This window comes from Lactuca serriola, chromosome 8, assembly GCF_051521515.1.
Source record: "Lactuca serriola cultivar US96UC23 chromosome 8, Lser_US96UC23_V15, whole genome shotgun sequence".
Lineage (NCBI taxonomy): Eukaryota > Viridiplantae > Streptophyta > Magnoliopsida > Asterales > Asteraceae > Lactuca > Lactuca serriola.
Window position 1 is genome coordinate 15,658,433 of NC_136415.1, and position 65,049 is coordinate 15,723,481.

The following is a 65,049-nucleotide window of genomic DNA, read 5'->3' on the forward strand; positions in this document are numbered from 1 at the left end:
GGTTCGATGGGGTACCCCCATGGATACTATACCATTTATTTTTAGTTTGACAAATATTATTAAAAAAAAGAAGAAGAATAATATAAGGTTTAATAACCCACACCAACGTATATTGTATTTCATGATATTTATAATACATACAAGATACAAAGAGATAATAGCAAATCAAATACTAGATTATAGGAGATAATATAAATCTTATCTATTCTTAAGTTTTATCTCTAATACCCCCCCCCCCCCCCCCCTTCAAGCGCAGAGGTGGTGGACCAACACGTAGCTTGGCATGAAATTGCTCAAATAAGGGACGGGGAAGACTTTTGGTGAAGATGTCTGCAAGCTGTAGATCAATGGGCACAAACCTTGTGTGCAACTTTCCGGAAGCAACAAGCTCACGAACAAAGTGACAGTCAATATCAATGTGTTTGGCACGTTTATGAGATATTGGGTTTTGACTGAGGAACAAAGCACTCCTATTATCACATAGCAAGGTGGGACGTTCCGGAGGCAGAGCAAAAAGTTCGCGTAAGAGATGAGTTATCCACACTATTTCAGCTGTTGTGTTAGCCATAGCTCAGTACTCCGATTCACAACTCGATTGGGAGACAATAGGCTGCTTTTTAGCACTCCAAGACACCAATTTTCCTCCTAGAAAAATAGAATAACCATAGGTAGATCTCCGTGTTTTGATACAACGTGCCCAATCTGCGTCTGAATAACCAAGAAGAGAAGAAGAACGAGGATGAGTGAAACAGAGCCCATAAGAGAGAGTACCCTTAACATATTAGAGAATCCGCTTTACAGATTGAAAATGATCGATAGTAGGAGCATGAAGAAATTGGCTGACTTAATTAACAGCAAATGACAAGTCAAGACGTGTAATTGTTAAATATTGCAATGCACCTACTAAAGAGCGATATGTGGTTGGATCAGAAAACGGCGATCCAATGGAAACAAGCATATATGTGGTGGATAACGCAGTGGATACTGGTTTGCAGTCAACAAGATCAACTTTAACTAGAATATCATGTGTATATTTGGACTGAGATAGAAACAACCCATCATCCATATATGAGACCTTGAGACCCAAAAAATAGTTCAATGTTCCAAGATCCTTAACAACAAACTCCGAGTGAAGTTGGGAGATAAACTTGCGAATAAGAGATGGATGATTACCAGTAACAATGATGTCATCAACGTAGACAAGTAGGTAGAAGATACGAGAGTCACGTTTGAAGACAAATAAAGAAGTATCAGCTCGACTGCATATAAAACCAAGGCTACAAGAAATGAGCTTAATCATTGAAACCATGCTCGTGGTGCTTGTTTGAGCCCATACAATGCCTTCTTTAATCGACACACATGATTGGGAAAACGATCATCAACAAATCCAGGTGGTTGCTCCATGAAAACTGTTTCGGTGAGTTTTCCATTTAAGAAAGCATTATTTACATCCAATTGATGTAAAGACCATTTATGTATGACAGCTAGAGACAACACAATACGAATAGTCGCAGCTTTGACGACAGGACTGAAAGTATAAGTGTAGTCAGGTCCATAAATTTGACTGAATCCTTGAGCAACTAAGCGAGCCTTGAATCTGTCAATAGTGCCATCAGAATTGTTTCTAATGTGATAGACCCATTTAGAACCTACAACATTTGATTCACGAGGACGAGGCACCAAGTCCCAATTATGATTAGAGCGTAAAGCTCGCATCTTATCTTCCATTGCAGATAACCATCGTGGGTTTTTGGCAGCTGTTTTGTAGCCACGAGGTTCTTTGGAGGCAAAGAGAAGTTGATGTAAGGGAGACTGATGAAGAATAGCAAGATCAACTATATGTCTTGGTTTCACAATACCATCTTTTAGGCGTGTTATCATTGGATGAGTATTGTGATAAGCAGCTGGTGTGGAAGGCAAATTTGAAGATGGAGTCAGGTCATCAGCAGAAGAAGGAGAACCTGCGGTTATTGGCTGCTGTAGCGGTGCAAATGGCATTGTTGTATGATCAGTAGTGAACCAAGGTAAATATGATGGCGAACATAAAGAACATGGAGAATCAGTGGTTGTTGTGTGCGTCGAGTCAGAAGGAGATGAATCTGGAGAGGATGGATTAGATAGCGAAGAGGAAGAAACATCATCAAATTCAGAGAAAACCATCTTTGCTTGATCGGGTGGAGAAGTAATACAAGTGAAAGGAAATTGATTTTCATCAAAAACTGCATGGCGAGTTGTGTAAATTCGTCTGGATGTAGGATCTAAACATTGATAGCCCTTATATTGTGAGCTATAACCAATAAAAATACAAGATGCACTCCTTGGTTCCAACTTGTTTGCTGAGTAGTTACGTAAATAAGGAAATACGGTGCACCCAAATGCTCTAAAAACATTATAGTTGGGAGAGGAGTGATAAAGTAGCTCAAATGGACTTTTGTAATCGAGAAGCTTGGAGGGAAGGCGGTTGATGATATAAGTTGTTGAACATAATGCATCAACCCATAAAGTAGCTGGGGCACTCGGACTAAACATAATTGCAAGGCCGGTTTCAGTAACATGACGATGCTTTCTCTCCGCTCTACCATTCTGTTGCGGTGTGTGGGCACATGATAAACGGTGATGTGTGCCATTGTTGACTAAAAGGGTGCTAACAAGATTATTAACAAACTTAGAACCACCATCTGTTTGAAAGGTTTTCAATTTACATGCAAATTGAGTATGAACAAAGGAAAGAAAAGTTGTTAAAACCGTAATGAAATCTGACTTGAGCTTGAGTGGATAGAACCATGTAAAGCGAGAGAAATCATCAACAAACACACAATAGTATCGATATCCTTCCATAGAGACAACAGGTACAGGACCCCAAAGATCACAGTGAACTAAGTCAAGAACTTGAGAAGCTCGTTTAGTGTTAAGTTGGAATGGTAATTTCTTGCTTTTGGATAATTGACATGAAGAACAAACATGTGGTTTAGGCAATAAAGATGTAACATATAAAGCACCATTTTTATTCAATAAAGAAATAATGTCAAATGAAACATGCCCTAGTCTATTATGCCACAATTCATGAGATGCACATGATTTAAAAGATTGTAAACTTGAAAGAAAAACTTTGTGTCCTTACTTGAGCACGTACAAACCATTCTCACATTTGCCCCTTGCGAAGATTTCCTTTGTTGCCCGATTCTAAATTGCAAAGAAAGGATTATAAAATAAAACATCAATCGGAGAATCATGCGTCAGTTTACTGATGGATAGCAGATGCTTGGTGATGTTAGGGACAACAAGAACGTCACTAAGTTTAATATCTTGAGAAAGAGATTTGTGACTAATATGTGAGATAGAAGAGCAATTACCATTACCAAACATGAACTGATCATTACCATGATAGTGATTGTTGGAGTCAAGATTGCTGGGGGAAGAAGTCATGTGAGTGGTATCACCTGAATCAACGTACCAATCAGGTGAGTCATTAGTCACATGACATTGCGCTTGAAGGGCCTGCACCAGATTGTTGTTCCCTGAAGTGTTTTGGTGAGCCTAAAAAGTACTTAATTCGGGACAGGAACTTGCATAATGACCATTAGTTCTGCACAATTGACAATGAGGAGGTTGACGTCCCCTACCACATCCACCAGTTTGACCACCACGTCCGCGACCGATGTTATGATTAGAAGTAGAAGAACCCCCACGATTTGACTGTCGATTTGCTATAAAAGCAACAGTAGGAACAATTAAACCATGGATTGCTTTGAGGAATAATTCGTGAGACTCGGCCTGAGGGATTAAGTCACGAAAAGGGGGTAGGAGGCTTAATAGCACGGTATATGGTTGAAAAGGTTTCAAAAGATGCACCAAGACCACAAAGAAACCAATGATTTTTGTCAGTTGCATCAACAGGATGGCCAATTGCTGAAAGCTGATCACAAAGACTTTGGAACTTGGCACCGAATTCAGAGACTGTGGAAGTACCTTTCTGTAGCTGTCGAAGGTTATCTTTGAGAACATGCATCCGTTCATGGGAGTCCTGACGATAGGCAACCTGCAAAGCAGTCCAAACTTCATATGCAGTAGTGAGGCCAAGAGTTTCAGCCATGGCAGCCTCAGTGAGAGAGGCCTGAATGATTAAGAATGCCTTCTGATCATCTTCTAGCCATGAAGTGTAAGCAGGGTTGGGACTAGAAGAGCCGACAGCATCAGGGGTTGTCGTTTTGGAGGGGGCAACAACAGTGCCATCAATATGGCCTGATAGTTTCTGATAAGCAAGCAGAGTAAGTAACAGATTACGCCAAAGAAGATAGTTGGTGGAGGAGAGTTTGACTGTAATCATATGAAGAATAGTGTTGAGGGAGAGGGAGGAATCAGAAGAGGATGTGCCGCCAGCCATGATGAAGAAGAGAATAGAAAACCTAGTCTGATACCATATAAATACCATATAAGGTTTAATAACCCACACCAACGTATATTGTATTTCATGATATTTATAATACATACAAGATACAAAGAGATAATAACAAAACAAATACTAGATTACAAGAGATAATATAAATCTTATTTATTCTTAAGTTTTATCTCTAATAAATAATAATGGGTCGTTGTATATTTTTCTTGACGTTTTTAACTTTTACATCATCTTTTATTATGTATTTTAATATCGAGTTGCAATTTTTACTCAAATTGTCATAGTTATAATAATAAACATCATCATCCAAAAACTCGGAATGTTACGGCTCTTAGTGCCGAATATCACAAACATTTATCGGCTAATTGTATCAATCTTGATATTAACTTGTCGAAGCTATCGTAATTGACACGGCTATATAAAATCCAATTATTTGTTGACGTACACAAGCAAGAAAAGCCTTAAAAGTCCATATCACTTTATTTATGAAGATCAAGAAAAACTATTAGGGAAACGTGAATGAGAATCCACACGCAAGAGAGAATTATTAGCGCCTAAAGGGATAATGACTCGAAAAGCCAATGGACTTTTAATTTTGTTCATATTTAGTCACTAAATTTTTTTTATTATTTATTTGCCACTAAACTATTGAAACTGTTCACATTTTATCCTTATGACCGGTAACAACCGGTCACAAGGATAAAATGTGAACAATTTCAATAGTTTAGTGGCAAATATATAATGAAAAAAAGTTTAGTGACTAAATATGAACAAAGTTGAAAGTTTGTTTCCCTCTCAGATATTGTTGGTTAATTCGTTGGGCAGTTTCAGTTTATATTTGACTATATGTGTTTCCTGTACAAAACTAGTCAAGAAAGTTATTTTGTGTATGTTTAAAGTAAAAATATCATATTGTTCTTTACCGTTTTTTCTTCTTCAAAGAAAATAAGATGTTTTAAACTCACAAACAGATTAATATTATATCATTTTATTTTTAAAATAAAAACGTTAAAAATGAAAAAAAAATTAAAATAAAAAAAATCTAACTAACAAGGGAGAATTCCTATAATAACTTTTTACATACGGGACTACTTTTGAAACTGTAATATAATATGGATCATTTATGTATCTATATATTTATATATTTGAACGCATATATGTTTTCAACTATATGTATGTATATGTTAACACAAGTTACATAAAAAAAATTAAAAAGAATAATAATATTAAAAATACTTCTAAATGTACGTTGTATGTAATATGAAAATTTCGATATCATTTTTCATAGTAAATATACTAATATGATGTATGTCAATACATAAAGTATAACAACATATATAATGTATCAATGTATGTAAGTATTCTTTTATAAACAACGTATATGGTTTAATGTATGTCAATTTATATGTTGCATAACTTTATAATACAAAATTCATACATATAAATAGGATAATTTTTATACATATAATAGTGCATAGTTTTATAACATAAAATTTATACATATAATATTGGTTTCGTTTTTCGTTTTTTATACCTTTTTCGGGGTATGATATTAGGATAATTTGTGAGGGAAACGAACTTTCAACTTTGTTCACATTTAGTCCCTAAACTTTTTTTCATTATCTATTTGCCACTGAACTATTGAAACCGTTCACATTTTACCCTTATGACCGGCTGTTACCGGTCATAAGGGTAAAATGTGAACAGTTTCAATAGTTCAGTGGCAAATAGATAAAGAAAAAAAGTTTAACGACTAAATGTGAACAAAGTTGAAATTCTATTACCCATTCAAGTCATTATCCCGCGCCTAAAATGACATTACAGCTCGAATTTGACGATTACATAAGGTTTGTTTGCTAACACAAAATTCAAAACCAACTTAAATTGAGGATTACAAAAAAGATTGAGGATAGCTCTATTAGGTTATACAGAATGGAAGAAAGTACCATTCCCGTGAAGGTGTGCCACATCACCAAAAAAATCAAGTCAATTGTATCTCATTAGGTATAGGAAATGGGGTTCAATGGTCAAGTTGACAGTGAGTAAGAGATGGAAAAGGAGAAAAGATGGGGAAGAGAGAGATAAAGAGAAGGTTTTTCTCTCTCACTTGTTAAGGATGAAGGATCGTATCTTCATAGAAGTTCACAACTTCACAATGAAGGGATGGTCATTTTTTGTGCTTCAAAGATAGCTTCATACATGCTATGATGATACTGGATGCCAGACAATACTTCATGATAATGATTGTGTCTTACTCGTCATTGGCACTAAACCAATGTTGGCTACGCTTAGGCACCAATCTCATGTCTAAGAAGGATAGACAATCATACTGTATTAGTAACACAAAATGCAATACATGCCACTTTAATGCTCGTGTTTTCCCGATTATCGGCATAAACCTAATGTTGGTTGCGTTGTTAGCACCAGACGCACGTCAAACAATGATTAGCAAGCATATCGTGATTGTATTGCCAGACAAACAACATCATCTCATCCTACCAAGGCTAGACCATAACCCTGACATCGTTGCCGCAACGACCTCATTTTATACAAAACAACTCTGATTTATTCATAATGGGCAACACCCCTATTTATAAACAGGGAAGACTCTTCGAGAGTCTAGTACAACACATATGAATACAAATAATAGAATGACTAGACATTCTTGCTTACACACGTTCTATTGTCTCACATAATTATAATTGACAAAACATAATAAAAATTCCTAACCTTTTAAGATTTTCCTATTTGAATATCTTTCTCTCTCTCTCTCTCACTTATTTATATATATATATATATATATATATATATATATATATATATATATATATTCATCTAAATATAAGAACTATTTTAGTCCATTAGATCAATAGATAACCGTTCATTAGGTTTGATTGATTAATGTCAAAGGGTATACTAGCCTATTTGTAAGTTTATTAATGTAGGATCATATCCAATCATTTAATTCATGCAAATCATAATATATCGTATTAAGTGTATTTTGTTAGAGTATTATCGTCTTCATCTTATATACCTCCTAGGAGATGTTATGTTTGTGGTCAGATTGGTCATCATGATTCATGTAATTGTCCATTGAAGAAGAATGAAGATGAAAATGACAAGAAGAAGAATGAAGATGAAAATGACATTTGTCTTAGGAAAGTGACTTAAAATGACATTTGTCTCTAACTAAATTGTTGTATATAAAATGTATTTTTTCTTTATTAGAAGGGACATAGGTAAATGGTTCGAGTCTTTATACAATAAGCAGTTTTTATTCGATTTAACCCATTAAAATTAAAGTAAAAAAATCTTGAATTATTGTCATATTAAGAGATTATGCTAATAACCCAATAAGCTCATATAGTCAAAATGAAACCACTTGTAGCAAGGTTGTCGAAATAACGATCCTATAATTTTGGGTATTAAAAACGAATAGGATCGCAAGTAAAATCGATGGATCAGGATCTGATCCCACCATCTCTTAATTTTTTTTTAATTTTAAAATTCAAAAAGTTCAAAAAAGTTATAAAAACTTGAATTTACCGCTTTACGACTTTTACCCTTTACCAATTTAGCATTTACGTTTTTTTGTTGTGACTAATGTTTAGAAGTTTTTATAGGTTTTTAACAGAATACTGAACATTGAAGATATTTTTCATGTTTTAAACTTATAAGTTAAAATTAAGTTTTTAATGAGATCTTAGGATTCCGATCCCGATCATGTAAACCAAAAACGATCATACATTAATTCATGATCTTGACAACCTTACCCCATAGCCTTATTTAAAAATAGTGAGGATTTGTTCTCTTTTTCAATAAACAAAAAATAAATAAGTATTTGACCTGAAAAGTCCATGCACCCCTAGCCCCTACCCCATTACTTGTAACACACAACGAAGAAAGAACATTCCACTCGCATCATCAGTTAACTTGTTAATTAGTTTAATCAGAAAGTTTTCTTCATGACATGTATTTGACACATCATTAAAGGATACATTATCATCCTTCTAATATATCCAACTCTTTAACTATGTAATGTAAACAAAAACAAATGTATATTTGAATTTAATAAAAGAATACACATAAACAAAATATCAAGCTCTCATTGCCAATAGTAAAATATAGAACTTAGACAACACTACAAAAGGAAACACTAAACCTCGAGTTTTATGTTCTTTCAACCATGAAGTATTGCACAAATACCTCAAATCAAACTATCCATCTTTCCTGTAAAACAAAAAGATTTAACATTCATCAACATTTTACCACATTCTTACATATAAAAAACAATATAACATTTAAAGAAAAAAAAAGTTTTTGTCAACAATAAAAAGATTTTACTTTCTCTTTCTTCTATCAATCCCACTCCTAGGGTCACTTTTTAGAGGTGGACCAGAAGGTACACCATACTGCATAGGCGAGAGTACTGGCGGCACAGCCACAGGACCACCAGAAGAAGCAGCAGCAATGGTGGTGGTTGGAGGTGGTGGAACTGCATTGGATGGTGGTGGTGCAGTAGTTTCCGGAAGGGGCCTTGGTAAGATATGTTTCAACCGATTATTCCTGTAGTTCTTCCAAAAGTAAAACTGCTGCCTATGTGTCAACTCCTTATTGGCTGGATGTGCCATTGCATTGCGGAAACTTGCATTTTGTAGAAGTTCTAGAAAGTAAAGACAATGTGGATACCTGTAAATTGGTATCCTCCAAAACATAAGCAGAATTTTATAAAGAGTAAAGAAAACAAGATTCTTAGGCTCTTGGTTTACATTATGTATTTTATGTACTCTGGTCGTTGCCAGTATTGAAGGTATTTCAAGTAGCCAATGAAAGCTTCATCTTCAAAATAACGATTCTGAGCCAAATCTGTATCAGAATTTGCAAAAAGTTAACATCTTTCATGGAAACGATTCTAACATTTTGAATTAAACTTACAGTGAATATAAGTTGGATTCGCAAGGCATTGTATGAATTCCAGTTCAAGTAAAAATCTTTGACGCCCATCATCTGGATCTTGGTATACTTTCTTGGGCCTGGAACATGATTTAGGTCAGAAAAATGGTTGTATCATGCAATAATTATAATCTGTATTAAATATGACATATAAAAGCTTACGAGCTGTGGGTATTTGAGGAGTCATCATCTTCATGACTTGAAGCCATGGAGTTGCCGACCTCCGATGGAAGATTTCAAGACTCACGCCTCTGGATAATCAGCAAGGTAAGTAGAAAAGGGAAACGTTAATGGTATACCCCTTTGCTCCAGAAAATTGAGCCACATTTCGATTTATTAGGTCGAATTTATCTTACAAATTATTCCCCAATTATTCCAGTTGAAATACTTATCATAAAGTTTAATGTGGCTAGCGAACCCTAATCGTAACTCGCAATTTCAATTTCCTAATCATATCACAATTCACGATTTTATTATAGGGCTCTAAGTCGGAATTGAGAGTTTCAGCATTTAACTGTACATTTGATCTTAAACAACAGAAAGCAAACTCAAAACAACTGAAAATCGTTCTTCGAATTCAAGTCACAAATGAATTCAACAAAAAATGAGCTAATAGAAAAATAGCGATTTCCAGATTCAGAGTAAGGGAGGTACTTGCTACTTCAAGAGCGAGTAAACGCCAGTCACCGTCCGAGGGAGTAGTCACCGCCGGAGAATCCACTACCGATCAGCGTCGTTTGTTCACCGTGTGTCGAGAGTGAAGAAGATTTTTGTTCGTGTGAATTGGGCTTGGCCCAATATATATAATAAGGTCGATAAGTAATCCAGCCCAAGTTTGTACAAATATTCAAAAACTACCCCCAGGGATGAAACAAATAACAGTGTTAGCCTTCATCATCGTCATCTGGTTTCGCCATCATCGGTCACAAACTCTCACCTCTCAATACAACCCCTAAGTCGAAGCACTTCGTGTTTGTGCAGAGACAGATCGGAGGTTAGAGCTATGGATCACATGGCGGAGCAAGACCAAGATCAGGAACACGAAGTGTACGGCGGAGATATACCAGATGAAGGAGAAATGGACGCCGATGTTGAGATGTCGAGGAACGAAACGGAAGGAGATGAAAACAACAACTCGAAGGTTAATATTTCTGTTACCTCCAATGTCGACGTTTTGATACTTATGGTTTGGGGATTTAATAATTATGCGTTCGTGTGAAGTGACTTCAAGCCCTAATTTAATTTCGAAATTTCTTTCTGTATCTCTTTTGTTTGTGAATTTAGGATTTAGAGGATATGAAGAAGAGACTGAAGGAGATTGAAGAAGAAGCTGGCGCTCTTCGGGAAATGCAGGCAAAAGTTGAGAAGGAGATGGGCTCCGTTCAAGGTTTTTGTTCTAATCTGACTATTTTTGGCTTATCCTGCTTTCAGTATGCTCTATATTCGGAATTGTTTTCATTATTCAGCATCTGTTCCATTTGTTCATGGATACATCATACATCAATCCAACTTTAGGTAGACATAAACTGCATCAAATAAGGTGAGTGCATATTGTGTAATAAGATGAAACATAACCCTAGCTTAAGATTTTTAAGACCTTAGAAAGGTTAAGGTTAAGGTTAAGGTTCTATTAAACAACATTGAATACTTTGGAAGATTATATAATATTTGTTGTTATGAGATTACAAGACTTGTTACCTTCATTAGTGACATCATCTCCAAGTTATTGGCTGGGAATTTAAGTCTGTGTATTAAAATTTGCTTTTGTTTTGATTATGGCCATGATTAGATGATTCTTCGGGTGCTTCTGCAACTCAGGCTGAAAAAGAGGAAGCAGATGCGCGTTCTATATATGTTGGTAATGTGAGGTTCTTTTATCTTTCACCTTATTCCATTCTAGTGAAACAAAAATATATTTTGATATGATTAAAGTTGCTTATAATCTGAATTTCAGGTGGATTATGCATGTACACCTGAGGAAGTTCAGCAGCATTTTCAATCATGTGGAACAGTGAACAGGGTGACAATATTAACAGACAAATTTGGTCAACCAAAAGGTTTTGCATATGTTGAGTTTGTGGAGCTTGAAGCTATTCCAAATGCTCTCCTTTTAAATGAATCAGAATTACATGGTCGTCAACTCAAGGTCTTAATCCTAAAACTTTATTCCTTTCTTCCATTTTGCAAAATTACCAAAATGGCCTCATCAAATTTTCATGTTACAAACTGTTTTCATTCAGGTTGCTGCTAAAAGAACAAATGTCCCTGGAATGAAACAATTCAGAGGCAGGCGTTCCAATCCTTATCTTGGATTCAATTCCCGGAGGCCTTTCATGCCTGGCCCACCAATGTACTCTCCATATGGGTATGGGTATATGATTTGATTTTTTAACATATCAAAATAATAGCAGAAGCCTAACATTTTCATTTTTTTTTTTTTTTTTTGCAGAAGGATTCCAAGGGCAAGAAGGCCAATGAGATACCGACCATATTGAGATTTAAGTAAACAAGTGGTCAAACGAGTCAATGCTCATACAGGGTCCCACTTAGTCTTTTAGAACATGTATGATTATGTACCATTTCCCAACATTCTTGTAGCTTTATCTTTTAAGAATTATGTTTGTTGTATGCACTTTTTTTTTTTAACTTCCTTTCATACTCATCATAGTCCAAAGAATGGAACTTAAACCTTTTTTAGTAGTGAAAGTGTTGTGGCTTATCTTTGGATTTGAAATTATATAAATGGAATAGAAATCTGAAGTAACGAGGTTTTAACAATTTAGTCTTAAATTTGCTTGAAAATATAAACCAATATAATACATGTTTACTCTCCCTTCTAACTATTGAAGACTTGCAATTTTCTTTTGGGCCTAAACTTGTTAGGTTTTGGAGGTGGAAGAAGCCACTTGCTGCCTCCAATGTACGAAAGGCTGATAAACCGCTTAGCTTCTGCGTCTGTAAGCTTCTTCACAAATCGCTCTCTTCCTATCATATCCGAACCTTTTCCTTTGTTCTTATATTCCGCAAAATACAGGTTCCTACAACATGTTTCAATCAAACCATAATTTGTTTACACAAGAGATAAGTTTTTTAGGGTTATTTTTGAAAAAAATAAAAAGTTAGGCTTTGTCCCACCTTTTTGGACGAGACAAATTAGTTTTTGTTCTACTAACATCGGTTTTAGTTTAATACATGTCAAATACAGTATAATTTGTTATATGACTTGTCATTAACTTACTTGTCAGGTAAAGGTTTATTATTAGAGCTCCACCCTTTAGGATCGACGATAGGACCTAATTTCGAGTAAGCAAACACCACCCTTGAAAACCCCTTCCATGCTCTTCCTAAGTACCAACCTTGCCCTAATCCGGTCACCGGGCAATGCACAAACACATATCCCGTGTCTGTTTCATCCATTTCCCGTGCTTGTGCTGTTATCCACGACTGTAATTCTCCTGGAATGCAATATACTTCCGTGTTCTACAAGTAACACAACAACAAAAAAAATCGAATACAATACTACCAACATTAAAAGATTCTTCACAACCGTGTTCACTTACCAGATAGATAGATCTTGCATTACCAAAGATGAAATCAGCTGTTCCTTCGATGTAACAATCTTTGAAGAAATGGCGGCCACGATCATCGCATAAAGTATCTTGAAACCCATAAAATCTTACGTTGTAGAACGCCGCCATGTCCCCTCCAATCCTCATTGCAGCCGCTTGGCTTCCTTTCATTTTTCCATTTGGTCTCGGGCTTGAATTCTACACGTTTAAAAGGTGTGGAATTAATTTCTATCATATCCAGGCTTGAACCTATGACATTTCTTGTGGATTCTTATCTCATTACCAGTGTTACACAGTTATGCAAGGACATGCATTTTCTTGAAGAAAAAAAAGATGTAAAATTGTTTTACGGACCTTAATATGCAAATTGGCCGCGACAAAATAATCACCATCGACGGTTAATGTCCCGCTTTCAACCGTGGTATAAGTTGCGGCATTTCCATTGAAAATCAAGGTAGGCATGTTGTCAGGATCTCCCATTAAAGTAACAAACTTCATTTCCCTCTCCATTTTTATCTTCTCAACATATTCTCCTGGTCCGATGAACACAATAACCCTTTTTGTATTCTTTAATGGGATGGTTTTTACAGCATCACAAATTGTTGTGAAATCACCACCACCTTTCTTCATGACTCTTATGATCCTTGGTTTTTTTTCTGCAGCCACTAAGTCAGGATCAAGGGTTGCTTTTCGGGCTTGTAAAGGTTTTACGTTTTCTTTGAACCATTTCTTTACTTGGGATCGTTCTTGTGGGATTGGTATACTATCGTCCGAAATGGTTGAAGGAAGAATGATTAAGATTATGTTGAGAATAATCAGAAACAAATATCTTACCATTTCCCCCCTTTTTTCTCGATATATATCGTTCCTTATGTTTAGGCAATCCAATGTCGTGTTCTATGCTTGTTATTAATGTATATAGAGAGAGAGATATAGGGGGGATATCTGAAAGATGATGCAAGAAATGAATTTCGAGAAGGTTTATGGTGAATTGAGTTATGTAATTTCCTTTCCCCTCCTCGATTCTTGATCGCACCTTAATATTTCTTACTATTATTTCTCTCCACCTCTGAATAAATTAATGTAAAAATGAGATGGCCATTATTAATCCTTAAAGAGGGAGTTATATATATGTTTTAATATCACATGTCAAGATTTTTAGGTCGAATTGTATTTTATTTAGTTTTTTTCTAGAATATATTTAGCGGGGTGTACGTTTTCAAAGTGAGCAACGGTGTTAACATAATAGTATCTTATTGAGAATTAATATAATTTGTTAATATCGATTAAAACTAACTAGTCGTAAAATGTATATTTGCTAGATCACTCTTACTATTTGGGATTGTCCAGCAAAAATAGTTGAAATATTGGTAGCTATTGGTAGCTAGAGACTAGAAGATGTATTTTTTTATTTGTATGGAGTATTTGACACAGTAATTACACAAGTAACGGAAAGTTTATGATATAAAAGTGAATATGGATATAACTAAAATTGGAATATAATGATTATAATTTATTTTTTCTAAACTATAATTATCAAAAGTTAAAAATCATCCAAATTTTAATACCAAATGTATCGTTTAAGCTTCTTAATTGATAATTTTTTTAGACATATTGATAAATGATGAATTTTAGTCAAATAAAGTAAATAAGACTTTTCAATTTTTCTAAGAACTCAAACCAAATATTTTAACATATTAGAAGTGTTTAAGTGTACTAAACAAAGCAATATTTTTATGATATTAATTTTGGTTTATTGGTTAATATAATTGTTCATAAGGTTGTTTCAAATAAAGATATCATAATTGTTAAAATATATTTATATTTAATCGTATAAGATATATTTTGTTTCAAATAAAGACATCATAATTGTTAAACTATATTTATATTTAATCATATAAAATAATTATCAAAAGTATGAGCATGATTTATTTATTTTAAAGTGTATTTAGGTCAATTTATTAAAATCTAAAAGAGTTTTTTTGTTAAACACTAATTGAAGTAGCTTTTAGATTTGAAGATTTTTGTTTAACGAAAAACTAAAAGCTTATGTTGTTGAACAAAGCTTTATTATTATTATTATTATTATTATTATTATTATTATTATTATTATTATTAAGCTAGAAGCTCCTAAAAATGTGTGTGAACATGTCCGTATAGAATATTCACTTCATAGTGATTTATACATGTCATTAGGTTGTGGGAAGTGGGATTTACATTTGTTGAGTCAACTCGGCATACACCGTCCCTCCAACTCGACATGTCGAGTTCGACAACCCCTATTTGGTAACGACTTGTAGAGAAGAGTGTGTCAAACTCAAAAAAATATTCGTTTTTAACCAAAAATTCAATTTTTTATATACAATTTTTCAACCAAAATAAATATCAAAAACTACCTTCATTTCTTACAACTCTCAAACCTTCAATATTCATCTTACTTCTTTCAAACCTTCAAAATCCATCTTATCTCTCTCAATTTTATCTTTGCAAAATGTGTTCTTCAAAAGATCACCCAGATTCCACTAGCAAAGGGAATACCTCAATTTTGTACATTGGACCCCAATAGAAGAGGTGACTTTGGCTTGTGTATGAGTTGATGTATCGGAGGACCAAATGGTCGACATCAACGAAAATGAGTCATCTTTTTGGAGCAAACTCATCGAACTTTTCCTCAACAAAATGAACTGAGGCCACTACTGAATCAAAGATACAATCTACACAAAATGAAGGATCACGAACAAAATGGTAAATGAAGTTTGTCGCTTTTGTTTAATAAAATGAAACAGGATTCACCAAATGGTGAAAATGATCCAATGGTTTTAAATATTACTTTTCAAAATTTCCGTCTAAGAAAATAGGAAATTTTCCACCATATAATTGTCATGGGATGTGAGAAAGGACGTCAAGTGGAATACATAACATGTTTATTATTTTATTTCTTAGGTTTTAATTTAATTTTATGTATTTTATTTTAAAATAATAAACTTTATAGTTTTTATTTTATATTATGTAATTTGCACATTGCAAGATCTGATCAATGGCAGAACCCTTAAACCACTGCTAATCATTCATGTTGTGAAGATTTACGAAGAAAAAAGATTTTGTTACTAATTTAGTTTCATTTTGGTTGTTTGGGATTGACTTTCTTGTGTTAGTGGCTGTTTTTGGTAACATCTAGATATCATGTAGAAATTTTGTATGTACTATCTAGGACCTCTTATTTTAGGGATAATGAATTGGTAGGGTAAGATACTTTTTGAAATGTATATATTTAGTCCTTATTCTTTTCTTTTTGTAAAATAAACCCTTATACTTTATTAATATGTACACATTAGGTCATTTTCACCGGATTCTACAGGTTTTGCTGACGTGGAAGGGTTTATTTTACAAAAAAAAAGAATAAGGATTAAATGTATACATTTCAAAAAGTATCTTACTCTATCAAGTCATTTTCTCTTTCTTTAATTTTTTGAAATGAAATACCCATGTGGCATCCACATATCCACAACGAGATTTTTCCAACTTTTATTCATCATGAAAAAGAGGGAGAACCCCGATCTCCGGCGACTCCTTTGTGTGTTCCTACACATCACTGGTAGCAAGGAGGAATGATGACAAAAACAACAAGGTCGAAGGGGGAGGCTGGAGGAAGTAGAGACGGTAGTTGGCGGCGAGGAGCTGCTCTGGTAGCCCCTGGTCGATTCTTTCTTCTTTTTCTGACAACATATCTCAAAGATAGAGGCAAAGAGAGACAGATCGGAGAAACACAATAGGTAAATGATGTTTGGCCGTTGCTGTTCGACTGGAAGGAAGAGAGACGAGAAAGAGAAGGGTCGCCGCCATTTTCTTGGTGCTGGAGGATCACCCACCTCCGGTGACTAAGCTAATTAATTGCTATTTAGTGCCACTTGTGCTTCCACATCAGCAAAACCTGTAGAATCCGGTGAAAAGGACCTAATGTGTACATATTAATAAAGTATAAGGGTTTATTTTACAAAAAAGAATAAGGACTAAATGTGTACAATTCAAAAAATATTTTATCCTATCAAGTCTTTTTCCCTAAAAGAAAATTTGTATATGACAGGTATACCGGGTATAGCCGGTCACAAGGATTGCAATGTTACAAAAAATAAAATATAAGGGTTTATTTTACAAAAATAAAAAAAAAATAAAAACTAAATATATACATTTCAAAAATTAACTTACCCTATCAAGTCATTTTCCCTTGTTTTGTTTTCCCATTTTCAAACAAAGTGTCATCTCTCATCTGTCATGCAATAAAATATAATTTAAAGATATTTAGTTAAAACTTAAAAGTTCCAATGAATTAATTTATATTATAAAATATAATACAGTAGTAAATAAGTTTTAAATGAAGTCCTGGAGCCTGGAGGATATTAACATGTCTTGAAACCCAAAAACCCTCCAAAACCCCACCCACCTTCTCGAAACACTCCCAACTCAAATATCCTCATCCTGTTACAAGCTCTGCTGCAGATGATGCCAATGGCGGCTGCCACGACAACCGCTTCTCATCTTACTTCATTTCTTTCCACCCCAGGTTTTGCCACCGTTAATTCTATCTATATATGACACTTAGTTGATTTCTGATGGGTATACAAATTGAATCAATTGCAGAATTTTGTGGCCTATCTCGGAGCTTACAAGGGCCACAGAGACAGGTCAGTCATCTCTGTTCGAATGTTTCTTCCAAATTCGTTATTCTAACTGCATCAAACAATTCAACGCGGATAAAATTTCTTGGCTTTCAAAGAAGGGGTTTCTGGGGAAGCAAGCATGGTGTTCGACGAAATGCCTCTGCCACTAAATGAAAGTTTTCTATCATGTTTGGGATTTCATATTAGATGTTCATTCCCGCGTAATCCTTTCAGATGTTTACGTGTGTTTATGCTTAGTTTGTACTGATATTGGTTCCAAACAAGGATGCAACTTTTCTGTTATCTTCGTTTTCTATCGTTTGAAGAAGCTACAATTATGTTACAGAGACGGTGTACTAGTAGATCTGTTCATTGGAAAATATCAGCCAGCGTTAATCTGAAACCTCCTCCTTATTCACTGGTACGTCTAATAAACATTCTGACATTTATATTCCTTCTCTTACTACAAGACCTTCACACCTTCTCTTCTTGTTCCATCTATGGTAGCATGCTCTAGAACCGCATATGAGCAAAGAGACATTGGAGTATCATTGGGGAAAACACCACAGAGCTTATGTCGACAACCTGAACAAACAAATTGAAGGAACTGAACTAGATGAAATGACATTAGAAACCATAATATCGACTTCATATAACAAAGGCGATGTTCTTCCAGCCTTCAACAACGCTGCACAGGTATGGAACCACGAATTCTTCTGGGAGTCCATGAAACCTAATGGTGGTGGAAAGCCTTCTGGAGAACTTTTAGCATTAATAAACAGAGATTTTGGCTCGTTTGGAGGCCTAATCAATGAGTTTAAATCAGCTGCCACTACTCAGTTTGGTTCTGGTTGGGCTTGGCTTGTTTGTAAGTATTTGTTTTACTTTTACCTAAAGGTAGATATAAAAGAAACACACATGAAATGACAATTCTACCCTTGTGCTATCTTTCTAGATAAAGAGCATAAACTTGACATACCAAATGCTAGAAATCCACGTCCATCAGAGGAAGATAAGAAGCTTGTTGTGGTAAAGAGCCCAAATGCAGTTAATCCTCTTGTTTGGGAGTACCATGTGAGTAAATTGTAAAGTAAAGATAATAATTAGTTTGCTATTTTGTGCATTTAGTTCTTCAATAAAGGCATAACTTGGTTTCTTTCATTTTCTAATTTGCAGCCTCTCCTTGCCATAGATGTCTGGGAGGTAACATATCTTCACTTTCATTCATAAAAGAAACTATTTTTTACAGTATCATTTACTCCTACTTGTATTAATTTCACTTTTTGAATCGAATCTGTACTTGCAGCATGCATACTACCTTGATTTTGAGGTAAAACTTCATATGCATATAATGATTTCAGAATCTTGTTTTGATGAAATCATAAGTAAGAGTTTTTAAAAATTGTATTTGTTTACAGAACCGTAGGCCGGATTATATATCAGTGTTCCTTGATAAGCTTGTATCATGGGAGGCAGTGAGTTTGAGGCTTGAAGCAGCAAAGGTTTTGGTGGCAGAGAGAGAAAAGGAGATGGCAGAAATAGATGCGGTTGATGATGTGGACACGGGAGAGCCCGAGGATGCAGATAATATGTACTTTGGAAGTGACCCTGAGGAGTTTTTGGATGATGAATGATTGTTTGATGGTATCATTGTTGTTTAACTTGTGTCAAAGTTGCTTGATGTTTGTAATGCTAGCATATAATGAAATGTATTAGATGTTATGATTAGTAAAAAATTATGAGTAGGTTGCTATTATGGGTTAAAAATGCAACGAAGTTGGTTGGAAAAGTCTCGTTTTCCTTACATTCTCTATTAAGTCTGGAGCGTGCAAAACGACCAAGACACAATCAAAATCAGTAAATGGTGCCTTGATTTGTTATTGTTCTACGATTCAACCGTATTTTCATCATGTATTTGCACGAGTTTTCTTGTGGTATTTTTCGGTTTCCTTAAAGAAATTATCAGGGCGGATCCAGAAATTTTTGTTAGGGGTAGCAGCAAAACATTTTCCTAATATAATAAAATAGTTAGATAAAAAAATATGATTTCATTAGATATAACAAAGTAGTTTATATATTACATTTTAATGTTGACCTCTTCGTTTACTCATTGATTTCATTAGATATAACAAAAGAGGTATTTTTGAAAGTGATACATCATTTTTTCAATCTTAACATCCATATGTACTTTTTTATTCTTACACTACAAATCATTATATTGATCATAAACCTATCACCTATTTTATTACGAAAAAACATCTTTTAACTGTTACAGTTGAATGTGTAGATTGACTAGTTAAGTAACAAGTTAAATCTAGTAATTTTGCATCAAAATAACAAATTGGGTCTTGTTGTTTGATATCAAACACTTTTTGTTCCGACTATTTTACTACTTATGAATAATTTATATAAGGATGAGTTTATTAATGATTATTTATATTTATTTATAGTTGACCAATTGAAGAGGTAGCCTACACTAAAAATACCTCTTTTGTTTCCATTTCATTATTGCTTTTATGTTACCTATTTGACTCGTTATACAGAAAACATATTTTTAAAAAAATTGACATTAACCTACGATAAAAGTAGCAAACACTCTTTTTTATATATATATATATATATATATATATATATATATATATATATATATATATATATATATATATATATATATATATATATATATATATATATATATATATATATAACGAAGACTATCATATCTACTTAAGCCATATCAACCAATCAATATATGTACCAAATATATCAATGACAATTTGACAAACCGGCTAATTAATCAATTGTTTTTAATGATTCGTTATAGTTATTTTTAACTGAAACTAAATAAATGCAATATATAAAGAAAAATATCACCCTAAAATACAAGTAATATATGGGCTAATTGATTGGGCTACTGATGCGCATTTTTTTTGTTAGGAGTTTCATTAATAAAAATGTTTTAATAACTTTAACACTTCTACGGATGAAATGAGGGGTAGCACGTCCTACACCTACCAACCAGCTAAATCCGCCAATACAAATTATCTCATGTTTTGCATGGAGTTTTCATTGGACCCTCAAACATTGTACACAAGTCCAAATGTTGCCAAATCATCGGGTTTCATTCAAAAAAAAAAATTGATCCTAGATGAACGACAACAACCACTAGTACTTCCAAATCGATGATAACTATATATGTGTTTTGTTTTTTTGGGTTAATGTCATTATAGTCCGACCAACTTTCAGGTATTATTTAAAAAAAATAACTTAAATTATTTTTGAGCGCTTTAGACCATTAAAATGATAAAATCTATCTCACGAATGCCATTACAACAAATAAGAAAAGGTAAGCAAGTGACCTTGCTTATGTGTTCATACACGTGGATAAATCTTTATTTTCAAAAATCCATGTGTGTAAATCCTGATGGTAATGTTTATATATAAACAATGAAATGGACCCTACACACATCCCCTCACCTTTCTAGATGCCCCTACCATCCATTGTCTTCTCCGATGAATAAGGATGTAAATTTGACCTGCGGATTCGAGTATTTGCGAGTACTCGACCCTAACGGGGAGGGTATTCTCCATCTTAACGGGTAACGAAGCTGGGAGGGGGATTAAACCCTAATTTTTAGAGTTTTGCACTCTATTTAAAGGCCTTAAGTCCCTTGGCTGGCCTCCTTACCAACCTCCTCTGTCCAGAAACCCTAATAGTGTGTATCATCTTCCTTTGTGAGTGTGTGAGCTTTTGGAGGGCCTTGAGTGTTGATATTTTTGTACTCTTTTGAAGAAGCTTTGAAGTTGAAGATGTATAGCTAGGAGGGAAGACTTAGATCTTGAATCTCCCCACTTGTTGCCGTCTCTTGGAGGTATCAAGTTTATACCTTGCTTTGTTATTGTTTAGATCTCCTTGTTTTGGGTTTTATCTTGATTTCAGACTCATGGTTGGGTTGTCCAAGAAGTTGTGTGTTCCAAGGATTGTCATGTTAGATCTAGCCATTTTGTGGCCTCATTTGGCTTAAAGTTGCAAGCTCTACTAGGTTCTAGGTCTCATTCATGCATGAAGTGCTTTATTCGGCCCTTCTTGAGCCCTAGAGATTCTTTTTAGCGTGCATGGACGTAAAGTTGAAAACTTTACGTGTGACATCCCCAAAATCTCGACCAGAAAAGACTGGTTTCATTTATGCTTTTTTAACATTTTCAGAGTAAATCCTTTTGATTTTAAAAGAGGTACGAAATTTGTTCCCAAAAACAAAACATGATAAAATAGATTTTTATCAAAATATTTCATAAAGAAATATAATTTCATTTCATAATCAAAAATCGGGATGTGATGTTCCGATACAGACCATAAAGCATAAATGATAACATTACAAGTCATTCAACAAATAAATACATATATAGACTTGTAATCAAAACAACTTGATGATTCATCCATCTTATGCCCTTGCGCCAGTTCCTGTAATACAAATAAACTGAGTGGGTCAGGCTTGGGACTGGTGAGCATATAGGGTTTTCAACCCACAATAAATAATTATATTTAATTCAACAATCAACAATAACCCGATTACCCATTCTCGTTATCCTCACTTTACGTCCCTAAAATAACATCTATCTCAAGGGACCTAACCTAGGATTTTCATCGGGACGGATATTACTGCAGAGGGGCTTCCTCGACAATAAGTGTCTTAAAGGCAACCATGTGGGGGATAGAGTACACCGGTGAACATATCGTTCACAACACCTACAGGTTATGAGCCTGCTAGTGTTCCACAGGACTATCTAGAAAGAGTCTGTGGTTGTCATCCATACTCTGCTGAATGACTAGAATAACACCAACAACGAGGCCACTCATCAATTTATTTCATTGCACACCAACTGTCTACCCATGTTCTACCCAACATATTAGTAGATAAAAATATACATGTTTTATACATAATTTAAAAAAAAAGTTGTATTGTAACGACCCAATTTTCACGTCCAAAAATTTCGTTTTTAAAACATTACTTAGAAAACATTAATAAGTAAAACATTGTTTAATTAAACCATTTCACATCGAAAACCAAATTTGAAATCCACAACATTTGAACAACCAAAATATCAGAGTATCAATCCCAGAATAAACTCATAACTGCGGAAACGAGAGTGTGTGTGATATGCCGCTACCGCGCCAGCTCCTTCCCCTTCGAAGAAGAGGTACCTGAAAACCAAAACTGAAAACCGTAAGCACGAAGCTTAATGAGTTCCCCCACTGTACCACATACCATATAATCTTATAACATACATATATTGTCAGACATATCTGGGTTATACCTCAAAGGAATCACTGAGAGAACACTAAGATGCTTGGCTTCCTTCCCTTCCTCTTGATCTACTCCACTTCCTTCTCAAAACCTTCAAGAACACACACTAATGCTTCAAACTCTCAAGGAAATAAGCTTTGAACGAGGGTTGGGAGCTCTGAGGGTGAATGGGGGCTGGCTTGGGGCGGACATGAGGCTTAAATAGGGTGCAAACCCCTGAAACTTAGGGTTTCATCCAACAGCGGTGACTCGCCGAGTCCGGAATATGGACTCGCCGAGTCACCAACTTAAACATGTCCCGGGTCCCGTCTCTACTCGGCGAGTCGGACCTATGACTCGCCAAGTCCAAGGCTAAAAATGGAAAATACTCAAATAAGATTTACGTACTAGGAACCAGGTGCTACAAATCCCCCCCACTTATTTTAGACTTCGTCCTCGAAGTCTGCTGCTCGATCCTGAAACAGCTCGGGATAATGCTCCATCATCTCATCCACCGGCTCCCAAGTCCATTCCGAACCCTTGCGGTGTTGCCATTGCACCTTTACGAGCTCCACTCTCTTGTTCCTCAAATCCTTCGACTTCCTGTCGAGGATTGCGACTGGGCGCTCAATGTAATTCAGGCTGTCATCAACTTGAATATCCTCTAACGGCACTACTGCCGAATCGTCCACTAGGCACTTCCGCAGCTGAGAAACATGGAAAGTGTTGTGGATCTGGCTGAGCTCGACTGGCAGATCTAGCCTATATGCCACCTTGCCCACCCGGGCCACAACTCGGAACGGTCCGATGAATCTCGGTCCCAACTTGCCTCGCTTCCTGAATCGAATGACGCCTTTCCAAGGCGACACCTTTAGGAGAACCATATCCCCGACTTGGAATTCCAAGTCGGATCGACGCTTGTCGGCGTAACTTTTCTGCCGACTCTGAGCAGTCTGAAGCCTGCTCCGAACCTGCTGGATCCTCTCGGTCGTCTTGAGCACCACTTCGGTGCTCCCCATGACTCTCTGGCCAACTTTACCCCAGCATATCGGGGTCCTGCACCTCCGACCGTACAACATCTCAAATGGGGGACGGTCAATACTAGCGTGGTAGTTGTTGTTGTAAGAGAACTCGGCCAAGGGAAGATAGGTATCCCAGCTACCACCGAAATCCAACACGCATGCCCGCAATATATCCTCCAAAGTTTGGATGGTCCGCTCGCTCTGACCATCCGTCTGCGGGTGAAAGGCGGTGCTAAAATGTAAACGAGTGCCCAACTCGTCATGAAATCTCTTCCAAAACCTAGAAGTAAAACGCACATCCCTGTCCGAGATAACCGATACTGGCACCCCGTACCGCGCCACGATCTCCCTGATATAGATGTCGGCCAATTTCTCGGCCGATATGCTCTCCTGAATCGGGATAAAGTGGGCACTCTTGGTCAATCGATCCACGATGAACCAAATCGAATCTACTCCATGCGCAGTCCTGGGAAGCTTCGTGATAAAATCCATCGTGATATCTTCCCATTTCCACAGTGGAATATCCAACGGCTACATCTTGCCATGCGGTCTCTGATGTTCGGCCTTGACCTTCCTGCAGGTCAAGCACCGCTCAACGTACCATGCCACATCCCGCTTCATGCAGGGCCACCAATAATCTGGACGAAGATCCCTATACATCTTCGTCGCCCCGGGATGAATAGAGAATCGGGACTTGTGCGCCTCCTCCATCAAGATCTGGCGCACACCTCCGTGATACGACACCCACACCCTACAGTGTAGTGTCAATAGTCCTCGGCTATCATAATCGAAGGAGGAAACCTGGCCCACCACACGCTCGCTCTTCCGATGTTCCTCCTTGATAGCCTCCTGTTGAGCCTCCCGAATTTGCTCCAACAGGGGAGTCACTATGGTCATCTTCATGCAAACATCCCTGATCAGCGCCGCCTTGCGGCTAAGCGCATCGGCCACCACGTTGGCCTTCCCCGGGTGGTAAAGGATCTCACAATCATAATCCTTCACCACGTCCAACCACCGACGCTGCCTCATGTTCAGATTCGGCTTATCCATGAGGTACCTCAAACTCTTGTGGTTCGTGTAGATGGTACATCGAACCCCGTAGAGGTAACGCCGCTAAATCTTGAGGGAAAAAACCACCGCCCCCAACTCCAAATCATGCGTCGGGTAGTTCGCCTCGTGAGGCTTGAGCTGCCTCGAAGCGTAAGCAATGACATGCCCCCTCTGCATCAGTACCGCGCCCAGCCCTGAAATGGACACGTCACAGTATACCATAAAATCCTCTACGCCCTCTGGCAGGGCTAAGATTGGCGCCTCGCACAATCTCCGTCTCAGCGTCTCAAACGCCGCCTGCTGCTCGGGTCCCTACCGAAAGACTACAGCTTTCTTCGTCAGCCACGTCAGGGGTACGACTATCTTGGAGAAGTCCTGAATGAATCTCCGATAATAGCCTGCCAATCCTAGGAAACTCCGAATCTCAGATGGAGACTTCGGAACCTCCCATCTCATCACGGCCTCGACCTTGGCCGGATCGACCATAATCCCGTTCTGGTTGACAAGGTGTCCGAGAAATTGCACCTCGCGCAACCAAAACTCACACTTGGAGAACTTGGCATACAAGCTCTCCCTCCTTAGGGTCTCCAATACCTCTCTCAGATGCTCCTTATGCTCTTCCTGTGTCTTGGAATAAACCAAGATGTCATCGATAAAGACTATCACAAACCGATCCAGCATCGGTCTACATGCGCGGTTCATGAGGTCCATGAACGCGACAGGAGCATTGGTGAGCCCAAACGGCATCACCACGAACTCATAATGGCCATAGCGCGTCCGAAACGTGGTCTTCTGTGTATCCTCCTCCCTGACCCTCATCTGATGATAACCCGAACGCAAATCAATCTTGGAGAACCAAGATGCTCCCTGAAGCTGGTCAAAGAGGTCATCAATCCTCGGGAGTGGGTAACGGTTCTTCACCGTTACCTTGTTCAGCTCTCGGTAATCTATACACATCCGATGCGACCCGTCCTTCTTCTTCACGAACAAAATCGGGGCTCCCCAGGGTGAACTACTCGGTCGAATGAATCCCTTGTCTAACAGCTCCTGCAGCTGTGTAGACAACTCCTGCATCTCAGGAGGAGCCAACCGATACGGTGCGTTGGCTATCGGAGCCGCACCAGGAACGAGGTCAATCCTAAACTCAACCTGTTGCTCCGGAGGTATCCCAAGAAGCTCCTCTGGAAAAACATCTGCGAAATCTCGCACCACCGGAACCTCACTCACCGTCGCCTTACCCGCCTCCCGGGTATCCATCACGTACGCGACATATCCTGCGCATCCCTGCTGAAGGTATCGTCTAGCCCTCGCTGCCGAACAGACTGTAGGTCCACACTGTGGCCTTTCGCCATGAATCACTAACTCTCCCCCACCTGGGGTCCTGACTCACACTAGCTGCTGTGCGCAATCTATCACCGCCCCATTGGGGCTCAACCAATCCATGCCTATAATCACCTTGTTCCCACGCAACGGAATGGGAACCAAGTCTACCAAGTAGCGCTCCTCAAACACACGCAATACGCAATCTCGAAACACCATCGATGCTCGCACCGATCGATCATCAACAATCTCTACCTCTAAAGGGCAATCTAACTCGCCCGAAGACTCATGAAACTTCTTGCTAAGCGCAAGGGAAACAAATGATCGGGATGCACCCGAGTCGAACAACACCTGTACTGGGATGCCGTTCACATGGAACGATCCTAATTCATACATATACATACAGAGCACATATCAATATCATATCATCATAAAAATAAAATAGAGGGAAAGAATCATACCCGTCACCACATCGGGTGCGGCGCGTGCCTCCTCGGCGGTCAGCTGAAATGCTCGGCTCCTCACCACTGGAGCCTCTGCCCTGCCCTGTCGGCCATCTGTGATCCGCAGGGTCGCTGGAGCTGGCGCTGAAACTGTCAACTGGGGGCAATTGGCCTTCTTGTGGCCCCTCTGGTTGTAGTGGAAACACAGCAACTCAGACGTCTGAATAATTGCTGCTGGAGCAGTGCAATCCCTGCTATAGTGCCCAGACTTTCCGCGCTTGTAGCAGCCTGATGATCCCAACCTGCACGCCCCCTCGTGAGTCTTGCCGCATTTCCTGCAGCGTCCCCCTCCCTGTTGGCCTTTCGGCCCCGCATCTGATCCCTTGGGCTTCTTCCTCGAAGCCCCTCCTGACTGACCCTCTTCTGCCTTCCGTTTCCGGATGTGCTCCAAATCTATCTCCCTCTCCCTCGCCCTAGCAATCATGGAGTCCAAGGTGGGGCAAGCTGAAAAACTAATGTGCTCCCGGATATCAGCCCGGAGCATGTCATGATAGCGGGTCCTCCTCATGTCCTCATCGCCCGCATACTGGGGCACCAACAGTGCCCTCTCCCGGAACTTGGCGGTGATCTCCGCCACAGTCTCCGTCATCTATCTCATGTCCAGAAACTCCCCGGCCAGCTGCCGAAGCTCGACAGCCGGCGCAAACTCTGCCCTGAACCTGGTCACAAAGTCCGACCAGGTCATAGCCTCGATAGCCGAGGCTCCCAACGAGTCACCCACTGACTCCCACCAATCTCGAGCTCGGTCTCGTAAACATCCTGCTGCATACCTCACCTTGGACCCCTCGGGGCAGAAGCTAGTCAATTGTGCAGACTCGATGTCCGCAATCCATCGCCTGGCAGCAATGGGGTCTTTCACCCCGTGGAAATCCGGCGCACCACTGCTCCTGAAGTCCTTAAAGGACAGCGTGCGAGATCCCGACTGGCCAGATGCCATGTCACTCCTGAACGCCCTGAGGCGATCCTCCATCAACTCGATGATCCCTTCCTTGATCGACCCAAAGATAATGGGAGTCGACTCAAGGATACCCTTGGTGATCTCTGACGCGATGAACTTGCGTAGTCCCTCATCTACCGGCTCGGAACCTGATCCCGAACCTGACCCCTCTCCTGAACCGCCATCTATCGGCCTCGATTGAAGTACCACCATTCTGCAATACATAATAACAATCATTAGTGATACCGATACTTCCTGAGGGATCACTGCTACTTACAAGTTCCCTGGTCTTATCTTGGCCTTCCTTGGTTCGGGTACGGATCCTCTGCTTTCAGTAGTACGGGCTCATACTACCTTCCACATCTATCTGTACATTCTTCAAGGAATGCCTTGACTCCACCAGATCCCTTTCACTATTGCTGATCACTGTTATACTCATCCTAGGCTTGCCCTTAGGAAATCTTTGATTCTACTCTATCCAGTCCTCAGCTGCTGTAGGCCTCCTTGTAATGCCAATTAGCCATTACCCGAATACCATCACATGTGACGAGGCTCAGATAATCCTTCGAGTACCCAACTCGTCCCTACAACGGTTGGACTCAAACAAGAGCTGCGCAGTAGGATCAAATCCGGCACTCTAAGATTATTCAACCCTGATCACATGTGACGTGACGTATTCGCCTAATGGCGAACTCCCATTATTCAGAGTCCCACATAGCACGAAGCAAGCAGCATTCAGACAAGGGTAACAATCTCAATCAACTCTATCTGCTTACAGGAACTGTACTAGCATAAAATGCTAAGCTCATATTACCAGGCATAACCTAATCAGGCTATCCTACTCGCTGTCTACTCAATACTAGCATGCAATTCTCATACAACTGAAACACATAAAGCAGGCACATAAGGCATCACTCCTAGATCCTTATTCCTATTCTAGCATGTTGTTCTACAAAAGCTGATAAACATAACATAAACTTGTATGGGTACTTTGGGGAATACTTACTTGAGCTCGGCCGGTCGCGCACATCACACACTTCGTTCTTTCTTAAAACTCTTTTCTCAATCTTTAGAAAACATTTTCTTTTGGAAAATCTTTTAATCCATCGATTTGAGTTCAGACACCCCCGAAGGTGTGTCCGAATCCCTCAAACCAGGGCTCTGATACCAACTTGTAACGACCCAATTTTCACGTCCAAAAATTTTGTTTTTAAAACATTACTTAGAAAACATTAATAAGTAAAACATTGTTTAATTAAACCATTTCACATCGAAAACCAAATTTGAAATCCACAACATTTGAACAACCAAAATATCAGAGTATCAATCCCAGAATAAACTCATAACTGCGGAAACGAGAGTGTGTGTGATATGCCGCTACCGCGCCGGCTCCTTCCCCTTCGAAGAAGAGGTACCTGAAAACCAAAACTGAAAACCGCAAGCACGAAGCTTAGTGAGTTCCCCCACTGTACCACATACCATATAATCTCATAACATACATATATTGTCAGGCATATCTGGGTGCCCGACCTACCCTTTCGTTCCTCTCGACCGGATACTGCCTAGCATATCTGGGTGCTGGCCTCCCCTTCGGTCCTCTCGACCGGATACTGCCTAGCATATCTGGGTGCCGGCCTTCCCTTCGGTCCTCTCGACCGGATACTGGAGAACTATTTCTCCCCTCTACTACTACCACATAACATGTATCACAATATCAGAATCTATCTATCATGGCTGGGTATGACTACCCCTTCGGCCCTACCGACCGGATATCTTGGGGACTATCTCCCCCTACTGTCACTAGCACATAGCATCATATCATACTAGCACATAAACATAACACATGTAGTAGTAATCCCTAGATGAATATCACAGAGACAATCATCTACATACAACTCCTACTGGTGGGTCGGCATTGTGGCCGTAGACCCACCGCTACTGGAAGGTAACTCACCTCAAAGTAGCTGCTGATCTGATCGGGAACTGACTGTCTACTGCTGCTGCTGCTGCTCCGGAAATCCTCCGGCTGTAATTCCCACAACATACTCAATCAAACACTGCTAACTGCCCATTGGGTAAAATAACCATTTTACCCCTAATCATGCCCTAAGTCAAAGTCAGAGTCAACTTTCAGTTGACCCAACTCGCCGAGTCCCTATCAAACCGGCTGTCCTGAATCTCCTCCCTACTCGTCGAGTTAGGCGTTGACTCGACGAGTTCTCCTTCTAAACTGAGGTTCAAGCCCTTCATCCTACTCCCCGAGTTGTATGAACAACTCGCCGAGTTCATCTTCATCCGAAGAACACTTATGCTGCGACTCGCCGAGTTGTATGAACAACTCGCCGAGTCTGTTCTTGATCTAAGGAGATTGCCTTGAACTCGCCGACTCAGGGCATTGACTCGCCGAGTTCCTTCATGGATGAGTTTGGCTTCCAACTCACTGAGTCACACCCCGTGACTCACTGCTCACACTCGACACTACGAAAAGGGGACAAACTCGGAGAATCGCGAGCAGACTCGCCGAGTCAGATGAACGACTCGTCGAGTCGTTGCCATGCAACCACTAACTATGCGGTTTTGCTCGATTCCAGTCCATGCCATTCACAGATCTGGGTTCCTAGAGCATGAATCACACGTAAAGTTTCCAACTTTACGTGTAGATATTCGCCAATAAGGGTTTTAGGGTTCAAAATGCACCCAAAAGGGTAGATCTAGGGTCTTCATGCAATGTGGGTCCATAAAGGCAACAAATCTGAGCTCCTGGAGCTTAACCATGCCTAGATCTAAAGGCCAATCAACTTATTATGAATTATATTGCACATACAAGCTTGGGGAAGGGCTCAAGAAAGACCTAATGGAGTAATAAGCATAGAAACAGAGGGAAAACGGGTTATACCTCAAAGGAATCACTGAGAGAACACTAAGATGCTTGGCTTCCTTCCCTTCCTCTTGATCTACTCCACTTCCTTCTCAAAACCTTCAAGAACACACACTAATGCTTCAAACTCTCAAGGAAATAAGCTTTGAACGAGGGTTGGGAGCTCTGAGGGTGAATGGGGGCTGGCTTGGGGCGGACATGAGGCTTAAATAGGGTGCAAACCCCTAAAACTTAGGGTTTCATCTAACAGCGGTGACTCGCCGAGTCCGGAATATGGACTCGCCGAGTCACCAACTTAAACATGTCCCGGGTCCCGTCTCTACTCGGCGAGTCGGACCTATGACTCGCCGAGTCCAAGGCTAAAAATGGAAAATACTCAAATAAGATTTACGTACCAGGAACCAGGTGCTACATGTATAGCATGCTCTTTCAATATTCCATCCAAATAGCAAGTAATATGTAAACACATATCAAGAAATTTCTAGGAGAGTCATATAAGTCAATGTGTTAGAAGGTAATAATAATACCCTCATACAACCTGTATTCTTAAATACATTCAACGATTACTTGTATAATATCGTGTATTGAAAGAGACTATACACTTACTTGATCAGAAGATGATCGGACAGCACTACGACTTGCAGAAGTAGTATTCTTCGGTAGATCTGGAAGATCTTTACAAAAACCAGGCTCCTCGCGGGTAGAGCTTCGACTCGGGAATCTCATTGCTCGGGATCCTTGGGGCTTCAGAACTTGCTTCGGGGCTCGGGAATGATACCGGGGCTTTGGGATATAATTGGCACGCAAATCGGGGAAAAACTAGAGAGAAGAAAGAAAATGAGCAAAGAAAATGGTTGATCTCGGTTTCTATTTATAGGCTTCTGGGTCTGGGATTACGTTGGGCGTAATTTCCAAGTACGTTGGGCGTACTCAGTATGCTGGGCGTACGCTTCGGATAAGCTTTAGTATGCGTGCCACGATCTTCAAAAATTCATAAATTTCGCATACGAGCTCTTTTTTCGACGTTCTTTATATCCATGCGTAGGCGAGATTATGCTCTACAACTTTCATTTAGACTCCGTTGGCTAATTTTGATTTTATTTTTATTATATTATTTTTAGTAGACCGGGACAGGGAAACTCCGTTATAAATTCATAACTTCTTCATCCGACGTCCGTTTTCGTCTGTTTTTTTACCGTTGGACTATTATAGATGAGATCTTCTATTCTCGTTTAGATTGTTTCGGCTAAAAACCGCTCGATCTCAAATCGAGTATTCGGACTGCATACTGCTAAGTCGAAACTTCAAAAAATCATAACTTCCTCATACGAAGTCAGATTTGGGAGTTCTTTTTATCCACGCTCTCGGTTTAACGTATTCTATGACTTTCGTTTAGATCACTAAGGCTAAATATCTCTCTAACGTAAATTTTGCTTTTTACGTCATTCAGCGTCGTTGGTTCTGTCGCGAAACTTCGACAGGTCATAACTTCTTCGTTATAACTCGGATTTCGGCATTCTTTATATCTCCGGAATCCTTGTTTCAACCAATACATCTTCATGCAAAGATATCGGGCTTATCTCACACTTTAATTTTGACGCTTATTTTATTCTTAATTCATTAAATTATAATAATTAAGAAAATAAACACATAATTCACATAATATTCAAATATTTCATCATTAATACTTCAAAAAAAGAGTTACAAGGGTTAACCTAGACTATTACATTGACAATAATGCCTAGCCTGGAAACGCGGGCGTTACATTACGTGATTTTCTAGCCTTTAGATGCCAAATCTGCTTTTTGGGACTATGTCTTTGGAGATTAAGGGCTTAATTAGCGGGTCAAGCTTCACTCTAATGATTCTAGGGTTCGGGTTTAACTCATTTTGGTGGTTCCTAAGGGTAAAGTTGGAAACTTTACCCTTCTAGACATCATTTTGGAGGAGATCTGAAATTTGGAGCTCCTAATTTCGATGGAAACAACTTAATGCTTTAAGCTGTTAGAATTATGGCTAACTCGGCGTGTTACTTAGTGAACACGATGAGTTGATAAGGTTTTTCCCGATCTTGCAGCAGATGAAGAAACATGGCGTGTTTGGTCAAGTCAGACCGTTGACCTGGACTTTTGACTTTGTCTTTGATCGAGTTTGACCTATAAGGGGTTTGGGGCATGTTGAGTTGTATTTAAGGAATCGTTTTTGTTTTAGGGATTGAGTAGAGCTGACATTTGGAGCCAAGACCTAGTCATATATCGTCCAGTATTCGAGGCGAATCTTCTCACTACACTCATGGGTCGAAGGCACCAAGGCCAGCCCATTAATTGAGATTATATGATTAGTAATGGAGTATGTAATGGTTTTCTATTTGATATATGTGTGAACTTATGTGAAGACCATGGGAGGAGCCCATAACACTTGGCAAGACCATGGGAGGAGCCCATGGCTCGGGGATACAAGACCATAGGGGTATCCCATGACATTCCAAATGAAGATTATTGAGGGCGTCTATGGCAAACTTATATGTATGTGTGCATGGCATTATGTGATTATATGTTTTGTGTGTTTTGGGAAACTCACTAAGCGTGTGCTTACAGTTTTGTTGGATGTTTCAGGTACTTCTAGCTCTAAGGACAAGGGCCCGACTTGATGGCACAACATGCATTCTCCAGTGTTTTCATAATTAGTTTTGATATTTTGATCTTTTAAATCACTATGGTCATGTAATGGAATTTTCTGGAAACAATTGTGGTTGGTATTTATGATTATAAAAGTTAAAATTTTCTGTAAAATTTGGGCCGTTACATTAATGTACACAAATGACAAATTTTTAAATTTTTTTATAAGAACGTCAATTTAAAGTTAGATTCGTTACTCTTTAAAGTCAATACACATCAACTATTTATTTTGAACATATATCTTCATCTACGACTTTGTTTTTATAATTAGGTTGAAAACGACATTGTGTTCCAAAAAAACTTTAACTGATATAAATTCATGTACAAAAAACATTTTTTTTCACAAGAAAGTTGATTCATACTCAAATTTATTTTCAATAATGTTATTAGACCAAATTTTAGAAACTAGGAAATGGCTAAAGCATCATGATAACATATTATGGTGGAACCATCAGTTGTGCAATGTCAGAGTAAAATATGTCCTTATTTTAATATTAAATTTTTTTTAACAAACAAAACATATAAATTTATGGGCTAAATTCAATTGGAATCCCAACTTTGATGAAGCACTCAAGGTGTTTGTTAAAATGTCTATACGAAGTTAAATGCACATGAGGTATTTGGAAATATTTTCTAAAATTTTGTTGATTTTTACGCACACAACCTGTTTGTATTTATGCTTGTGTGAGATGTAAGTGACTTATTTCATACTCTTCATTTACATTAGTTTTTGGTCTTCGTGGAAAATTATTAAATGTAATAGATGTCTGGATGAAAGGGTAAGAGAATTGTGGATTGTGGGTGTGTGTAGAATAAAGATGATTATAAAAAAGAAAAGCATATTGGTAAAAAGTAGTTTAAATAAATAAAGACTGGCCTCCTAAAGAAACAATTATAAAAGTCTATTAAGTAAAAGAGAAACACTCATTATATCAGATTAGTTCATGTCAGACTAGTTATATATACTAACACACAATAAATATGTAATGTTGTTGCAACTTACTTATGTTCTATTTTTTAATATCTTTATTTGGAGCATTGTGCTATGGACCATAACATGTTTGTATCATAGAAAGTATGAAAAATAGATCATATCATTGATTCTTTTATACTCTTTGGCATTAGATCATATCATTCATTTGTTTATCATATTATTTGTAGCATTAGATCATAACATGTTTGGATAATAAATATTTTGGATCATACACAATTTGAATTGGATCATTATGTTGATTGATTTGTAACATTTTGATCATAAACTATTTGCATCATATCATTCTTAAATCATAAAATTGCAAATGATATATTTTTAATGTTATGTTTCTTAATCTATCGTTTGGTTGTGTTATTCATAATGATATATCATCCGAAGAACCCTAAGTAGTGGATGGGACATGTGCCCTTGTAAATAGATATCTTTTCTTAGTTTGTATAATAATTAAGTGCATTGTTCATTTGACTAATTTCTAGCAACCGTGTTTTTATGGTAGATTTTTTTGTAAGCTCCAATCGGAGAGTTCTTTATTCTCCATCTTGATGCAAAACTTCCATCGAGCCATCATCTTCATATTTCGAGCAGCAGTCTGTATACATTGTCAATATCAAATGTCATATAGGCATAGAAAAAAAATGAAAGCTTCCTTGTTTGTGTTATTGATATGCCTCACCTCTTAGAGATCTTGAGTTTGAGTACGGTTTCCACAAGAGACGTGGTAACCCTTTGATGTTGATATGTTGTTTAAGCATAAAGTCGAAGTATTGATGTAATTTAACAATATGTACATCTTAGTTTGTATATGAAAACGGGTGATATGCTGCATGTCTTTTAAAATGTTCAAGCATTTGACATTTTATATATTTTGACAAATAGGTTATATATAATAGATTATTATTTAGTTATAGGGCAAATGGTTTTATGCTTTGAGTTATGTCATCTTTTATAAGAAATTGTTTAGATCAGGTTTATCAATATTATATGATGCATATTTGTATACACAAAAAGTAGTTATGTGATTTGAATTATATTATTTTGAATATTATCATTTTGAACCATATAATTTTTGAATCATTAATGGTTTTTCATATAGGTTTTAGTTCATATTAAAGTTTGGTTCATAATAAGTTTTGGATCATATCTGAGTTTGGATCCAAGTATAAAACTTATGGCAAATAGTGGTGAAGCAATTTCATAACTTGAATGTTCAAAGGTTATTTGTTGTTTGATGTATGATATGACCAGCACAAGACCTGATATTGTGTTTGCTGTAGGAAAGCTAGGTAGGTTTACTAGCAATCCTAGTACTTATCACTAACAAGCAGTAATGAGAGTGTTGAAGTATCTAAAGAAAACCATGGACTTTGGTTTGACTTATGTAGGGTTTCCTTCGGTTATTGAAGGATATTCAAATGCTAGTTGGATCACTAATGTTGAGGACTCTTCTACGAATGGTTGGGTGTTTCTTCTTGGTGGAGATGCCATTTCATGGGCTTCTAAGAAACAAACATGCATCACAAACTCAAATATGTAATTTGAATTTATAGTCCTTCCCGCCACTGGAAAGGAAGCATAATGGTTGAGAAATTTGATCTACGAAATTCCTTTGTGGCCAAAGCTTATATCACTTATTTCTATACACTGTGATAGTGTTGTCACCTTGGAAAAAGCATATAGTCAAATGTATATTAGAATGTCGCGACATTTGGGTATTAGGCACAACATGGTACGTGAGCTCATTACTCGTGAGCTCATTTTTGTTAAGTTTGTTCGATCTCAACAAAACTTAGCTGATCAGTTAATGAAGGGGTTAGCTAGAGACTTGGTAAAGAAGTCTGGTGTAGGCACTGTTGTAAAAATCCCGACTAGGTCCCGATTAATCCCTAGGCTTTACCCAACCGATTAGAGGGCTCCTAGCGATTAATCCCTACCTACAAAATGTGTGAAGTAGTAGAAAACGATGAAATGTTAACAATTTGAATAAGTTCTAACTCAATAGAAACTATTTGACGAATGATTATTGTTGTATTGATCATATTAATAATTTAGTGGTATTTACGAACTTTGTTATGATATTAGTCATATATAATTTTTTAAAATTCAACGAAATAGCAATTAATGGTCCGCGATTAATCCCCCATTAATCCCCGTTTAGCCGATTAATCCCTTAACCCTAGTCCACCGACTAGCTATCGTCAAGCGTTTTTACAACTTGGTGTAGGGATGGGTTTAACTCTACTTTATCACGATCCAATATCCAAGTATTATTGTTATTCCAAAATCCTAACGATTAATCAAACAGAAGCAGCATCCATTAACACTGCTCGTGGTTGCTGGTGGAGTGAACAAGATTAAGTGAAGTGAAACGTAGGTGAAGTTGTGGGTTATCAGATTGCAGCATCTCCATGACTCCATGTTCTAGATCCCCTACTAGGGAAAACCTCATGGTCTTTACTCTTTAAATTCACAATAAAAACAGAACTTGCATCCATCGACAACGCCACAATCCCTACTATTGATGCATCAAATTCACCCTTCACCCACCCACAAAACCAAAGTCACTGCACTTATTTCTTCATTTATATTCCTGATCTCTTTCAAACAGATAATTTTCACCCAAATATCGCATTCCATTTTCTTCATGATATCAAACAATCAAACATGTCAAAAAAAAAAAAAAAACTCGCTTTCAATTCATGATTTAGAGAAAAGAGAAGAAACAGGGAGAAACAGATCGGGGCTGGGAAGGGGAAGGCGTGAGGAAGAAGAGGATGAGCAATTGAAAAACATCTGGGTTCATCTTTAAGATTTGTGTTCGTATTCAAAATACAACACAAGTCTTTCTCTTTCTTTAGCCAAAAATCAACTATTTAAAACCAAAAATCCCCAAAATCGGAACAGATTCGAGTTCATCTAACTGTTGAAAATCCAAAAACATCAAACTCTCATTCTATTTCTGAAACTAACTGTTTTCCCTCTTTGGTGGAAATGGGTGACAGAAAGAACGAGACGAGGGAGCTAGGTTTAGGTGATAATGGAGGAGAGGATGAATGAGAATTTGAGAAGATAAAGATTGTGCGACTGTGATGTTCTGATGCCTTTTTTTTTTCCCAAAAGAAAACAGAAATCAGGTATTTTTCATTGAAATTACATGTGGGCATCTTACATACGCTATTTTGGACAGGTTGGCATTTATGTCGACATAATGTCTATTGCGCCTGTAAAATATGAGGCCATACCTACTCTCATTTAAAAGAAAATATTATTTTGTAGTACATAACTACATACTTTTAAAATAAATATAGGGACCTTTTAAAAGAAAATATTAGTACATACTTTTGAAAGTACTATTTTGTAGTACAACTTCATCAACAGTCAACCAAACTATCCTCGCCTTGTTACAACAAGCACTGCTCTTCTGCACAAGGATGGTAATGGCGGCTTCTCATCTCACCTCAGGTTTTGCGGTTGCCCATTGCTTAGTCTATCGATATTTGACAGACAGTTACTTAATTGATTACATCATATTCAAATTCCAATTAATTGCATTGCAGCATTTTCTGGATTCTCTCGGAGCTTACAATGCCCACAGAGGCAGGTTAGTTTTCTCTGTTCGACTGCATTAAACATTTCAACTCTTTTTTTTTTTTTTTGTCAAGTGACCATGCATGGTGTTGGACCAACTGCCGCTACCACTGAATGAAAATTTTGATCATTGTTTGTGGTGAGTTGGACATGTCCCATTTCCCAAACTGGTTTTCCGAAATGAATTAAGTTCTTTCCTATAAGATTTGTTTCCCTTGAACTTGAACGTATCCTTTTATATATATATATATATATATATATATATATATATATATATATATATATATATATATATATATATATATATATATATATATATATATATATATATATAGTAGGTTATAATCCGTGGAAACCACGGGTGGTATGTTTATAATTATTATATAGACAAAAAGGAATATTGTTAATAAAATTTAAAGTCATCCAGGAACACTGAAGCATAACCAAGAGCCATCATCGAGAGTAACATCCTATTTTTGCTCCACAAATGAAAATAGCATGCTATTTTTGGTTTAAAAATAAAAATGGAATGTTATTTTTACCTAAAAAATAAAAGTAACGTGTTATTTTTAACTTAGAAATGAAGCCATGCTCTTTTTTATATCAAAAATGAAAGCAACATGCTATTTCTACCATTATAGTTAACAGCTTCTTTGTAAACAATACACCATCTCTTCTCATAAAATATAGTACAATAAAATTAAAAAAAAAATATTCCAACAGGAAATAAACTACTCCATCTTTTGGTATACAAATCAACTAAATGCATTAAAAGAGCACAAAAGTAAATTGAAAGAAACTTGGGTTTCCAAACCTCGTTCTTCCACTCAACAGTTACCCGATTAAATTTTGGATCACATCTTAGAACTACAAAACGCATTTTGTTGAATCCTACAAAAATTACAAATTCACACAATAAGGGTAAACGCAGTTAGAGAAGATAATTAATATTTCAAATCATAAAGCTTTTTGTTTTAGGAAACTATAAGAAAGTTGCTCTATATCAAAAAAAAATCTTATTCCTAAAACTATAGAAAGTTTCTTAAAGTGTGAAGTTTCGTTCCAAGCTGAATTCACTAAATGTAATAACTATAGAAAGATTCTTAAAATGTTTGATGGGCCATAATTAAAAAGTTAAAAAAATCCATGGTTTTATTTTTCTTAATAAAGACAATAAAAAATCCAAATTATAATGTTAAATGATCTTATGAAGCATAGGTAATATTTATAAAAGAAACAAAAAATACAATATAAATTAGTTAAAGGGTAGCAACGTAAAAAAAAAATGAGGTCTTAACTCTTAATAGTAATAATAGATAAAGACACCATCCGGTTTGTAACTTCTTAACCCAACTGTTTAAACAAAAAATTATCATTACATCTTCAAGAAACAACATTAGATTTAAAAAAATGTTGCAAGAAAGACTTAGACAAAACCTCCAGGTACAGAAACCGGTTGGACTTGGCCAAAAGAATCATGTTCATTTTAGTATCTAGACGTTGAGTAGCCTAGGATGCAACCAATATCAAAGTCCAACATTCTTCCCAAATGGTTTCATTATAGAGGAACACCATGATTCAGACACCGAATATCGAATATAATAGTTAGATTATACCAGAAAAGATTAATTAGATTAGTTGCCCCTTATTCTATCTTGAACAAATGACGATTATGGTGTTGTTTTAATCTCTCATTTGAATAATGAATGCATAATTGCTCGATGCTATTTACCTAGAAATGTCAAAAAAGACTCATTGTTTAACTATAAAAAAATCTACAAAAAGGAGAAATGAAAATAAACAAGGTAAAAAACCTACATCAAATCAACCACTGGTTCAAAGTTAAGGTTCAATATGATGTTTTCATCTTTAACAACATATCTTTCAACTATACCCTGTAAAAATGACTATTTATCTTTTATTTGTTGAAAATATATACGATTATTAAATTCAAAGTGATTTAAAAGAAGGGTGAATTTACATGAGAAGTAGCACAAGTGACCACCAAGGATTCTATGAGAATGTTGACTCTTGGGGCAGGCCCTTCTAAATATAACACAACTCGGTCAAGCTTCTCGGGTAGCACAAATGTACCCTCTAACTTCTCCCATCTCTCTTTGGAAACAGAAGTCCTAAAATAAAAAAGGTTACTCTTCTAACAACTCCTGAAATTGTAAATCATATATACAGTGGCCCACAAGTGACTGAAATATGCATTTACCTTATGATTTACATATACTTTGTTTGTGATCCATGATATTCAAGTTTAAGGGTGGCGATGACATCAAAATGGCCATGGCCATGGCCATGGAGATGGAGATGTGGATGTTCAACCGAAACTCCAACATGTGCAATTAGTGTGTAAGTTAAACCCGGTGCAATTAGATGTGACACTGCTGCTATCCATGTTCCAGTCCGTCGATTTCTGTAAATTAAGCAATGTTAGTCATTGTGGAATCAGATCACATCAAAAATGAACACATACCCATAACAGATGGATTGTGAGAAAGGGGTGAGGGAGAAAAGCCACAAAAAAACTCATCAACCAATAATGAAAGTAGGCGATATCTATGAGGAATTAACACAAACACCTGGTGGGCGAAACTGATGGCTGATGGGTTCTTCATAACTTTATTGTTTTCAATATCTTATAAAAATTAAGCACATTTATTAAGAAACTGAAACGGCCTAATGTGAAATTTAAAATCAAAAAGAGGTTTACCTGCGATCTGTGGAGCTTTGTGTGATCTTTAATAAAAAAAATCTAAAAATGAAATTTTGAATAAAAAAACTATAAGATTGTTGATTATTCAAATTTTTAGATAGAGTACCATTTCAATTGATCAACCTAAACCATAATATATGGTAGATTTAATTGCAAAAAACATTAAATTTGTCTAGTTTTGTTAAAATTTAAACCTTCTCATACATTTGCACTTAATTATTGATGATCATCTTCATCAACACAAATCTGAGATGGGGTAAAATTCTTCTTATCAAGCTTATAGATAAAAATGAGCACAAATGAAATAAATTCACAGACAATTGATGATTATCCTATGTCACCTTCGTGATTGTCTTCTTGAAGCTCTTTAAAGTCTAGAACTCTGCAATTGAAGGAAGCAATGATTGTAGACATATATACAAATAGTTGGTGGGTAAACCCCTAAAAAATCAAAAAAATTGCAGCTTACATCACTAAAACTAATTAGAACTGATACAAATCACAAAAATAAAGAAATGGGAAAGGGGGAAAGAAGAGACATACATGAAAGGAAATGGAAAGAACTACGACAACCTTACCACTACAGTTGCAAAGATGAAATATCGATTAAGAGGTATCCCATCTCCAGTTTCTTAAAGCGAAAAAACATCGTGATCACAATAAAAGAAACGATTGTTTACCTCGTTCAGTCTTCAAGTCTTCACATTCAGAAACCCTAAGGTTGAAGAACATAATGGTGGAGATGAGGTAAAAGTCAAGGATTTGAAGCCAAATGGATTAACGAGGGGTGTTTGGCTAAGCTTTTTGAAAGGGTAGAAGTCTTTTAGGAAAAGTTGCAAAAAGTGAGGATTCTCTAACTTTTTCAAAAAGTTTATTTTTTCTTATATAAAAAGTAGCTTTTATAAGATTACCAAACATCTTTTGCCTTTTCTTTCTTTTCCTAAAAGCTAAAAGATGTTTTAAAAGATAAAACAAAAACCCCCTGAGTCCTGATTTTATGGGATTGATGGAAAATTTTGACTGATATACGGAATCAAGAGGATATCATATGGCCAGATTGAGCGGACAATGAATTTTAAAGGGTCGAAGGGTATTTTTGGAACTTCAGTTAAAAGCTATTGGCGGGATAAAACGATTTTAGGGGGCTAATAGAATGTCACCTGGCAAAATTGCTTTTATTTATTAGATTAGGGGATATATATATATATATATATATATATATATATATATATATATACACACACAACAACAACAACTAGCCTTAAATACAAGAGATTAATTAACAATACAAGTGCTATCTAATCTTATCATTATCTCTAATATTAGTTCTAATATTATCGCTAATACCCCCCGGCAAGCTAAGCGGTGGTGGGCCAACACGAAGCTTGGTACGAAAACATTCAAACAACGGGCACGGAAGACTTTTAGCGAAAATATCGGTTTGCTATAGATGCGTAGGAATGAACTTAGTGTTTAGTTTAGTTTTCCAGAGGACACCAGTTCACGAATAAAATGATAATCAATATCAATATGTTTTGCTCGTTTATGAGATATGAGATTTTGACCAAGAAATAAGGCACTTTTGTTGTCACAGAAAAGGGTTGGAACTGAATCGGCATGAAGCTCACATAGCAAATGGGTAACCCAAATAATTTCTGAAGCAATGTTTGTCATGGCTCTACACTTGGACTCACAACTAGAACGGGTGATAGTGGGTTGCTTTTTAGCACTCCAAGATACAATATTTCCTCCAAGGAATATAGATTGGCCATAGATTGAGCAACGAGTTTCAATTCATCTAGCCCAGTCAGCATTAGAATAACCAAAGACAAATGAAGAATGTGGCCAAGTAAAGTGAAATCCATAGGAGAAGGTGCCTTTAACATAACGAATGATACATTTTATAGCCTGGAAATGATCGATGGTAGGCGCTTAAAGGAACTGGCTGACTTGATTGACAGCAAACGAGAGATCGAGACGTGTAATCGTGAGATATTGAAGAGCACCAACAAGTGATCGAAATAAAGTGGGGTCGTCGAACACAACACCTATAGTGACAAGGTGGTTAGTTGTGGACAACGAAGTAGTGGTGGGTTTTGACTCCAAAAGACCAGCACGAGTTAAGATGTCATGAGCATATTTGGCTTGAGTAAGGAAGAGACCATCAGAGGTGCATGTGACTTCAAGACCATGAAAGTAGTTTAGCCTACCGAGACCCTTTGTAGCAAACTCATTATTCAGACGAGTTATAAATGTGCGAATCAGTGTGGGATCATTTCCAGTAAGGATAATATCGTCGACATACACCAAAAGATAGAGAAGAGTAACGCACTGATGAAAAACAAACAAAGATGTGTCCGCCAGGCTACAAAGAAAACCAAGACTTATTAGAAAGGTACTGAGACGTTGAAACCATGCACGGGGAGCTTGTTTTAGACCGTATAGAGCCTTGTTGAGTCGACATACATGAAGAGGAAACTGATCATCAATGAAACCTGGTGGCTGTTCCATGAAAACAGTGTTAGATAGGGTGCCATTGAGAAATGTATTTTTTACATTAAGTTGATGTAAAGGCCATTTTTCATTACCGCAAGAGAAAGAACAACTTGAATAGCAGAGGCTCTGACAACAAGACTAAAGGTGTGCGAGTAGTAAGGTTGGGAACTTGAGTGAAACCTTGCGCGACTAGAAGAGCTTTATATCGATCAACTGTGCCATCAGAATGAAACTTGGTTCGAAATATCCACTTGGATCCCACAACATTTGCGTTTTTGGGTCTAGGAACGAGACACCATGTATTATTTGCACGTAAGGCTGCCATCTCCTCTTCCATTGCCATCAACCATTACTGGTGCTTTACTGCAGACTTAAAACATTTAAGGGTGGAGGAGGTGAACAAGGAATGTATTAATCACGAGTGTTAAAGAGATGTTAGGTCTACCCGGTGCTTCGGTTTGAAGATACCCGCTCGAGATCGAGTTATCATAGGGTGCGTTGGTGGGACAACCTGTGGAGAGAGAGCCAGAGGTGGTGAATTTGGTATCAGAGATTGAACAACCAGATCAACTGAAGGCTGCTGATCAGTTGCAGGTTGCGTAGGTGCTGATTGAGGAGCCGCAGAGACGTCGACACACGGGCAACAATGATCGGCATGGGAAGAGGCATGTGAACCTGTTTGTTGCGATGTTGGAGGAGAATCCGGTATGTAAGAAATGGGCAGTGATTCATCAAAGGAAGTGATTTGTAGAGCCTTAAGGGATGATGAAGATGAAGAGCCAGCATAAGGAAAAGTTGTTTCATCAAACTGGGCATGTCGTGTAGTGTAAATGCGATTAGAAGTAGGATCTAAGCACTGGTATCCTTTATAGTTTGTGTTGTACCCAATAAAGATGTATGGGGTACTTCTTGGTGCTAATTTGTGAGGTGAATAATCTCTTAAATACGGAAAAACACGACAGCCGAAAACTCGAAATAATCATAATTCAACGATGAAGAGAATAATAACTCAAACGGCCTTTTGTTGTCAAGGAGCTTTGATGGTAACCAGTTGATAATAAATACCGCAGATGTGAAAGCACCGACCCATAATTGGGCGGGAACTTGTGCATTAAACAAAATTGCAAGGCCCGTTTCTGTTATGTGGCGATATTTACCTTCCACCCTACCGTTTTTTTGGGGAGTATACGGACACGAAACACGGTGATGAGTCCCATTACTCACAAAGGTTGTTTGACATGGTTGTTAAGAAATTCTGTACCACCATCACTTTGAAATTTTTTAACCTTGGAAGAGAATTACGTTTGGACAAAGGTTAAAAATTTTGTGAGAATCAACGGGAAATCAGACATGTGCTTGAGTGGATAGAACCACATCAACCTGGATAAATCATCCACAAAAACAACATAATACATATAGCCCTCTGTAGAAGGTATTGGTGATGGTCCCCATAAAGTGCAATGAATAAGGTGTAGGACATGTGAAAATTGTTTGTCATTTTCATTAAAAGGTAATTGTTTGCTTTTGGAGAGTTGACAAGAAGAACAAATTGTGGGTTTTGGCAATACTAAAGTAACAGATAAATAACCCAATTTTTCTAATAAAGAAACAATGTCAAAAGCTACATGTCCTAGTCTATTATGCCAAACTTCAAAATAAGCACTAGTCCTTTAATTCCGTAATGCTGCTAAAAACGTCTCATTTCCTTGCTCAAGTATGTAAACTCCTGCTTCACATCTACCTTTTGCAATGATTTCCTTGGTGGTTAGATTCTGGATTGCAAAAAAAGTGTTAGATAAGATAACGTCTACTGGTGAGTCATGAGTGAGTTTGCTAATGGAAAGAAGATTTTTAGTGATGTGAGGAACCACTAGAACATCTAATAATTTGAGATTTTTTAAGACATGAGAAGTACTGGTACTCGTTATGTTTAAAAGATTACCATTTACAACAACCACTTGATCGTTGCCAGCATATGAGGAGTGATGAAGATGTGTAGAGGAGTTTGTCATGTGAGATGAGGCACCTTAGTCAACGTACCAGTCTGATATGATAGTATTGCACTTGTTTTGAAAAGCATGAACAAGGTTTGCATCAACAGTTGAACTTTGCTGAAACGTTGGTAGATCAGGACATGAGGATGCATAATGTCCGTTTTTGCGATACAGTTAACAATGGGGAGGACGTCTGCCACGCCCCCTGCCACCAGAAAATCCACCACGTGACTGAGAACCTCGGCCCCTGGTGTTTGACCAGCACTTAGATGAGGGTTGAGTTTGAACTGTGAAGGCAACAGTAGCAGTTGTGGCATGATTTTGGATCAATTTGAGGAAGAGCTCGTGACTTTCTGCATGTGAGAGAAGAGTATGGAAAGAGGGACATGGTATGACTGCTCGATGAGCAGTGCAGAATGACTCAAAGGCAAAATCGAGTCCACATAAGAACCAATGTACTTTGTCCATGTCTTCAACCGAGTGACCAACAACAGCTAATTTGTCACACACAACTTTAAATTGTCGACCAAAATCAGAAACAGAAGAATTACCTTTGGTCATTTGTCTCAGAGAGTCACGAAGGGTATGAACACGCTCCATGGAATCATGGTTGTAAGCGTGTTCAAGAGATTGCCAAACAGCATGAGCAGTAGTGAGGTTGAGAGTTTCGGCCATGGCCTCTTCTGAGAGAGACGACTGGATAACTAATAGAGCTCGCTGATCTGAATCGACCCATGTCTGATATTCTGATATTCTGGGTTTGGACAAGGCTTTTTTTCAACTACAATAGTAGCAGGCGGAGAAGGAGTAGAACCATCAACATGGCCATATAAGATGTACAACAACTAGCCTTAAATACAGGAGATTAATTAACAATACAAATGCTAGCTAATCTTATCATTATCTCTAATATTAGTTCTAATATTATCGCTAATACTTCCAAATAAAGATGCAATTTTTTCTCATCTTCTAACTACATTTATTTATATTACAGAGACGGTGTAATAGGAAAACTGTTCATCAGAAGATATCAGCCAGCATTGATCTGAAGCCTCCTCCGTATGCACTGGTAGGCCTAATATGTTGTATGATGAGTTACATTACATTACATTATATGTGTTTAACTCTGTAATATGTATTTTTACTGTTCCTGTTACATGTGTGTGTGGTAGGATGCTCTAGAACCACATATGAGCAAACAGACATTCGAGTATCATTGGGGAAAGCACCACAGAGCTTATGTCAACAACCTAAACAAGCAAATTGAAGGAACTGAACTCGATAAAATGACATTGGAAACCATAATTTTGTCTTCATACAACAAAGGTGATATTCTTCCAACCTTCAACAATGCTGCACAGGTATCGTATGCCATTTGTTGAATTTTTTAAACTTACTTTCAGTGGTGTCAGATTTTAATGTAAATCCATTAATTGTTCAAACTCTTGGATCAGATATGGAACCATGAGTTTTTCTGGGAGTCTATGAAACCTAATGGAGGTGGAAAGCCTTCGGGAGAACTTTTGGAACTGATAAACAGAGATTTTGGATCGTTTGAAGGCCTAATCAGTGAGTTGAAATCAGCTGCCACTACTCAGTTCGGTTCTGGTTGGGCTTGGCTTGTTTGTAAGTGTTTATTAGGCTAAAGTTTGAAACAAAATAAAATGCATCCATGTTAATTTTGATGCGTCTTGACATTTCTACCCTTTGTGTTTCCTTCTAGACAAAGAGGATGAGAAGAAACTTGCTGTCGTGAATAGCCCAAATGCAATTAATCCTCTTGTTTTGGACTACCATGTGAGTTAAAAACTAAAGATAATAATTATAATATTTTTATTGATTTTTTTTTTGTAACCGTGGACTAACTAATATAAGTTGGTTTCTTTTTCTTCTATTTTGTAGCCTCTCCTCACCATTGATGTTTGGGAGGTAACACATAATTCCCTATTTCCCTTTCGTTATAAAGAAATGAAATTTATGCCCCACAATTTAGGGATGTGCTTCGGGCCGGAGCCGACCCGAACCCAAATAACCCGAATTGGACTAAAAGTGGGAACCGAAACCCAGACCAATTATACTAATATGGGACTGGTTTGGTTCGGGTAGTACGGGTTTCGGTTCGGTTATTAACCCGAAAGAACCGAAATAACCCAAACAAACATTTACACTATGTTTTTGAACTGAAATACCTGAATAAACTGAAATGACCCGAATAACCCAAATAAACCGAAATGACCCGAATAACCCAAATAAGGAAATTTTATATTTAGTTTAAGAAAAAAGAAAAAAAAATATTAATTTAATATTTTTTCTTAAACTAAATATAGAATTTTCTTATTTGGGTTATTTGGGCTATTTCGGTTTATTTGGGTTATTCGAGTTATTTCGGTTTATTCGGGTTATTCGGTTCAAGTGACTATTCACTTTCCGGGTCGGTCTTTTTGGCTCGATTAAACCTTTATTTGGGTAACCCGGACCGAAAAACCCGAAACCCGAATTGGGCAAAAACAGATACCCGAGAACCGACACAAATAACTTATTTGGTCCTAATTCGGGTCGGTCCGGTCCGGGTTTCGGTTTCGGTTCGGGTATTCGGTCCAAACGCACATCCCTACCCCACATTGTGACACTGTCGTTTTAATTGGAATCGATGGATCCTTAAAACTTTATAGTTTTGTATATATAATCATATGTTCTTTTTACAAAAGAGTCAGCAGTTAAACAAGCAAACTATTTGACTGTTCATTAAGCATTTAACGTATAAATGAACATATATAAACAATGTTTTTGCTAAAGTTATTGATAACCACTTTTTATAAGTTACGTTTAAAAACATCATAGGTCTTTGGTGTAAACAATGTTGCATAAGGAAATGGTCTTTCACAGTTTCACTCCTCCCCTCATAATTTTTTAAAAGAAATAAAAACAATATTAACTTACTACATAAAAGTATTAACAAATATAATTAAAATCAAAATATTTCATTTAAAATTAATTGACTTAATCAGTTGGAGTGAATTAGAGAAGGGAGTTCAATAAAGAGAAAGGGAAAGAAGAAACCGGAAATACTATTTCTTTTAAAATATACAATGCTTGTATTCACATATGGATCCACTTTGGATTTATATGTGGATCCACCCTTTAAAAATATAGCCTTGTTTTAATTAAATACAGGAGAGACATGGTAGAATTCTCCCTCTCCATATCCCCATGGCCATGCCAAATTGCCAATAGTCGTTTTAATTTTACACAATGTTTGTATAACAAACACCATTATATATATTCTGTTTTTTTCTTTTTCTTTTATAGAAATATCTAGTTGAAGGATCTATTGTGTAAACTTAAATTAAAACAATAGTGATCAATTGCGCATCATGATCATTAACCCATAAAGAAGGAAATTAAATTATATATATGACACATTCACTTTGAATCTAATATGTTGTTACTTGCAGCATGCATACTACCTCGACTTTCAGGTAAGAATGTGTCCCTTTAATTTACTCATTTAATCATATATAATATGTGTGTGTGTGTGTGATGAGATATGAAAGGTTGATTAGTGAAAATTGTATATGTTTTGTAGAACCGTAGGCCTGATTATATATCGGTGTTCCTGGATAAGCTTGTATCATGGGAAGCAGTGAGTTTGAGACTTGAAGCAGCCAAGATTTTGGTGGCAGCGAAGGAAAAATGAGATGGCTGCAATTGATGTATATATACGCGATAGAGGCCCGGGAGTTTTTTTTTGACAATGAATGATATTTGTATTTGTATCTGTATCGTTATTTAACTTGTGTCGAAGTTATTGGTTTATGATGTCGTATGGTATGTATGATATTTATCGGATTACAAAGAAAATTTGAAAAAGTTATCAAATCGAAGGGGATGCAGCCTACTTCTTATTTAGTGATAAACTATTAGAAAATAAAAACTATTTACACACACACACACATATATATATATATATATATATATATATATATATATATATATATATATATATATATATATATATTACAAATTTATTAGCGAAAAACAGAAAACTAAAATATAATATACAATTACGCATTACATAATACATACATACTTACACATTACAAATCATACATAGCATACATATGAAAATGGTACACCTTCTAGTGGGGGTTAGGTTGGTCATTCTCCTAGTTATGTTAGTTTAAAAACAAATTTTCACAAATAGTCCTTATGATTTTGATTTTGTCCCAAAACAATCCTTATGAAATCTTTTTTCTATGAATGTTTCATTTGGATGAAACATTACACTTCAATGGTACTTATGACTAACATTATTAGTTTTCTGTTAAATTTAATATGAAAATAATATATTGTCTCTCCCTCCCTCCCTCCCCCCCTCTCTCTCTCTCTCTCTCTCTCTCTCTCTCCATTAAGAGCATCAAGAATGGCTTGTACCATCAATCAATTTGGTCCCTATCCTGTAACCTCATCTTTCTTGTCTCATTTTATGTTCTTGTTGCAAACATTGATTTGGCCACACCATAACCACCAATAATCACTACTTCTGCCAAAAAAATTAAAAAAAATCAAGCCTTCAAATTGCAACTCATCATCCCCATCTGTCATGTTCTTTGATTAATCTTATAATCGATAAGTGTGACCTACGATCCAACAAAAGATGAAGAAGAAGAAGAAAGGGTTGGGGTTGCTTCGACTAATTAATGTTCCCATATTGGCCTTTCTTTTGTGTGTATAATCTTGGTTGAACTACTTAGATGAGCTAAACATTGGTGATTATGAGTTAAGCACCTTAATGTTATTCAGTTCATAAATTCACCATTTTAAAATACTAAAATATCTAAAGAAAAAACCAAGAAGTAACTAATTTTATAGAAAATCCCCCCAATAACCATTTATTTCTCAAGTCTAAATACGAAATGAGGACCTCACTATGGAATTGGGTAGACCTGGCAAAACATGACACAATACGAACACTCGACACGAACCCGACATGCAATGTAACAGGTTTGGGTCAGAGATTTCGCCACATTTATGATCCGTTTAATTATATATTATTTATTATAAAGTTCATACTTTTATAAATATATCATGTAACGTCCTATTTTCACAACAAAAATTATCATTTTTATTAAAGTAAAGCTTCCAAATTATAAATCTATTATGAATAAAACTGTTTATTCCAAATACATTTATTGAAAATCAGAGTAATATTAAAGCACGTAATCTTCATTGTTGTTGATGAATGTGTCCAGTCACGTCTCTGCCTTCCCATGACGACCGATGATACCTGAAGCAATAAACAAATGGGTAAGCACAAGACTTAGTGAGTTTTCCCAAAAATACCCCATACAAGCATGCATAACAACCCACATTAATCATCGGATTGGAATGCCCAGGCTCCCACACTACAAGAAAAAAGGCCTTTTACGACGCGCAAAATACGACGCTCATTGATCTATGTTACGCAAAGGAGAGTGACATTAGAAAAATGTCATCTCTTCAAAAAAATTAAGGATAGAAGACACGCATTATTGCGCGCCCTTAAATTAGTGTCTAAAAAAAACACGGAGGGCACCTATAATAAAATGCGCGTCGTCTAAGGATGTCGCTTTATAATTTTTAATGGAACGCGCGTTCCATCCTTTAACAGTAGGGGGAAATGAAATTCCGAAAAAATTAAAAATCCCGCCTTCCTTTTTTTTCTCCTTTCCCTCTTGCCCTGGACGCTCCTTCCTTCCCCCTCCCGACATTGACTGCTGCTTACTTCTTCCCTCACTTCTACCTACTGGAACCACCATATCTCCCACTCAATGTTGAAATTGTTAGAAAAAGCCCTAATTATACTCTCAAGTCTAAATACAGAAAAAATAGAAGATGGTGAAGAAGTAGCAGTAGAAAAAGCCCTAATCGGAGGTGGTCCTGTTCTTCATTGTTTCTTCGATGTTGAAATTGTTAGAAAAAGCCCTAATCAGAGGTTTGTCTTCCTTTATTACGAGTTTTATAACCTTTTTAATCAAACTCGATTAGCCCTCGATACCTAATGTTATCTTTTGCGTTGTTGCTTCTGCTCTGTTCTTCTTGAAACCTCCCCACACTCTCATGTCGAAACATAATTTATGATATCGAGTTGGAAATCAATAGAAATGGCTATGAAGGTCGGTTGGGTTGGACGATTCTCTGGAGGACGAGAGAGATTTGGACATGGCAGATCGTAGGGCTACAGAGATTGAGCTTGATACCATGGAGGGTTTTGCGTCAAGGGAAAAGATCCACCATCATCTCAACGACCAAGGTTGGTTAGGGTTTCTGTTTTTTTTTCTGTTTTATTTCCATTCCTTCACCATATCCAAGAACTCGACTTCAATGGACATGCTGTCATGTCTGCATTGATATCTCCTGAAAGATCTGTGAAATTTCACGGGAGTTTAGTAGCTCAGTTGTTGTTAAAAGACGAAAATCTCCCCATGAATGATTTTGTTTCTGATTGGAGTTCTACCCTTCTTACAACCGTTTCTCAAGCAAGCAAAGCCGATGATATCTCTTTAACTCGTGTGGCTTTATCTGCATTTTTACTATCTCTCGAGAGGTGCCCTGGTGCTCAAAGGGTAGTTATGGAAAAAGGTCTTCATTTAATGAGGGAGACTGCTAAAAGGACTATGAATCATAAGTCTGTTCAAGAATCATTAGCAAAAGGGTTGGAATCACTTTGTTCAGGGGACATGCGTTTGTCTCTTGAAGAAGGACAAAAGTGGTCTTGCACATAGTCACATAGATCGCCATATGACTCACGATCTCCGTTCCGAACGTCCCGTTCCCAAACGGGGTGCGTTTTCGTTCCAGTCGGTGGCCGATTCGCTATCCGATACGGATACCCTGCGATCCCGTTTAATCTTTAATTCGGTCATGGAACAATGAAATCGGTGATCCGGATTGCACAGAAACGCGATTAGGATCGCCAATTTTGGACTTGGAATCGCCGAATTTGGTTTGAGCGGGAACTTGTGAAAAAACGTGACGCTACGATAAAGTATCGATCTCATCGATTCCTGGTATGTTTCTTCGATTCTTACATCCAATTCCTCCGGTGAATCTCGATTCCAATAATTATTTAAGATGCTTCTTATCCTACATCACTACTCACCAGTTCACCCACTCTCTCTATTGCTCGGTTCTTCTTCTGTTACACTCCTTCATCACAGACCCTTTCCAATATACTCTTTCTTTATTGATTTGCTTGGTGTGAAAATGGTATTTGGCAAATCTTTTAACCGCACAGAAGATAGTAATTCTTGCTGGGAAATATTAAAATTATGTTATTTGTTTTCCTGTTAATGAATTTTGATGTAAATAATGGCTGGAACTTTTTGTATAAACTCTTGCATTCTGCTTCCATGGGTATTTAGGGAAACTTCATCTGATGCTATTAGATCTTCTGCAATCACAATCCTTTCTCGTATCTGTGAAGATTATGAGCCTTCTTCCATTCCCATTTCCCAAGGTTGGTTAGCTATTATGCTTTCAGACATTCTCAAATCCAGAAAGTTATCTCTTAAAGGGAGTGCTCAACCTAGGGACAAAGTCAAGGTTTGTATCATTGTTACTTTTTTTTTGTTTATGGTAATTTACGGAAATACCCTTCTCTTGCAGACACAAATCGATCAGGCAAATGTACTTTCTGGTACCCAAAGTGTGAACCAATTGGCTAGTGCTGTGGTCAACTTAGCAGTCAATGGTGATTCATTTGCTTTGGAAGATTTTCTTACCCTTGAACCATTTATTAACACATACAAAAATCTAAAGAAAGGAAATATCCCTAAAGTGAATGCTTTAGATTCTGCACTTGCAACTTTAAAGGGTATCAAAGCAATGACAGTGTTTTCACGTGTGTGATTGAAAGTAGGTGGGAGAAAGACTCGACATCTAACCTTAGATTTGCAAGGCTGAATCTTGTTGATCTGGCTGGTTCAAAAAGGTGCTGCATTTGATTACAATCTTTTTTTTTATAGTTTCTTGTTTTGTTACTCATCAAACCTTTTCCTTTTGTCTTAATAGACAAAAAACTTCGGGTGCTGAAGGTGAATGATTAAAGGAAGCTGCAAATTAAATATAAACAAATCATTATCTACCCTAGGGTATGAACAACTTTATTTGCTGTACTTTTTCTTGTTTTGTTTTCCTCTCATATTTGTAACACGGAATCTATCTTTCTAGTCATGTGATAATGGTTCTAGTAGATGGTGCTAATGCAAGGACACGTCATGTTCCTTATAGAGATTCAAGATTGACATTTCTTCTACAGGTGAATACTGTAAACTTTTAATTTTTTGATCTTATTCAAAGCACGATTTTTAAACTTTTCATCTTGTTTTCTGTTTCCAAGGGTGTTGTAAATGAAGATGCCTCCGGAGATATCATGGTGCTTCAACAGCAAATACAACCGCTAAAGGTAATTCTTTTCTTCTATTGTTATTTTTTCAAACCCAATAAAATTGTATCCATATTCTATGAAGTAACCATCTTTTTATTCAGTCAGGAGGAGCTTGCTATCCTTAAGAGGAACAACATATCCAGATCTTTAGCATTTGGTCCAAAAGTCATTGAAGAGGCTACCCAAGAACACGAGAATGATTGCACTAGACATGATAACAAAATCCTGAAGGTTTCCTCTAAACAGGTATACTAAGTAATATTTAGGGGGTTTCATGTTTTACCTACTATTTCACTGTGCTAATTCACAAGAAATTATAACGATTAGCTACTATTTATACTTGTTTTTCAACTAGATACTACAAAGCCGACAAAACCTTGTTGTTTGATGATTTTACCATTTTGGTTCTCATTTACTTGTATTCATTCTGTTTCTCAGCTGAAATCTTTAGAGACTTCATTGACTGGAGCCTTGAGAAGAGATCAAATGTCGGAAGCTTCTATTAAACAACTTGAAGCAGAAATAGAACAGTTAACTCGACTGGTAAATTGTTATCCAATTTGGTCTATAATATGACATCACTAGCATATTGTATTTAAAACTGAAATTTACTTTTAGGTTCGTCAAAGAGAGGATGACAATAAGTGCACAAAGATGATGTTGAAGTTTAGAGAAGACAAGATTCATGATCAGATCCAAAATGTAAGATATGCAAGTTTTGGTATTTAAGCTTTCCTATTTCACCCATCATCTATGAAGTAACTTCTTGAAAATGGCAATAGGAAGCTGCACAGGACAATAAAGAAAACAATTATGTTAGATTAGAGGTTTGCACTTGGTCTTTTACCTTTTCTCAGTAAAATAAAAAAAAAACTTATTATCAGTCTAAGTTTAAATGTTACATTTTTTAGTTGCACTTGGTCTTTACTTATAATATTCCAATTCTCTTTTCAAATTCTTATTTCCTTTGTTAACCAGATTGTTGCGAGATCTCAAGTTCTTGCGTCGGAATTCTGGTAAAAGCACTGATTTCATGAATTCTGGTAAAAGCTTTGCAGCGTTATCGACCTCAAAGAAGATCCATCATTCTGGATGGATCATAATGTACAAGTAAGTTCACTTTTTGACATAACATTTATACTAATTCGACAATCATTCAACTTCAAAAGGTTTAGCTTATGGGTTTGCTTTTTTTAGGTTTTGATACGAATTCGTCTGCTCAACAACATGGAACTCAGTGCTCAAGGTTACAACAGGTGTTTACAACAAGAAACTGCACAATGCCTGACCTGGGTAGGGCATCCAGAAACACGATTTACTTTTGACCATGTTGCTTGTGAAACAATTGACCAGGTACCAGAAATGAGCAATACTGAGTTCTGTTTCTACATGAATTTGATTCTCTTAATTGCAATGTGTTACAAGAAGTATGAATTTGTGCAGGAAACTCTTTTTAGGATGGTTGGTCTACCAATGGTGGAGAATTGTTTGTCTGGATATAATAGTTGTATCTTTGCATATGGGCAGGTAACATTATTATATGAAGGTAGATCCATACAGATTAGGAAGGTAGATCCGACTTTGGACATGGAGGCTGATCATGAAGGAGACAATTACACACATATTATAATTTGTGCAATTTATTTTATTTTTTGACTATGAAATTTTATTTTATATTATGCAATGGATTGTATTTTTTGTACATGGCATTTTATTTCTATTATGAGAGATTAAATGCAAATTTAATTTAAAAATTAATAAATATATAAATATATTTTTTTCTATTATCATATATATGAAATGCAAATTTAATTTAAAAATCAGTAAATCTATAAATATTTTTTTTTAAAAAAAAAATAAAATTACAACACGCAAAAATGTGTGTCGTCTACATTTATGACATGGCCTTTCTTGACAGGGGCTTCCTTGATACGCATTGCGTGTCATAAACACGCGCGTCGTAAGGTTACGACACGCAAATGCGTGTCGTCTTCCTTTATGACAGGGCCTTCCTTGATACGCATTGCGTGTCATAACCGCGCGTCGTAAATGCGCGTCATAAATGCGCGTCGTAAATGCGCGTCGTCTCTCTTTATGACAGGGCCTTCCTTGACACGCATTTGCGCGTCGTCTGAGCGTTTTACGACGCACAATGAGCGTCGTAAAAGACCTTTTTTCTTGTAGTGCCATCAGTTCTCGGACTGGAATACCAACATGCAACGGGTTGAATCAGCCATTAGGCTAGAATACCCAAGGTTTGTTGGCCCACCGCCTCAAACCAACCACTCTTACCGAGCCTCCGTGCCTACGGGTTATAGCCTGCATGCACCGAGTATCATGGCCTACAGCACAAAGCAGGACTGCCTAAAACCACTACCACCATATGTCGACATATAAAAAATCAAGGATCAAGTAGGCACAGAATACAAGAAAACATCAAACATACAGCTCACTACTGTAACGCCTGTGTTTCCAGGCTTGCCACTTTTAGCAATGTAATAGTTTAGGTTAACCTTTGTAACCCGTTTTGAAATAATAAGATTGTCTTATTTGAGTATTATGTGTTTTGTGCTTAATTGCTTAATTATGTGGTTTGATTAATTAAGAATAAAAATAAGCGTCAAAATTTAAGTGTAAAATAAACTTAATATCTTTGGTTAATGTTGTAGTAGTTGAAACGAGGTTTCCAATTATATATAGAAAGCCCAAATCTGACTTCGTATGAGGAAGTTATGATTTATCGAAGTTCCGGCTTAGCGGCATTCAGCCTGAAATACTCGATTTGAGATCGAGCGGTTTTTAGCCGAAGCAGTCTAAATGAGAATCGAAGATCTCATTGTTGGTATCGAAGCGATAAAAAGTTAGGCGAGAACGGACGTCAAACGAAGAAGTTATGAATTTATAACGAAAGTTTCTGTCGCGGCCTATTAAAAATAATTAATAAAAATAAAGTCAAAATTAGCCGACGGAGTCTAAACGAAAGTCGTAGAGCGTGGTCTCACCTTTCCGTGGATATAAAGAACGTCGAAAAAGGAATTCGTATGAAGAAGTTATGAATTTCCGAAGTTTATTAATCATTTTGTAATTAAATTTAATTCAAAAATCGGAAGCCTTATCCGAAGGCGAGTCACCGGTGTGATCTGGAGTACGCCCCGCGTACGTGAGTACGCTACCGCGTACTCTGATAGTGTCGACACTTCGGATGACGCATGCAGTGACGATTTCGGACGCAGTACGCGTTGCGTACTGCAGTACGCCCCGCGTACTCCGAGGCTCCAGCCTCTATATAAGAGATCCGAAGACAGCCATATTTCTTGTTCATTTCTTCTCTTCTCTCTAGTCTTTTGCATCGTTTTTCGTGCCAAAGATACCCCGAAGCCCCGGTATCATACTCTAGCCCCGAGGCAAGTCCCGAGATCCCGAAGATCCCGAGAAGTGCGGTTCCCGAGTCGAAGCTCTGCCCGCGAAAAGTTCGATTTTCGAGGAGATCTTCCAGATCTGCTGAGGAATACTACTTCTATAAGCCGTAATGCTGTCCGATCATCTTCTGATCAAGTGAGTGTATACTACCTTTCCTAAACACAATAATAATACGAGTTTGGTTCGAGTGTATTAAGTGTATTGTTGTTTATAAGTGTGAGTGTATACTACCTTTCCTAAACACAATAATAATACGAGTTTGGTTCGAGTGTATTAAGTGTATTGTTGTTTATAAGTGTGAGTGTGTAGTTATTTTCTTTCTAATACAATAATACGAAGTATTTTATATAAAAATACGTGCTATGTGTATATATTTGGTTGTGTTATGTGTGAATGTGTATTCACTCTCTTCTATCTTATAGATCTGCTTATTTCTTTATGAAATATGTGTTATGTGTGTGTGCCTCATCTGTTTTGTGATATATGTGTTGATTAAAGCATGCTATACAGGTTTTCTTTAAACTATGTATACAAATGTATATTTTTATCTACTAATATGTTGGGTAGAACATGGGTAGACAGTTGGTGTGTAATAAACAGATGAGAGGCCTCGTTGTTGTTTGATTGAGTCATCTAGCGGAGTTTAGATGACGACCACTGGCTATTCTAGACAGTCTTGTGGAAACATTAGCAGGTTCGCCACCTGTAGGTGTTAATGAACTTGGGTGTTCATTCGCTGTACTCCATCCCCCTCATGGTTGCCTTATTTGACTTATATTGCTGAGGTACCCCCGAAGCATGTGTTGTCGCCCCGATGAAATATTCTTAGACTAGGTCCCTTATGTTAGTTGAATTAGGGACATTAAAGTGAGAATAACGGGAATGGGTAATTGGGTTATTGTTGATTGGTGAAAATTAAATATGATATTTATTGTGGGTTGAAAACCCTATATGCTCACCAGGCTCCCAAGCCTGACCCACTCAGTTTTAAATTGTATTACAGGAAGTGGCGGAAGGGCATGAGATGGATGATCCATCAAGTTGTTTTGTTTACAAGTCTGCATATGTTTATATTTGTTATATGACTTGTAATGTATTCGTTTATGCTTATTGGTCTGTATCGGAACATGACACCCCGAGTTTTGATTATAATGAAAATACATTTCTTTTATGAAATGCTTCGGTAAACATTGTTTTATCATGTTTTGTTTTTGGGAACAAATTCCGCAACTCTTTCAAATCAAAAGGATTTACTCTGAAAATATTTAAAAGCATAAATGAAAATCGGTCTTTTCTGGCCGAGATTTTGGGGATGTCACAGTTGGTATCAGAGCATTAGTTTAAGCGAACTAGGAATTTGTTGGATTTCTAGACTTAAACTTAGAATGCTAAGTGAAGTTTTGAGATGTGTGTCTGTTGTGATTTAGACACGAGCACTAGTTTATTTTAGGAAAGTTGCCTAAAGTGCTTTTATGTGCTAAATGTTATATGTTGCCATATATATGATATTATTTGTTCGGATCTATGGTCTGTTGCCGACCGGATCTAGAAACCTTATGTGTGTAGGATTCTAAGCGTACGTCTACGATATTAGAACTAGCATGTAAACATTTCGGAGTGATAAGGATGATTTGAATATCTATCACGATTGAGGAACTAATTTCACCTTATTCGGTGTAGATCAAAATGGTGAGAACAAGAAGTGGAGTTGGAAATGCTGACGAAAACAGGAATCAACCACCAGTGATTGAGCCAATACCTGTCGTAGCAGCAGCACCTGAGCCAATAACCATGGCTGGTGTGCAATTGATGATTCAGACGATGTTGGATCGTCAGATGGATGAAACTAGACGGTTGCTTCAACAAAATCGTGAAGAACTGTCGATTCGTGTGGAAGAGCCTGAATTAAATGAAGGGCACTCGGAAGGTGGAAACTTCAGTGGGTCTATTGGTCAAGCCAACCCGCCAATAGTTAGGCAAGATAACCGTGATGGAAGGAATGATGGAATGGGATGCAAGTATAAAGACTTTCTAACTTGCAAACCATCGACCTTCAATGGAAAGGAGGATCCGATTGGGGTTATGGATTGGATCTCCGAAATGGAGCTAGCCTTCATGACTTGTGGTTGCAGAGGTAAGTTGCAAACTATCTATGCCGTGCGTCAATTCCGAGGTGGAGCCGTTCGTTGGTGGAACACTCTAGGGAAGACCTTAAGCCCTAATGAGCCACTGCAATTGTCATGGGCAGAGTTCTTGGTGCAGTTTAAGCGCAAGTTCTGCTCGGCTCAAAATCTGTTGGAGTTGGAGAATAAGTTTTTGACATTGACGAAAGGTAGCATGTCAGTTGATGAGTACACCAATAACTTCACCGATAAGATGGAGTTTGCCTTGCGTATCGTTCCAGACGAGCTGACAAAGGTGGATCGGTATGCGAAGGGACTTCCATGGGAGTACGAGGTGCCAGTACGTCAGGCACTTACTCTAGAGGCAGCTATCTGGGCTGCCAAGTCTGTGGAGAACATGATCAAGGGGAGAACCACCGTCAAGGTTGAGGTTGGTGAGAAAAGGAAGTTTGAGGGAACATCTGGTTCCGGTAAGAAAGGAAAATTTTCGAAATCTGATTCGAAAAAGTTTGGGGGAAAAGGAGGCGAAGCAAAGTGGTGTGATAAGTGTAAGAAAAGGCACTTTGGGAAATGTAGCGAGGATGTAACCTGCTACAAGTGTGGAAAGGTCGGACATTTTGCCAATGAATGTCCGAACAACAAAAGGATGTGTTTTGGGTGTAATGAAGAGGGGCATATTTTGAAAGACTGTCCGAGGAAGAAGGAGGCAGCAAAGCCCAACATTCCACCAAAGCCAAAGGCGAGAGCATTCCAGATGACACTGGAAGCTGCGAAAGATGAAGCTGATGTCGCTTCAGGTACCTTTCTCGTAAACGAATTACCTGCTCATATATTGTTTGATTCTGGAGCCAACTACTCCTTTATTTCGCATGAGTTTGGTAGAAAGCTAGCTTTGCCTGTTGATAGACTAGATGATGCTTTATTAGTCGAAGTAGCTAGTGGCAAGTTTGTACCTGTTAGCCATCGTATGAAAAACGTCTTGATCGACCTTAATGGGAATAAGTTTCACGAGGCGTTATTGCCTATCGAACTTAATGGTTTCGACATCGTCTTGGGAATGGATTGGCTTAGCGCCAATGATGCCGAAATTTTATGCAAGAAAAAGATAGTTAAAGTAAACCCGCCCGGAAGAGATTCGTTTATGGTGTATGGGGACAAACGGCGAGTGAATTCTGGGATCATTTCTCTAATGAAAGCCAGAAAGTGTTTGACCAAGGGATGTACATCATATTTAGCATTTGTGATTGATGCTAAGAAAGAAAAGAAGGTGATGCAGAGCATTCCAGTGGTGTGTGATTATCCGGAAGTATTTCCCGAGGATCTTCCTGGATTACCACCTGATAGACAAGTGGAGTTCAGAATAGACTTGTTACCAGGAACCACGCCAATAGCAAAAACACCTTATCGATTAGCACCGACGGAGATGAAGGAGCTGATGATGCAACTTCAGGAGTTATTGGACAAAGGTTTTATTAGACCTAGTTCATCGCCCTGGGGAGCTCCGGTGTTATTTGTGAAGAAGAAAGATGGAAGTATGAGAATGTGCATCGATTACAGAGAGCTGAACAAGGCAACACTAAAGAATAGATATCCGTTGTCGAGGATTGATGAACTATTTGATCAATTGCAAGGTTCGAGCTATTTCTCGAAGATCGATCTTAGGTCAGGATATCATCAGCTGAAGGTAAGAGAGCAAGATATCGAGAAGACTGCATTCAGAACTAGATATGGACACTACGAGTTCTTGGTTATGTCGTTTGGACTAACCAATGCTCCAGCAGCATTCATGGATTTGATGAATAGGGTTTGTAATCCTTTCCTTGATAAATCCGTGATAGTGTTCATAGACGACATTCTGATCTACTCGAAAAGCCAGGAGGAGCATGGCAGACACTTGCGAGAAGTGTTAGAAGTTTTGAAGAAGGAGAAGCTTTATGCAAGTTCTCCAAATGTGATTTTTGGATTTGTGAGGTCCAATTCTTGGGTCACGTGGTCAACCAAGAAGGGATAATGGTTGATCCAGCGAAGATCGAAGCTGTGATGAAGTGGGAACAACCGAAAAGTCCCACGGAGATTCGAAGCTTTTTGGGATTAGCCGGATATTACCGCAGGTTTATCCAAAGCTTTTCTTCGATTGCTACTCCATTGACAGCTTTGACCCACAAAGGAGCTACTTATGCTTGGAGTGAGAAGCATAAAGAAGCATTCGAGAAGCTAAAGAAGAAGCTATGCGAGGCACCGATACTTTCTCTACCCGATGGAGTTAAAGACTTCGCTGTTTATAGCGATGCGTCTGGTGTTGGATTGGGTTGTGTTTTGACCCAAAGAGAAAAGGTGATAGCATATGCGTCTCGACAGCTGAAAGAGCATGAAAAGAATTACCCGACTCATGATTTGGAGTTGGCAGCGGTAGTTTTCGCTCTGAAAATATGGAGGCATTACCTCTATGGCACGAAGTGCAAACTTTTCACTGATCATAAGAGTCTCCAATACCTCTTTAATCAGAAAGAATTGAATATGAGGCAACGACGCTGGCTAGAATTACTTAAAGACTACGACTGCGAGATACTTTACCACCCCGGTAAAGCTAATGTTGTTGTTGATGCTCTCAGTCGGAAGGTCAATCTTGAAAGGAAAAGGCCAAGAGCGTTGAGAATTGAAGTTGTCTCGACCATTGTGGAAAGTATAAAGAAAGCTCAAGAGGAAGCTTCTGAGAAAAATGACCGAAAGGAGGAACGTTTGGGTAAAACGTTGGTGTTTGGTACTAGCGGTCATGGACTGAAGGTATTCCAAGATCGTATTTGGGTACCTAAGTCAGGAGGAATTAGGGATCTTCTGATGGTAGAAGCTCACAAAACCATGTACTCAATTCATCCGGGTAGCACTAAAATGTATAGGGACCTGAAACCCTACTACTGGTGGCCGACGATGAAGCTTGATGTTGCAAAGTATGTGGCCGAGTGTGCGACTTGTGAGAGAGTCAAGACACAACATCAGAAACCTTACGGGAGTTTAGAACCATTGGCTGTGCCTATGGGTAAGTGGGAAGACATTGCTTTGGATTTTGTCACTAAACTGCCCAGAACAAAGAATGGTCACGACATGATTTGGGTGGTCGTTGATCGATTCACTAAGAGTGCGCATTTCATAGCGGCCAGAGAGAAATGGTCTATGGAAAAGCTTGCGAATTCTTACGTGAAGGAAATTGTGAGGCTTCACGGTGTTCCGTTAACGATTGTATCGGATCGTGATAGCCGTTTCACCTCAAGGTTTTAGAAAAGTCTACAAGAGGAAATGGGTACCAAGTTATGTTTAAGCACAGCTTACCATCCGCAGACTGATGGTCAGAGTGAAAGAACAATACAAACACTTGAAGATATGCTAAGAGCATGTACCTTGGAATTCCTAGGTAATTGGGATGAACATTTACCGTTGGTAGAATTTTCCTATAATAATAGTTTTCACTCGAGCATTAAGATGGCACCTTTTCAAGCTTTGTATGGACAGAAGTGTCATACGCCGTCTTGTTGGCTTGAGGCTGGGGAAAAGCAGTTTATGGGACCGGAGATGGTTCATCAAACTGCTGAAAAGTTGAAAATAATTAGGGAAAGAATGTTAGCAGCTCAAGATCGTCAAAAGAGCTATGCTGACAAGAAGCGAAGACCGATGACTTTTGAGGTTGGAGATTCGGTTTTGCTTAAAGTCTCGCCGTGGAAGGGACTTATAAGATTTGGAAAAAGGGGAAAGTTGAGTCCAAGGTTTATTGGACCATTTAAATTCCTTCAGAGGATTGGGAATCAAGCTTACAAGCTCGAATTACCCGAAGAACTGAATGGAATTCACAACACTTTTCATGTGTGTTATTTGAGGAAGTTCACGGGAGAAGTTCCCGATATAATTCCAATTTCTGAATTGAGAATTGATGAGAACAAAAGGTTGATTGAAGAACCAGAGGCTATTGTTGACCGAAAGACTAAGAAGTTGCGACGCAAAATGGTTGGGTTAGTGCTTGTCCGATGGAAACACACGAATGGGCCGAATCTCACCTGGGAGACGGAGAGTGACATGTTGAGTCGCTATCCGCATTTGTTTGTTGATGTGTGATTCCGGGGACGGAATCATTCTAAGGTGGAGAGAATTGTAACGCCTGTGTTTCCAGGCTTTCCACTTTTAGCAATGTAATAGTCTAGGTTAACCTTTGTAACCCGTTTTGAAATAATAAGATTGTATTATTTGAGTATTATGTGTTTTGTGCTTAATTGCTTAATTATGTGGTTTGATTAATTAAGAATAAAAATAAGCGTCAAAATTTAAGTGTAAAATAAACTTAATATCTTTGGTTAATGTTGTAGTAGTTGAAACGAGGTTTCCAATTATATATAGAAAGCCCAAATCTGACTTCGTATGAGGAAGTTATGATTTATCGAAGTTCCGGCTTAGCGGCATGCAGCCTGAAATACTCGATTTGAGATCGAGCGGTTTTTAGCCGAAGCAGTCTAAATGAGAATCGAAGATCTCATTGTTGGTATCGAAGCGATAAAAAGTTAGGCGAGAACGGACGTCAAACGAAGAAGTTATGAATTTATAACGAAAGTTTCTGTCGCGGCCTATTAAAAATAATTAATAAAAATAAAGTCAAAATTAGCCGACGGAGTCTAAACGAAAGTCGTAGAGCGTGGTCTCACCTTTCCGTGGATATAAAGAACGTCGAAAAAGGAATTCGTATGAAGAAGTTATGAATTTCCGAAGTTTATTAATCATTTTGTAATTAAATTTAATTCAAAAATCGGAAGCCTTATCCGAAGGCGAGTCACCGGTGTGATCCGGAGTACGCCCCGCGTACGTGAGTACGCTACCGCGTACTCTGATAGTGTCGACACTTCGGATGACGCATGCAGTGACGATTTCGGACGCAGTACGCGTTGCGTACTGCAGTACGCCCCGCGTACTCCGAGGCTCCAGCCTCTATATAAGAGATCCGAAGACAGCCATATTTCTTGTTCATTTCTTCTCTTCTCTCTAGTCTTTTGCATCGTTTTTCGTGCCGAAGATACCCCGAAACCCCGGTATCATACTCTAGCCCCGAGGCAAGTCCCGAGATCCCGAAGATCCCGAGAAGTGCGGTTCCCGAGTCGAAGCTCTGCCCGCGAAAAGTTCGATTTTCGAGGAGATCTTCCAGATCTGCTGAGGAATACTACTTCTATAAGCCGTAGTGCTGTCCGATCATCTTCTGATCAAGTGAGTGTATACTACCTTTCCTAAACACAATAATAATACGAGTTTGGTTCGAGTGTATTAAGTGTGTTGTTGTTTATAAGTGTGAGTGTATACTACCTTTCCTAAACACAATAATAATACGAGTTTGGTTCGAGTGTATTAAGTGTATTGTTGTTTATAAGTGTGAGTGTGTAGTTATTTTCTTTCTAATACAATAATACGAAGTATTTTATATAAAAATACGTGCTATGTGTATATATTTGGTTGTGTTATGTGTGAATGTGTATTCACTCTCTTCTATCTTATAGATCTGCTTATTTCTTTATGAAATATGTGTTATGTGTGTGTGTGTGTGCCTCATCTGTTTTGTGATATATGTGTTGATTAAAGCATGCTATACAGGTTTTCTTTAAACTATGTATACAAATGTATATTTTTATCTACTAATATGTTGGGTAGAACATGGGTAGACAGTTGGTGTGTAATAAACAGATGAGAGGCCTCGTTGTTGTTTGATTGAGTCATCTAGCGGAGTTTAGATGACGACCACTGGCTATTCTAGACAGTCTTGTGGAAACATTAGCAGGTTCGCCACCTGTAGGTGTTAATGAACTTGGGTGTTCATTCGCTGTACTCCATCCCCCTCATGGTTGCCTTATTTGACTTATATTGCTGAGGTACCCCCGAAGCATGTGTTGTCGCCCCGATGAAATATTCTTAGACTAGGTCCCTTATGTTAGTTGAATTAGGGACATTAAAGTGAGAATAACGGGAATGGGTAATTGGGTTATTGTTGATTGGTGAAAATTAAATAT

At 37.7% G+C, this 65,049-nt stretch overlaps 5 protein-coding genes and 1 long non-coding RNA gene across 6 annotated transcripts; 3 read left to right on the forward strand and 3 right to left on the reverse strand.

Moving 5' to 3' along the window:
- Positions 1-8,440: 8,440 nt before the first annotated feature.
- Positions 8,441-10,120, reverse strand: MED31 (SOH1 family protein). The gene is made up of 6 exons (XM_079012960.1): positions 10,007-10,120; positions 9,515-9,603; positions 9,335-9,432; positions 9,169-9,265; positions 8,744-9,088; positions 8,441-8,629 (listed from the first exon to the last, which is right to left on the reverse strand). The coding sequence occupies exons 2-6, from the start codon at positions 9,559-9,561 to the stop codon at positions 8,617-8,619; spliced, it is 600 nt and encodes a 199-aa protein (XP_078869086.1). The 5' UTR covers positions 9,562-9,603; positions 10,007-10,120; the 3' UTR covers positions 8,441-8,616.
- Positions 10,121-10,355: 235 nt separating this feature from the next.
- Positions 10,356-12,052, forward strand: LOC145065858 (polyadenylate-binding protein 2-like). Its single transcript, XM_079012959.1, has 6 exons — positions 10,356-10,493; positions 10,637-10,739; positions 11,142-11,215; positions 11,307-11,498; positions 11,593-11,717; positions 11,802-12,052. Exons 1-6 carry the CDS (start codon positions 10,356-10,358, stop codon positions 11,845-11,847), a joined length of 678 nt encoding a protein of 225 aa, XP_078869085.1. The 3' UTR covers positions 11,848-12,052.
- A 3-nt stretch (positions 12,053-12,055) lies between these two features.
- On the reverse strand, positions 12,056-13,924 carry LOC145065857 (pectinesterase 1-like). The gene is made up of 4 exons (XM_079012958.1): positions 13,276-13,924; positions 12,913-13,119; positions 12,591-12,832; positions 12,056-12,390 (listed from the first exon to the last, which is right to left on the reverse strand). Exons 1-4 carry the CDS (start codon positions 13,756-13,758, stop codon positions 12,189-12,191), a joined length of 1,134 nt encoding a protein of 377 aa, XP_078869084.1. The 5' UTR covers positions 13,759-13,924; the 3' UTR covers positions 12,056-12,188.
- Positions 13,925-17,314: 3,390 nt separating this feature from the next.
- On the forward strand, positions 17,315-19,459 carry LOC145065604 (superoxide dismutase [Fe], chloroplastic-like). Its single transcript, XM_079012632.1, has 8 exons — positions 17,315-17,482; positions 17,560-17,603; positions 17,926-18,000; positions 18,087-18,447; positions 18,535-18,653; positions 18,756-18,782; positions 18,886-18,909; positions 18,998-19,459. The coding sequence occupies exons 1-8, from the start codon at positions 17,419-17,421 to the stop codon at positions 19,211-19,213; spliced, it is 930 nt and encodes a 309-aa protein (XP_078868758.1). The 5' UTR covers positions 17,315-17,418; the 3' UTR covers positions 19,214-19,459.
- An 18,109-nt stretch (positions 19,460-37,568) lies between these two features.
- On the forward strand, positions 37,569-48,930 carry LOC145065605 (superoxide dismutase [Fe], chloroplastic-like). Its single transcript, XM_079012633.1, has 9 exons — positions 37,569-37,705; positions 37,801-37,844; positions 46,041-46,115; positions 46,219-46,407; positions 46,501-46,672; positions 46,770-46,843; positions 46,949-46,975; positions 48,502-48,525; positions 48,633-48,930. Exons 1-9 carry the CDS (start codon positions 37,675-37,677, stop codon positions 48,741-48,743), a joined length of 747 nt encoding a protein of 248 aa, XP_078868759.1. The 5' UTR covers positions 37,569-37,674; the 3' UTR covers positions 48,744-48,930.
- LOC145070623 (uncharacterized) lies at positions 38,485-41,287 on the reverse strand. The gene is made up of 3 exons (XR_013690014.1): positions 40,898-41,287; positions 39,813-40,256; positions 38,485-38,722 (listed from the first exon to the last, which is right to left on the reverse strand). It is a non-coding gene; the product is annotated as an uncharacterized LOC145070623 (long non-coding RNA).
- Positions 48,931-65,049: the final 16,119 nt, after the last annotated feature.

What these genes read in the sequence shown, in the direction of transcription:
- MED31 (XM_079012960.1), bottom strand. Translation starts at nt 9,561, where the DNA reads ATGGCTTCAAGTCATGAAGATGATGACTCCTCAAATACCCACAGCTC. An exon ending in GAATCCAACTTATATTCACT is followed by an intron (nt 9,266 to 9,334) that starts GTAAGTTTAATT and finishes ATTCTGATACAG; the next exon opens with ATTTGGCTCAGAATCGTTAT. An exon ending in GAGTACATAAAATACATAAT is followed by an intron (nt 9,089 to 9,168) that starts GTAAACCAAGAG and finishes ACCAATTTACAG; the next exon opens with GTATCCACATTGTCTTTACT.
- LOC145065858 (XM_079012959.1), top strand. Translation starts at nt 10,356, where the DNA reads ATGGATCACATGGCGGAGCAAGACCAAGATCAGGAACACGAAGTGTAC. An exon ending in GTTCTATATATGTTGGTAAT is followed by an intron (nt 11,216 to 11,306) that starts GTGAGGTTCTTT and finishes TCTGAATTTCAG; the next exon opens with GTGGATTATGCATGTACACC. An exon ending in CCAATGTACTCTCCATATGG is followed by an intron (nt 11,718 to 11,801) that starts GTATGGGTATAT and finishes TTTTTTTTGCAG; the next exon opens with AAGGATTCCAAGGGCAAGAA.
- LOC145065857 (XM_079012958.1), bottom strand. Translation starts at nt 13,758, where the DNA reads ATGGTAAGATATTTGTTTCTGATTATTCTCAACATAATCTTAATCATT. An exon ending in ATGCAAGATCTATCTATCTG is followed by an intron (nt 12,833 to 12,912) that starts GTAAGTGAACAC and finishes TGTTACTTGTAG; the next exon opens with AACACGGAAGTATATTGCAT. An exon ending in AATAAACCTTTACCTGACAA is followed by an intron (nt 12,391 to 12,590) that starts GTAAGTTAATGA and finishes AACATGTTGTAG; the next exon opens with GAACCTGTATTTTGCGGAAT.
- LOC145065604 (XM_079012632.1), top strand. Translation starts at nt 17,419, where the DNA reads ATGATGCCAATGGCGGCTGCCACGACAACCGCTTCTCATCTTACTTCA. An exon ending in TTCATTTCTTTCCACCCCAG is followed by an intron (nt 17,483 to 17,559) that starts GTTTTGCCACCG and finishes AATCAATTGCAG; the next exon opens with AATTTTGTGGCCTATCTCGG. An exon ending in AACCTCCTCCTTATTCACTG is followed by an intron (nt 18,001 to 18,086) that starts GTACGTCTAATA and finishes CATCTATGGTAG; the next exon opens with CATGCTCTAGAACCGCATAT.
- LOC145065605 (XM_079012633.1), top strand. Translation starts at nt 37,675, where the DNA reads ATGGTAATGGCGGCTTCTCATCTCACCTCAG. An exon ending in TCACCATTGATGTTTGGGAG is followed by an intron (nt 46,976 to 48,501) that starts GTAACACATAAT and finishes TGTTACTTGCAG; the next exon opens with CATGCATACTACCTCGACTT. An exon ending in CATACTACCTCGACTTTCAG is followed by an intron (nt 48,526 to 48,632) that starts GTAAGAATGTGT and finishes TATGTTTTGTAG; the next exon opens with AACCGTAGGCCTGATTATAT.